Here is a 61,622-nt window from a genome sequence, read left to right on the forward strand (position 1 = left end):
AATCTGTAACGTCCTCGCCTGTGTGAACAGCGTTTTTTTTTTGAAATGCCGGTATAGCCGTGCCGGAAATTTTCCAGATATTTACTGTGTGAAAGGGGCTTTTGTTTTTGTACATGATATGAAGTTGTGTATGTTTGACTTTGAATATTATCTTGTGGATGTTTGACTCTTTTCTGAATATCATATCTTAATATAAGGAAGCCATTATATTAAGGAACCAAGGAACAAGAGATGCATAGAACAGGCCAAAAAAGGAGTTACACTCCTGTACAGCCAGACATGCGCTCTTAGTCAAAGAGTAAAAACCTGTTTTCTGCTGGTATTGCAGGATGTACACAAGACCAGAACTGAATTACGCAGACCACAGCCATGAGCAAAATGAATCGTACATTGTCTTTGCCACAACTTGAAGAACTTACAACTTACAAACTGAACTACACTGTTCCTATTTACTGTGACCTTTTATATGAAGCTGCTTTGACACAATCTACATTGTATAAACGCTATACAAATAAAGGGGAATTGAATTGAAACTTAGGATGAACTGGAACTGCTAGGGGTTTAATGGAAGAAAAAAAGGTTGAGAAGATTTGATGAATGAACTGTAAGAGTGGGACTGAGGAAGAGGAGGGTTTTCTCTGCTCTGTGTAAAAAAAAACAGACAGCAAATTCATTGGTCGGTTATTACTGAACTGCTGTAACAAACTCTTCTGCCAGAACAACTTTGACTTCTTTATTTTTACGAACTCAGAAAATACGTTTTGAAAGCTCAAACAATTTTCCTCATTATCATCCTTAACCCTGTCATCTGATCAGTGAAGGGTTTTAACAGTGTGAAGGGGTATGGATGAAAATATTTTCTCAAAAAATGAAACTCCATTACTCCACCTTCACACGTCACCATGCAGAATGTGATGATTTTATCTGCGGTGCTATATTAACTCCAGAAGTACAGTAACGTTTACCCACTCCCAGTTCCAATGTTGTTTTGCTCCACATTTGATCTTTAAAAACGCTGTTCAGTTTCAGCTGAGAAGTTTCAGTATGATCCTCCTGGTTTTCCCTGTTAGACTCATGAGACAGAGGCACGAAACTGTACTGTGTATTTACACGATGCTTTTATTCATGGATGTAAACACAAGAAAACAACATCAACATTATCCCAGACATGCTGTAAAAACTCCTTGCTGCTAGATTTTTTTTGACAGACTGTCAAGTCTTGGAGTATCATTCATTCATTAATTTTCTTTTTTTAATCAGGGGTCGCCACAGCGGAATGAACCGCCAACATATCCAGCACTTGTTGTCACAGCGCATGCCCTTTTAACATTGGGAAACACCCACACATTCTTGCATTCACACACATACACTACAGCCAATTTAGCTTATTCAATTTTCCTATAGCGCATGTCTTTGGACTGTGGGGGAAACCCATGCGAACACTGGGAGTTCTCACTCCTCTATCTCATGAGGAAACGTAAGTATTTTAAGTTTTGTCAGTTTAGTGGCTAATTCGTACGAGTTCAGTCATGTGAAAATGTACGATTTTAAAAAGGAGGCGTGGCATCCAACACCACCCCTAACCCCAACCGTCATTGGGTGATAGTCGTACTATATTGTATAAATTAGATTGCACGAATTCATACGAATTAGCTACTAAATCAAAAAGTTACGAATTGCCATGAGATTACATTGGGGGAGAACATGCAAACTCCACACAGAAATCCCAACTGACCCAGCCGAGGCTCGAACCAGTGAGGCGATTGTGCTACCCAGTGCGCTACCGTGCTGCCCTCATGGAGTATCAGAATTGAAGATGTGTTGTTGGACTGTCGTGCAAGGGTTAATATCATGGACTATTGTTAGTGAATTTTACCATAAAACATAGGCTGCGTCCGAAATCGGCTACGACTCTCGAAACTGCAATCGGCGAAACTGCAGTATGTACTGCATTTGTATTTGAAGTTACTACTCGGCCATTAGAAAAGTACATTCTTTAAAGTATAAATGTTAGTATGAATGGAACTCAGATGTACTAAATCCACCATTTTGTCGTGGTCACGTGACCTACCTGCGTCAGCTTCACTCCCATTCATGAATTCTCTCACAGTGCATCATGGGATAGTGTAGCGTCCATCGGATGCGCACTTCAGAATTTTGCCGGATGTAGTAGGTCATCCGGGAATTTCTCGCATACTTCTTTTCGAATTCTTTATTTTTAGCGTACTATATAGTATGGAAGATTGTGATTTCAGATGCAGACATAATCGATGTATTAAACAGATGCTTGTTTTTAGTTAACATTTGCAAATATTAATGCAATTTGTTTTGGGTCTATTTGATCACTTGGGCTGCCATATTGCCACTGTAGCTGGTGTATTTTTGTACATTTCTGATGTAATCCATGACATCATTTTAATTTGTGTAAACTAACTCTTTAATTCACAGTGATCTGTGTCCTGATTGGCTGTGATGTTTGATTGACAGGTTGGATGATGGTTGTCCTGAAGGTGTGAGTTGTGATTTTGCTCACAGCGAGGAGGAGCTTCAGGAATGGTGTGCACGGAGGGATTTTCTGCGTAGAAGGTTGAACAAAGCCAGAGCCGACATGCTGATCTCTCCGACCGACAACGACTTTGGAAACTACAACTTCCTCCTTCAGGACGAAACACACACATGTTAATAACTGTGTCTATGAGGGTGTGTTCAGGTGAGAGTTACTGCAGGTGCTCATGTGTTTTAATGAAGCACAAAGATGTAATCTGGTGTAGGTCATCCAGACGAGACCCAGAATACCTGTTTCCAAAGTCTGTTTGTTTTACTTCATGATGTTTAAATGGAGAATTAGTTAATTATGAGAAACAGGTGAGTTGAGTTCATTAGTTTGACTCTGTCTGGAGTGAATCTGAATCTCCTGAGCTGTTTTTCTATGTGTTCATTTGGTTTATACACCAAATAAATGTTGATGTGTTAGACTGCAGACAGGAGATTTTATCTTTCAGCTGTTGACCTGCATGCAGAATTTGTCCACAACTTCAGTATGAAGAACAGACGGACATTATTTTTGTAAGTTGTTACTTGTAAGTATTGTTACTGCAGTTCTTTGCTCATAAGCGAAGTGGAGTCTGCAGATATATCAATCACATTGAGTTCATCAGTGTTTTTATGAAATTTTCTTTGTTGTAATAAATTATGCTTTCATTTGAGTTTTTAAACCACAGATTTCTGAACAGGTTAAACTCATTATATAATCCAAATGTAATGCTTCTCCATTCTGATCTCAGTATTTAAGGTTATCATTTGATGCAGTAAATCAAGGGAATCTGATCTTTGGATTAACGTTTATTTTTCATATACACAAATAAGTTAGTCATTTATTGTTACAGTCACTTAATGTTGTCTTAATCTTTTAAAGAACCAAATAAATTTGTATTTACCTATTAATGCATTGTAGTTTCACTGTTGCATACTCTCATTGTTAACAACACTCACTGTTCATGTCATATGCTGTTTAGATAATCTTGCTTAGATGCTAGTACATTAATAAATGCCTTCTGATTAATTTAATTAGTGAATTTATGTTGTCACCATGTGAAGATTACAGTCTGTGGAGATTTCATAACATGCCATGTTGTTATCTCTCAGTAGAAGTAAAGTTTACATCTACTACGGGGGATTTTACTTTGTAAATGGTTGCCATTTCATTTATTTATTTATCATTAAGATTTGTATAGGTTTCAAAAACGATGAAAAATAAATTGCAGAAACTTGGAACATTACAAAAAACGAAGGTGTTGTTACAATCTGCATAATACATTTTAATGAGGAAAGAAAGAAGAAAAAATGTAAACATATAAATAAAGTAAAAAAGAGACCAGAGAAATTATATAAGGTTATACATTGAAGCCATATTTGACTTTTAAAAGAACTATTTGTTTTTTTATGCCCATTAAAGACAAAATGTATGACTTGTAGTCAAATATAAAAAAAAAAATTGCCACAATTGGATTTTTTTATTTACACTTGTGAATAAAATCCTTACCCTTTATAATAAAAAATATTAAGAATGTACTGAACGCAAGATTTAGAGTTGTAATAAAAGAAAATTATGTCAAAAGTAATTAAACAAATATCAACATTCGTCTTTTTTGAGAGATTTTATGTATGTAAATAAAGGATTTTAAATTGGGGCGCGTACACGTATTTGTTCTACCGCGCATGCGCATCATTTCGCCTGTAACGGTCGTCATTTTTCCAGCGGACGCCAGGGACGAGGTAAGCCGTAAATCTGTACGCTGTAAATCTCGATTATATTCGGTTTTTTGGACAGTGGTGTGTTTAATACAACCTTACACGAGTACAGCGTTGTGTTTTTACGCTTTTTAACTAGGTTTAGTAAAGTAAATGTCGTTGATTTACACGTGAACAACCTGGCCTGTGGATTGAGGTAAAGTAACGTCAGGCTAACGTTAACTTTACTCGAAGTCTGAGGATAAAATTATAGTTTCCTATTTACTTTAACACTGTCTAAGACAAAATACATGATACTAATTCTTTTAACATTTTCTAAGTTTGAATTGTATGTTAGTTTTTCATTGCAAGGTCGTCGTTTGTACGCCGAACAGGAGTATGAAGTAAGCTAGCTTAGTAGCCTATTTATGGATAACGTTATATTTATTAGGCTTTTTCATTACAATCTAATTTGTACTGTATCAGCTTTGTTGTCTGTTTGATGGCTATAAATGCGAAAATATCTTTGAAGAGTGAGATTTCAGCCTCACTACTCAAAAAAGCAGTATTTTTCATGATTAATTTGCCTGTCTTTTTATATTCAAATCTCCTTGTATAACATTACAATTGATGAAACTGCAATTGTTTTATTTTTATCATGTCTTTGAGTATTTTATTTATTTTTGTCACACTGGTAACCAATCCTGTAACAGCATTTTTTGACACACAAAATTATCTTCCAATCACGTTTCTAGATCGATCAACCTGAGGGCGTGAAGACGGGACCTGCGTCATCTGGCGTCAGTGAGAGACTACACGGAGGAGATCGTCAGATGCGAAAATGCTTGAATATTGTCATAGCAAGGTAAAAATATAAATGGACACGTGAAGGTATGTTGAAAGAAACAGTACAACATCCTAAAAATGTAATGCATCTCATAAAATTGCTGAATTACAGTTTTTCAATGAAACATCTATGTAAACCTTCACCTAATGTGAAATGCACCTCAGGAAAACCATCCAGTATATATTGTAAACTACATTACACACACACAATATGGACAGGGTTCCCTTCAACCATAATCACATGAAATCAAACAGCGAGCTAATCAATGTCTAAAGACTGCTATAAATCTACAGGCAGGTAAGTTTTTATCAAGGTTGGGTCAAAAGTCTTGCAATACTGTGGCTCTACAAGACTGAACTTGGCTGAGTGCAATTAAACTTTTTTTAAAAAGTATAGTTCACCTAGAAATATCTTGAGTTTTTTTTTTATCTGTTGAACACGATTTGAAGAATGCTGAAAAGCAGCCATTGACTTCCATAGTATTTTTTGTTTCTACTATGAATGTCAACGGCTGTTTGTTTCCTACATTCTTCAGGATATCTTGTTTTAAACTCTAAGTTTACAACCACTTCAGTGTGAGCAAAAGGTCAATTTTCTTTTTTGGTAAACTGTGCCTTTAAGAAATCCTGACGTCAGATGTAAATCATAAACAAGGATGTTCATAAACATAAACTAAACCATAAACAAAGATGTCAGAAAGAGATTTCAATAAGCTCCTTTATCTTCAAACTGACTGCCATGTCTTGATGTGCAATAAAAATAATCCTCATGGTAAATGAATGAATTAATACTGTAAAGACAGTTTTTGAGAAAGTATATGTGCAGTTTCACTGAAAACAGGCATGAGTGACCGTGTGCTTTTAGGGAAACCCCAGGTAACCCGATCATACAGAAACTGAAAGTAGGAAGTAGCTGTTGTTAAACAGTGAAAATGGCTTCTCCAGCTGAGTATGATTATATTTGTCCTATCTGTCGTGATATTTTCAAAGCTCCTGTTATTTTATCATGCAGTCACAGTGTGTGTAAAGAGTGTCTTGAGCAGTTCTGGAAAGTCAAGAAAGCTCGGGAGTGTCCCGTCTGTAGGATGTTATCAGCGCATGAACCTACTCGTAATCTTGCTTTGAAAAACTTGTGCGAGTCATTTCAAAAAGAGGAAAGCGAGAGTTTATCAAGGTCAGAGGAGACGTGCAGTTTACACGGTGAGACGCTCAAACTCTTCTGCCTGGAGGACAAACAGCCGGCGTGTTTAGTGTGTATGACTTCACAGATGCACACCGGACACACATTCAGACCCGTCGGTGAAGTGGCTTCATCATATAAGGTAAGAGATTTAACTCTTGAGTTGGAATTATATCAAATAAGTTGTGTGTAATCAGGGTTCCCATTTTAGAAATTAAAAGTTCAGTGTCTAGTTGTTGTATAGTTGTAGTTGTTGTATGCTAGCATACAGGGGTAATGTACTGTAGTCAACACTTGAAGTGGTTTAAAATTTTTCATTAAAGTTGTCCAAAATCTATTGTACAACACTTTTTTTACAATCTCTGTAAACCAATTGCTCAGCCTTTTGGTACCACCAAAAAGTGCTACGGTACGGTTAGCTTTTAGGTACCTTTTGACAGTGGAAACAGCCATAAAAGTGTACCGTGCCGTACCGCTCAGTGGAAACAGACAATAAAGGTTGTTAAACTACTATTAAGCTATCAAAAATTGGAGAGGGAGCGCTTTATGCAAATAGTAAGGTTTTTTTTTTTTTCCAAAAGCAGTGATAAATAAATTATCAGTTGCATCGCTGCACAATATACCGTTTCAGCATCGATACTGCAATGTGTACATCCTCAATAGTCACATCGCATAGATATGCAATGTTCAGTTGCAGTGTTATTTTAACATTTACATGTACAAAACCACAAAGCACACAGTTTATTTCACCTTTATCTTTGCTTTATTGTGTTCGTCTATGCTTGTAGTTTATTACTTTTTATGCACGATTCTTTCCTTTACAGAATCATCACAGCCAATCAAAATGAATACATTTGCTAACACTTCAGGCACCAATTCTCATTATTAACTAGTTGCTTATTAGCATGCGTGTTATTAAGATATTGGCTGCTTATTAGTGCTTATAAACTAACTATTCTGTCTGATCTTGTTCTACATTTCTAAGCCTACCCAATGCCTTAACTACCTTAATAAAAGGGTAAAAAGTGGTTTATGTTTAAAAAGATTATAGTTACTGGTTAAAATAAAGTGTGACCATAAATTCTTTCCAAATAGTGCTATTCAGTCATTTGGTGAAACTGTATAGATAGAGTATATCGCAATATATATCACAGAATAACAAAATATCTCAATGTTTTCTAATATCATGCAACCCTAATAATAATTTTCTAATATCATGCAACCCTAATCAGTTGTAGTATTAGTAGCTATTAAAGTGCTGCAAAATTATATTTAAGCAAAAACCATTTTAATATTATGCAAGTGGCAATGGCAAAGCTCCAACAATACATTTATTAACTTAAAACAAAGCATGTGACGTTTTATTCTCATGCTTTAGATTGATGTGCGTGCTTTTGTGCATTTGTTTCTAATATTATGCAAAGTGCAACAGATTCCATTTATTAGATGTCATAGAAAATAAGATTTTTAGTCAGTAAAAGCAGTGAATGTTTTGATATGCTTTTAAATGGGAACCCTGCATAAATATAAAGTATTGATTTTTTTTTATATGCTTATGATATTTTCTCATGAAATATATGAACAAATTGTTTACTGTGCATAATATATTCGTTTTAAATTTTAGAAGGAATTCAGTTCATCACTGAAGGCCTTACAAGAGGAACTCCGACATAAAGAAACAATAAAAGAACATTTTGAGAAAACGTTTCAACACATAAAGGTGAGGACTGATTCTTCTGACATTCATGAGTTTAGTGAGAAAGAATGGCTGAGTTGGTTTGACCCAGAAATGAAATGTTTTACTTAACCCAAAATTAGTTTCAATTTGATTTATGATTGTGATTCCACAATTAGAGTTCATCCATTTAAAAAAAATAAACATTGTGAATGCAAACTATACAAATAAATCAAATCTTTTCAAATGACCAAATCCTAATTAAAGTAAGTTTGTGGTTCATTCTTACATTCTTAGTTTGAGATAATATTTTTTTTTATTAAGTGGAAAACATTTATTCATTTAGCAGATGCTTTTATGCAAGCATCTTTGATGTCATGGGTTTTAGTTCTGACATTTCAGTTCAGTTATGCCTAAAATGATATTGATTATCGGTCTTCATTAAACTTCATGTAAATTTTGAAGAAGGCTGCTCTGTGGCACCTATTAAAGTCTATAATATATATTTTACATGCTATGGAAGTCAATGGGTGCCAGCTACCAGCATTCTTCAAAATATCTTCTGTTTTGTTCAACAGAAAAATATAGTTTAAATAGGTTTTAGCAAGTGAAGGGGAGTCAATGACATAATTTTCACTTTTGGGGGAACATTCCCTTTTAGATGAACGTAACTTTAATTTACTTTCAGGATCAAGCCGATCACACTGAGCGTCGGATTAAACAGCAGTTTGGAAAGCTTCATCAGTTTCTCAGAGATGAAGAAAAAAATACAATCACTGCACTGAGGGAGGAAGAGAAGCAGAAGAAGCAGGTGATGAAGGAGAAGCTGGAGGAGATGAACACACACATCTCAACTCTTTCAGACTCAATCAGAGACACGGAGGAGATGCTGAAAGCCAGTGACGTCTGCTTTCTGAAGGTCTGGTCAAATTTCAGATTAGTGATTTGATATATTGGGAAATTTCTGAACGATCAATTGTCTTTCTTTTGCAGAAATTTCGGGTTAAAATGGAAAGGTGAGTGATCTGCTGCTCTCTCTGCTTCTGAAGCCAAAGTCACTGCAGTTCTGACTCCTGAATGTTCTTCCAGAGTCCAGATCTCACAGCCGGATCCACAGACGCCTTCTGGAGCTTTGATTCATGTGTCTCAGTACTTGGGGAACCTGCAGTACAGAGTCTGGAGGAAGATGCAGGACATCGTCCACTACTGTAAGAGTCTACACTACAGATCTGCTCACACACACAGTGGTTCCCTTTATACAACTTTATACTACAGAAGTGTTTTGGTTCTGATTGGCTGTTGCGCATGTTACAGTGCGCCGTTATTGTCAGATAAACACACAGCTAAAGTAGTTCTGGCAGGTTTTGACCGCATTACAGCTCCATATCACTACACTGAATGATTTCAGCTTTTTCATAGCTGCAACAATCAAAAATCAAAACACAACAGGAGGGATGAGATGTGTAAGAAACTGTTCCTTAATGTCTTTAGGTGTGGGAAACATAGTATATCCAGAATAATTGAGTCCGGTCCATTAAATTATTTGATTGATAAAATGCATCTCGGATGTAGCGGATCGAATTTTAATAATTCAATAATTTAATTCCTTACAGATTCTAGTATCCTTTCATAATATAATGTATACCACCACTGTTTCAGAATGACCCATCAATAATTTAAAACTTCACACCAAATGTCACTTGTTTTACATTACTTGCAGGATGTTTTTCAGCTCATGCGAATTTTGATTTAGAATTTGTTTTAGGTTTGAGGCTAATGACACATGTTCGCAGCAAATGCGTAATCCACTCATGCAAATGCTTAAATTTGGATTTGGCGTGTATCCTGTATTCAGATGTGCATGTGCATAAAATATTACAGCTGGAGTTTAAACTGACATTAAAATGCATACAGATGATTAACTTTGACAAACATTATAAAACACTTGGTGTGTGACGAAATGCCTACTGCACGAGATGAGATAGTGTTCACGAGATGGGATTTTTACACTATTTTTAAGAAATCCTTAATGATGAAATATATGAATGGAAAAAAAGTCTTTTATTCAGCTGGAAAAAAACACAAATCGCAAAACTGTTTAGGTGCTTTCTTTAAATCAACTTGTAATGAATGTTATTTTACTTCTATTTTAATAAATTATACGCAGTAATGGACATGCAAACAGTGCTAAATATTTTACTAATAGCCTATGTGAACGGAAAATAATATTTTTATATATAATTTTAAATATTAGCAAAATATTTGCTAATATATGAATGGAAAATAGATTTGTATTTTGTGAATGTTTTTTTTTCTCTAGTTGAATAAAAAACAATTTAGGTTCTTTTTAAAAACTTTGAATTGTATTTTATTTGTATTTAAATGAATTCTGTCATAAAGGACAAGTAAACACTGCTAAATATTTAGCTATAAACTCTACTGACTGTCTTCTCCCCTGTACAATTTCACATGATATACCAAACTTATTTCCACACACTAAACTTAAATTTTTTTTTTTTAATATTTAATTTTTAATTTAATAAATGAGTTTCACTGTCATTTAGCAAGATTCCATTCAGGCCCCGTGACTCACTCTGAGCTACTGGATGCGATCATGCGAATATGAAGTAAGGACTGATAGGAGAGAGTTGATTTAATAGAGTTTGATACCGCACGCAGAATGAAAAAAAAAAAAAACAGCTTTTCCCAGACAGCATAAACGTGTTTTCCGTGATGATGTGACGATGAGTCTCCAGGAGTTCATTCAGTGAGTATGTGTGTTTGTTTGCGCAGGCTTATTAGAGATTTGTGCATCTGTGGTGCTTTACTGACTTGCTAGGTGTGGCTAAAAGTCCTTCACGGTGTTAATAGTTTAATTATGGCGTTTGCATATCTTCGCTTCAACAATGCGACTAAAGTAGGATTAATGTCTTAATTCCATTTGTGTTTACCACGATTATGACTTTCAGCATATCTTAAGTGCTTTTTCATTGCATGGATATGAACCATAATGTGTGAAGCTGTAGTTGTAGCCTATGTTGGATGCAGCACTTGCTGAACTTGCTGAACACTGAGTGACAAGCGCAACTCTGAGGCCAGCTTGGGTTGCCAGGTGTGTGCAAAGCACTTTATTTGCAGATCAAATCCATTCCTGCCTTCAATCGTCAATGCTAATTTCACCCTCACGCTCCATCATAACATCACAACTCACAAGACAACTTTTCACCTCGACGAGAAATCTCGCCGCGATTTAATCTCGCGAGATCTTGTCATACGAGATCTTGTCACACCCCTATAAAACACGATGAAATCAAACCAAATTTTGTGACTATATAATGCCTGTTTCACACCGCAAGCATAAGCAGAGCGTAAGCAGAGCGTTTTTTTATGCGTCCATGTTAACAGATTAATAATAATGATAATAATAATGGGTCTATTGGGGTCTATTTTTGCCGCACTGCTCGCTCACACTCAATTAAAGTGACAGTGCATTGTTAATGACATTGAATGACATTTAATGCATTGTTAAACACATTGAATGACAGTAAAAAGTAGAATTTTACCCAATAAATGCATTAATAATATCCACTGGTTTATATATAGTCAATCAAATGAACTTAAAATGATTAAAACTGCAACAAACATTTATTTAGGCCTGAACTACAAAACCAAATGTAAAACAATTTTAGTATCTGTTTTGCTTAAGTTGCACACTAGTGTTGCAGGAGAGGGGAAATAGAAAGTGGCCGCTTTAAGACTGCTATTTACAGGAATTGTAGTCTATAGCGAAGTGTATTGTGGGTAGTGTAGTACGACACACCTGCTGGATGATGTGAGCTCGCTGTACAGCTGAAGCAGAGAAAGAAAGTTTTATTCGGCTTTGTTTTATGTTCACTCAAGGTATTCTACCTGGGAGCTGTTTGCACTGTGAACCTGACCACACAAAAATAAGTAAAAGAAGGGCATGCATTAATTACTTTTGTCCGTCTCATCCCTTGCACGAGCTGTTACTCTGCTGCTGGACAAACACTAGTTTGATCATGTATAAATATCATTATAACTAGGCCTACAACAACCTGACAATCAAAAACCAAATGACATGATATCACAGGCAATTGTCTTCTGACTGCACCAGACATGCAGTACTGGATGATCTATATAATTTGTAAAATAAAGACTTGCAGGTTAAAGAAATGGCATAGGAGGAGGTTGCCGCGGGCCTTGGTGCTGATGAAAATGAAAAAAAAAAAAAAGTGTATTTGTATATAGAGAAAAATATGTAACTAGATAGAATAGACAGATAGATTCATCTATACAGCAGCTGCCGAAGAACTTTGGATGATCAAGTGTTCATAATAAGGGTTGCACAATATTGTTTCAGCATTGATATCTCAATGTGCGAATCTGCAATAGTCACATTGCAGAAAGTGCAATGTTGAGTTTATATGTTCCAGGAGCCACATTTCAGAACACATGAAGATTTTTGGTGTCACTGAAGAGTTTAACCATAATGGAGTGAACGTTTATTGTTTGTGCGTGTTTTTAAGGCCTGTGACCGTGTAAAGTTTCAGGCACATGAAATTGTACTGTTTGTAAATCCTAATAAAGATGTATTAATAGAATTAGTTATACAATAAAGACTTTACAGTGTTATTTTACATTTGGTTATTCATTTTCTGTAGCTGAGTACTGTGATGTAATATATTTTACTTCTATCTTCCCAGTAACAATCTAGAATAATCCCCCAAATCTTCCAGAATGATCCCAGTCAGTCTAAATCAATGAATTCTTTCCAAATAGAGCTATTGAAGTTATTTCTTCAGACTGTATTCATATCGCAGCTAAACAAAATATCGCAATGACAATTTTTTTCCAATATCATGCAGTCCTGTTCACAATTGTTTATCTGCATACAGTTCAATCTTAATACGAACATTAGATTAAAAGCATCTTTTGTTTGTGTCTCTTCAGCTCCAATAATTCTTGATCCAAATGTGGCTCATCGAAACCTCTTCCTGTCTGATGATCTGACCAGCCTGAAATGGAGTTTAAACAGCCAAGCGTTTCCTGATAATCCAGAGAGGTTTGATGAGTATTCATGTGTTCTGGGTTCAGAGGGTTTCACCTCAGGAAAGCACTGCTGGGATGTGGAGGTGAAGGAGAGTTTGTACTGGAGCGTCGGAGTAACGACAGCATCAAACCAGAGGAAGGGCTGTGTTTTCTTTAACTCTGATGTGTGGTGGGTGCAGTACGGACTGGATGACCGCTTTGGTTTTCCCATTAAACAGAAACTTGAGCGTGTGAGAGTTGAGCTGGACTGTGATGAAGGAATAGTGTGTTTCTCTGATTCTGGAAATAACACACCTCTTTACACATTCAAAGCCACTTTCAATGACACTGTATTTCCTTTCTTCTGGAGTAATGATTTTAAGATTTTACCAGTTTTACCTTTTTATCGTCTGATTGAAGAGTTGTGACATTGCACTATTCCACTTTATGGTACGACTTTGGTTTGCTATGTCACAGCCACATGTTTATGATATTATAAAGTGATTTCTGAGTTGTATGTCAACTAGACTTGGAACGGTAGAGATGCGCAGATCAGATGTCAAAAAGCATTTTTAAAGCACGTTACTAATTTAGATTATAATTTTTGTTTGCATAATTATTGATCTTATCCACCCACCACTGTCGTAATTCCCGGCCTTTTTATTAATTAACCATGGAGGTTTTTAATACGAGAAGATTTTCATAAAGCTGAGAAGGTCCAGAGCAACCTCAGAGAAGTCTCTGCTGGACAATCTGAAGTGTCTGTGCTCTGTCCACTGTTTATACAATGTGTCTCCTCCCGCCATCTTGGCAATTTGTTTAAATTTGAGCGTCTTAGGGTGTTTTTCTTGACTGAGAGAGTCAGTATATGTTTAAGTGCTCGTGTTATTCTTGCTGCACACTGCAGTGTATGCAAATCTCTGTATACATTTGTCTCTCCATAAATCTCATGGTTTCCAATACATTCTTTTTCTATGGCGGGGCGCCACACCAAAATTAATTCCCGCCAATGTTACATTACAGCTTCTCATTCATAACATTTATTTATTTATTTATTTTTTTTATCAGCGGGTTATAATCGCACCAAAACATAGTAAAAGGTAAGTGAATTGTAACAGAGTGAACTTTTCTGTCAGCGTAGTAATGCTGTGCGTATTTGTTTAACCCTTTAAGGTGACATGCGGACTGACTGACTGACAGGTGTGTAATGCGTGAGGCCAGCAAACATGACGTAGCTTTTATAATGAACACCGTTTCCATAATAATGCTTTATTTATAGATAAAGGTCTGTGGCTCTGCATACAATAACTTAATCTTGCAGTGTTTATAGCCGTTACACTTTACTTCAGGACGCATCAATGCCGTTCTTTAGGTTTACTGGAGACATTCATAAATGTTACTAGCAAATCTAATAAATGTTGGAGACAGACTCTTTACATAAACAAACTAAATCGTACTTCAGCAGCGTTTATTTGAGAGGTTGCACAGGAAAATCTGTGCTTGAACAGTGTATATTTGAGTGTGTGTGCAAGAAGTTTTGCGCACGAACAGAGGAAATCGACGCTCAAGCAAAAAGATTTGCATGCTCGTATAAACGCATGCTCGCTCGACTTGTAATACTGCGCTCACGATATTTGTCATTGAAATAACGCCATAGGTTGTTGGAATATCTGTGACCTGCCACCACAGCTGGAAAAAATCCTAAAGGAAACACTGGATCTCCATAACTTGATTGTCATCTCCATAACACATAAAAAATTGTTTACATACATTGTCATGGTGGTACAATAATTTGATAATGTGTCACTCATTCTCCTTAAAGCCATACACGGATATAGCTTCATATGAATTTTTAACATATACAATTAGTGCTTTACATATTAAGTTATTGTCCAGTAAGCTTCTCATATTGTTGCTTGTGCACCCTCTTCTACAGGCCACTCATCTTACTTAGATGAAACCGATTTAGCTTCGCTCAGTTCTTCTCAAATTCATGTTCTCTTTAGTTTACATTCTTACTGCGAACTAATGCACACTTTTAGAGAATGAAAAATCTTTTTCACAACTCACCAGAACTAAACAAAATTTGCTTTTTGATTACTGGACACGATCGACACATGCAAGAAATAAAACTTGTGGAGATTAGAGAAATCTGTTCTGCTGCTGATTGTTAATTTAGGATTTACAATCAGCATATGCATTTTTTGACATATTTTTTATGTATGTCTATTTTTATTTGCACAAACCAACTGTAAAGAGGTGTCAGTTCAGTTCCTGAAGTCTTTTCTTCTTGCCTCTCACACCTCACCTGAGCAGATTATAAACACCTGAGCAGATTATAAATACTCAGACAGATTTAAGCCTGACTCACAATGTGTGGTTTTTGTTTTTATTTTCCTAAATAATTGTAGCTTGTCAGACTGCACAAAAATAATTCCCAATGCAACACCATAAGATCTTAGTTATTTAGACTGATTGATAAAGATGTTCCAAACATAGACACCCCCTGCAGAGGTTAACGTCATTCATCACACATTTAATAATCCGCATTAAGAAATAATACCTCACAGCAAACATAAGAAATCTGTTGCTTTTACTTTTGCACTCAACTTAATATTAAAACTAAAAAAGCAGTTTTGACATTTTCTTGCAGTGGTTTGAAATTGTTTCACTGATTGTGTCACCAGATTGTGTCAAAAAGATCTAAACTGTGTTTTCTACAGTAAGACAAAGCAGGTTATGTTTCACAGCTGTCTTTTTTTTTTTCGTTCTATTACGAGCACTGCTTCGTTTAAGCTGTCACAATATGCGCTGAGAGAGCTCGCGCTGAGCAGAGCTCTTAGTAAGGGACTGTCGGAAATGTGCTTCTTTTTTTCCATTTTTTTCTTTTCGAAAAAAAAAAACAAACAACTTGACTCCGCTGAAAGAAATTTCATATTATCACAATTATGCAGCGTTTTAACTGCCTAATACTTCATTTATGTTTTAGATATGTAAATACACATGATTACAAGTAAAACAATACATTTAGAGTTTGTTAAACACACAAGGAAGTCTAACAATCCCTTCAAATATAATTTGCCGATGTGTTTTATTCATATCAGATACACATTACATATAGTAAAAGTAACTTAAGTTGAATCTACGCTTTAAGTTCACCAGCCACTTACTTGCATGTATTTTGGGAGTAACTTATGAATGTACCTGCTGAATCCTGCATGTTTTGCTTATGAATGAGGCAGCGGCCGCAGGTAAACATGGAGACGTCAATCTCACGTTATAGATCACGATCACTTACACGTTTATGTGAATTGGAATATCAGGTAGTTGATGACATGATGAGCAAGCGTGTGAATATGTTAAATTAAAACAGAAAAAAATAAATAAAAGGCATACATCTGTCATACATCACCGTTGTGGCTGCTGTGTGTCACGGGACAAACATGATGAGTTGCCACAGAAACATTTAAGGGTGAATGTTCTAAACACTGACTCCCGGGCCAGATAGAATCTTTTAAACTTACCAGTAAAAGGGTCAATAACAGCAGTAAAGCAGCGCTGGTGTAGTTACTTTGCATTGCAAGACTAAAGATACATTTTATTCACTCACCTTTTTTGGATCCTTCATTTTTCCATCTGTAGTCATATATAGCTGCACTGCAGAAAACTTTTCTTACTTAGTCATTTCATCTCGTTTCCAGTCCAAATATCTAAAAAATCTTACATCAAAACCAGACAAGAAAAAGGGCATGAGAAAATGAAGTGATGCTGAAAACTTCTGTTTGAGATTATATCTTAAGATAATTTTTCTTACCCCATTGGCAAATAATTTAGCTTGTTTTAAGCAAACGATCACTTAATTTTGAGGTAAAGTGACTTCTTATGCTATTTCATGTGTCTAGTATGTATCTTAATTTAAAAATATTTAGATATTTGGATTGAAAACAGGACAAAACTAGTTTTTATTTTATTATTATTATTATTATTATTATTATTATTATTATTATTATTATTATAACAGCTCAGGGATGAGCTTTTTTGAATAAAGAGTTTGAAATGAATGCTTTTCTTTAAAAAAAAAATCTGATTAATAGAAAAAAATTATCAACAGATTAATCGATTGTTTAAATAATCGTTAATTGCAGCGCTAGTGTTATGTCCACATGCCTTCTCATTCATTTAACTTCTCGTATGTATTGTGTATTAGCTTGCTCAGTGTGCATGAGCAAATGGGTTGAGTCACAATGCAATCAGTTTTCATTTCACATGACTTTTAATTTTTCATCCTCAAAATTAAGGATTTACCAAATTTATCTCTGACCACACCAAATAAGTATTTCTTAGCCACAATTTTTAATGTGTAAAAAAACAAGGAAAATATAGCTTTAAAGGTGCACTTTTTAATTCAACAAAACTTTTCTTTAAAAAAACATTACATTTAAAAAAAAAGAATTATTGTCATGTATCTAAAATATGCAGAGTAATCTGTCCTGGCTAAAAGTCCCAGATCACCAGTTATCTACACATAAACGGGGAGTAATCTCCCATTACAGCTGTCTTTTTTTTTTCACTCGATATTATGAGCACTGCTCTGTTTAAGCCCTCACCATAGTAGTCATGCTAATAGCAGTCATATTTCCATCTGTTTCAAGCTATTTGAACTTTCATATCAACAGAACAAAACCGAGATGTGTTCACAATCTGAGCACTTGTGATCAATATTCTTCACCCGCAGCGGTTTTTCAGTCATTTATAACCCTTGTGTCCTTGTCAGAGCTACAGTTCACTTGTGTTTTCGTCGTTTTTTTTTAGAGATTTAGTCATTGGTGACTGTTATACCGGGTTAGTGTCTGCTTTTATATTTGGTGTCTGATTAATATTTGCTGGTATAGGGAAAATCTTATCTGTTCACCTCAACTATTTATACTTTGATTTACATTTCAATATATTCATTTATTTATTTATTCCACTTAACTGCAAATTAGAACAGAAACTGTGTAAAGAGCACACAAGCATACTGACAGTAATAGGTACTGTACATTGTTATGGGTCAATGATGCTAATATTCGGCACAAATCCATCAATTTCCCCTTTCTGGCTGCTCTTTCTATGAATAAATGATGTAGAAGCACTTTCCATGCGTGTTTCCTCGTCGGTTAGTAACGCTATATTTTACTGCACAACAATTAGTCTATCAGGCTTTTTGACTAAAAAAGAGAAATCACGGTTTAATTACTTATTATTAGGTTATTTTTAAATGTCACCTCTGCTGCTGTGCATGAACTAAGCTGTTGAATATTCAGTGTAAGAGGTGGCTAGGCTAACCTAGCTTCAATTTTGATTAGATTCTTTATTCGTTGCCTATTATGTGGTGAATATACCCCAGTAATGCATACTGCAGTCCTTTTTTGTCTGGCTTTCTCGGATATCTCAATTTTTTTTGCCAAAAATGACTAATTATATCCCTGGAAATGTCTGACAACGGTGCACACACATTGTAATAGACGTGCCAGGGATGAAAGCTTGACGGGCGTAGCAACAGTAACTAAGGAGGGCAGGGCTTAGCGAAGGGTCAATTAGTCATGTGTTGTATGGTTTGTTGTGTAGACAATCACAAAATATACAGTAAATATTTCTTAAGGAGGCTAATAATACTGACCTTAAAATTGTTTTTGAAAAAATGTAAAACTGCTTTTATTAAAAAAATAAACTATAAGAAATAAGACTTATTATGACTCCAAAATGATTATTATTGTTTTATAGGAAATATTGTGGGAAATCTCCTTGGTTTGTTAAAGATCACATGGAAAACTTTATTTTAAGTTAATGGGAGGGCAACTACACTGTAAAAATTAAAGGTTCCTGGAGGCACTTTTTGGGGTTTTTCACATTGCCACACCGGCGGAACCCTCTAAAGAACCTCTAGGCACCCTTTCAAAAGGGGCAGTTCTCTGAGGAACTTCAAGGGTTCCTGGAGGAACCCTCTTATTAACACTGTAAAAAGGAAAGGTTCCTGGAGGCACTTTTTGGGATTCTTCACATTGCCACACCGGCGGAACCCTCTAAAGAACCTCTAGGCACCATTTCAAAAGGAGGTGGTTTCCTGGAGGAACACTCTTATTAAGAATGACCAGGAACTACCCTGAGTGCTTTGAAACACCATTTTAATTTTTAATGCTTGTTTTTCCTATCCCTCTTAATTTATGGTTTGTGCAAACATGTTTAATCACAAATTCAATAGACATCTATCTATCTATCTATCTATCTATCTATCTATCTATCTATCTATCTATCTATCTATCTATCTATCTATCTATGCATGTTTATAGATTTAAAAAAATACAATCGCATTTTTCATAAATAATTACTTTTATTAATCAATATACATCACAATTACATTCACATATGATTAATAATGTAATATACATTTTAATGCAAACAATCAAATTTAAATAATGTCTATCAATAACAGCCAGCAACATCTTTAGCTGTAAAAGTAAATTAAAAAGTAGTTAACCTGAGAAGTTATGAAAACAAAGGAAATTCACAATATTTCCAGAGCCATTTTTTTTACTTAAGACATATTCACAAAAGATATGCAGAACATTTCTGAATAACAAAAGGAAACATCAATAAAGTTAGGAATTGTCTCAATTTATATAAAAGGATTTTTTCACTGCTTGCAGAGTGCCTATATACATCATTAAAGGCAAAATCCATAGAATGTAAACTTCTCAAATATCTGAGCACAAGCAGAAATAAGACAACACAACAGCTGTCTGAAACCACTCCCTCCTTAGTGCACCCCACATATTTTCCCACTCATTCACACAGATAATGCACTATAATTTTGAGTGTACTGCATTTGTGATATTATTATTTTATTCAGGTTGTAGTTATTAGCTTTTGTTTAAACGAACCATTAGTTGATTAAAAACACATTAAATAAAGAGAAAATTATATGAGTTAAAAATAAAATCAATTATGCATGAAGGTCAAATATTGTTTTTGGACTAAATTTAAGTGGCCTTTGAAATACAGAAATTAATATTACAGGGTTCAACAATAAGGACTGCCCAATGACCCGGGGCCAGCGTGAGAGATGTTTGGGACAGTAGAGAGAATCGTGACTGGCCCGATCAGGCCAGTGCTGCCTTGTCACAAAATGTTAATTTGCCTGCAACTATTTGTCAATTGCGTGCAAATACAGTCTTAGAATCGAGAAACAATTTGTGCTTTTAAGTCTTTGAATGCTACCTTTTCTGTGAAGTTGTAAACACTATATTGCTTTTTGGTTCCTTTTATCTGATTGGATGTTGTAAGCACGTTATTTTTTTCTACAACCTGGTAAAAACCAGTACAGTGAAGAGACGGCAACATGACAGCAACATCAAATTATGAGGTTAAAAGGAAACGTCTGTTTCTAACATTGTGGAAACAGATATTTACAACACAAAGTTTTTTAAGTCTGCCACCTTTTGTTTTGCAATAAAATACCTGCACATTTTTATACTGCTATATTTTACTGCTAAATATATTAACATTTTAAAAATATTTAAATTCTAGATTCACAGACATTATTTTTGACACATTATTTAAAATATGTGGCTATTTTTTATTTATTTATTTATTTTGGTGGGGCCAGTGAAAATTTTGGCAGGACAAGTAAAAATCTGAACCGCTGGTCCAGCCGGGCCAGTAGAAAATGTCCTTAGCGTTAAACCCTGTATTAGATGCATTTACATGCAGATGATTAAAAAAGTACAATGTAAAAACATGTATATACAGTACTTAATAAGTGCATTGTACCATATTATTCATTTAACTTTAAGTACTGTAGTTAAGGTGCCTTAATATAAAGTTGGTCTTGTTTTTTAAAATATATAAATGAAAGTAAAAGCAGTCTGTCAAGTTTACATTATTTTTGCAAATTGTTTTCTATATTAATGAAAATATATATTACAAACTCGATGTAACCATTTTGAAGAAAATGGCATGTTTTACTGTAGCTAGGGTGCAGCTATTTTGTAATGTTGCTGTGTCTGACGTCACGGGGTTGGTTCCGTTCCCTCAACTGAACTGATATCGTGGAAGTAATGGACTGAACATGAAGACTGAAAAGCCTAATTTAACACAATGCGTGAAGTTGTGGACATGCATCGCAGAGCTGGTACAAATACAAGGAACAGATTTGTGTCTAAAATATAAACTTTTTTTATATGTTTACTATTTTTCTTTCTTTTTTTTTTTAAATACTGTTCATTTGATGTGCTTCGGTCTACTTTCTCACACTGGTGCAGCGCTGCCTGACATGGTGATTTACATTCAGACTAATGAAACGATTACAATAATCTTTCAACATTGAATATGAAGCACAAAAAACCTGTGAAGTGAAAAATGGCACCGATCTTAGTTTGGTTTGAACATGAACAGAAGTGAGGGGTTATATAGTGAAAAGTGAAAGTACCCGCCTCCATTATGTCAGGTACCAGATCTTGTTAAAGACATTGAGGGCAGTCGGGCATCGTAATACAGAGAGTGGACCAAAGCACATCAATCGATCGGTAATAAAAGAAAAATATAAAAATGTATTTTTATGTTTCGGACATACAGTTGAAGTCAGACTTATTAGCCCCACTGAATTATTAGCACCCTTGTTTATTTTTTTTCCCCTAATTTCCATATTTTTTTAACACATTTCTAAACATAAGTTTTAATAACTCATTTCTAATAATGGTTATATTTTATCTTTGTCATGATGAGAGTAAATAATGTTTTACTAGATATTTTTCATAATACTAGTATTCAGCTTAAAGTGACATTTAAAGGCTTAACTAGGTTAACTAGGCAGGTTAGGGTAATTAGGCAAGTTATTGTATAACGATGGTTTGTTCTGTAGACTATCATTTGGGAAATATTTAGAAAAAGATTAAAAATAAAAAAGTGGGGCTAATAATTCTGACTTTAACTGTAAATGTAATGCTTGTATTTGCACCAGCTCTGTGATGCACATCCAAAACTTCAAGCATTGTGTTAAATTAGGCGTACCAGTCTTCGTGTTCAGTCCATTACTTCCACTGTATCTGTTCAGCTGAGGGAACGGAACTAACCTCGTGACATCAGAAAGTGATATTACAAAATAGCTGCACCCTAGCTCTAAAAATATAAACTATTGTAAAACATGCTCTTTTCTTCAATAATGGTTATATTAATCGAGTTTGTTTAATATATTTTCACTAAACTGGAAATCAATTTACAAATGAATGTAAACTTGACTGAGCGCTTCACTTCCACTGTAAAGGGACAGTTCACACAAAAAATGTATCTGTTGAACTGAAAACAGAAAACCTATAACCACAATCCATACTTTTGTTTACTGGTTATAATTTATTTTTAACGGTTAAAAATTTTCAGCTTTAATCAAAATATAATGTTTTGCGCTCAACTAAAGCAAGAAAATCAAACAGGTTTGGAACATATTAGAGGTGGGTAAATGATGACAAAATTTAAATTTACTTTCAACCATGTTTATTTGTGAGGTAGTATTAACTAACTCTGTAAGAAAAACTATAATTTGGTGGACACTTTATAAATATTATATTAATTGAACAACTATTAAGCATTACCAAGCATTATGTTGCTTTATCTAATTTTAAATATCCTTTAATTAAATTCAAGTTCAATGCGGCTTCGTTTTAAACTAACATACTGTAGTCATTTTGTTTAAGCCAGGTTTCAGTAAGACATTAAGATTAGGATTATTAGTGCATTAGGATTGTTGTCTGTTCATTTACAATACGTGCTTTAGGTGCAAGTGGCCTGACGTTTAGAAGACCGAATAAAAAAAAAAAAAAAGTATTTTCACTTATTTGCCATTTTTCTGGTTTGATTTTTAATAGATATTTTCTAGAACACATAGTAAATTTAATTATTTATCTAATAATACGAGGAACAGACAGTTTCTATGGAGTTAGCCAGATATGCATTACTGTGATTAAAGTGGGACGAGCAAAAGTCTACATGGCTAAAATGTGGATTTTCACTAACTAGTCAAAGCATCCTGAAGATGTTGTCTGACAGGAATTCAGCTCCAGTACTGCTGTGGTGCAGCCCATCAGCATGGGCAAGCCTAGGACGATCCTACAAAAGATTCCAATTGTTAATAAAGAGCAGATTTTGTTCTTTACACCATGTTAATAGCCATTCATTCAGAGCAAAAAGTCTGCTGAACCTTTCATGTCCACAGCAGTAAGTAGAAAGCTGTCCAGAAATGATGATCTGCATTGCAAGTGAAGTGCATCAGACCGTTTTAACCTGGCTCCTAAAGTCCCTCTGCTACCTGGATTTGATACAGCAAACTTTAAATTTCTAGTCTATATCTGTCACAATTATTTACACCTAATATGGATATATCAGAAACAAGCAAATGAGAAAATAAGTGAGTGATTTTAGACACTTAAAAGGTTAAAAGTTTAATATCATTAGTTCAGTGTTACCCAGCTGGATAATGATTATCAAATAATATTGTTTGTTAAATGAAGTATTTTTTACATTTATTTACAATTCAGTTAGTTACTTAAAAAATACTTACATTTGAGGTGACTCAAACGGCTGTCTGAGAGAGAATAGTCAACAATTTCAGGGTTTATGTGGATGTTCTGAGAAGGAAAAAAGCACGCTTTATGTATATTGTGAATGAATAAAAAATGTATTGAAGTACATAACTTAGACACAATTTGTCACACAGGTAACTGTTTAAGAAACGCAAATAATAACAAAAGCGTAATATTACTCACAAACAATATAAGCAAAGAATATTAGATAGCATCGCGGCTAGAAAATAATATAAGCAACACTGCTCAAGACACTTGCTACACACTGTATATGTAAGGGAGGACAATAAATAAATATATTTGTGGGAAAAAGCTGTCTAATAAGCAGTACGAATGTATAACGTTATCTGTTTAATTTGAAATTAATGGTCGCTTGGTTTTCATGGAAGCTTCGTGTTCAATGACAATAAAATATTTCGACATAAATCAATATTTTACATAAAATTATTTATATTTGTGTGAGGTAGACGTGTAATTTGAGTGATTATGTATATCGAGCCGATTGTTATTATCGCAAAATAAATGTTTACCCAATCTTATACAACAGCAATCGCTTCGCGAGACGTTCCTAAAACAGGTTACACGACATGATGCGTGTAAGTGTAGATATTTGTGTGCAAATAGTATCTAATATGTATATTTATTTTGCCAACTTACTCACCTTCCGTGTGTTAGAGATGACAGCAGTCAAGAAATGGAGGAAAGGAGCCGTTACAAATCGCTATTTGAAAACGCTCCTGCGACCTGCACCTGCACATGTAGGATGACTGGAGAGATCCGAGTGCGTCATGTTTATATTATTTTGTTAGTTCCGGTGAATTTTTTTAATTTTTTGACCAGTAGTTTTTTATCACGTGGAATAAAGAGTCAAATAAATAACGGAAATTTATGTTCTGTGGACACAAGAGCACTAAACCGAGTTAGTGGCGCCATCTAGTGGCGGTGATGTTGAAGAACAAAGTACTGTATAAACCTAATATTACTTAGGTCACTATTAAACTGCTAAACATTGATGAAACAAAAAATTAGGCGTAAAGTGTGTGGCCATTATTAAATATTTATATAAAGAATATTATTTATTACTATTTTTAGAAGTATTGTTTATTAATATTTATTTAAAGACATACAAACACACACACAAAAATATTTATTTGACTTAATCCCTTTATGAATCTGGGGTCTCCACAGTGAAATGAACCGCCAACTTATTCAGCATTTGTTTTATGCAGCAGATGCCCTTCCAGCTGCAACCTGTCACTGGGAATCCATACACACTCATACAATATGGTAAATTTTAGCTTACCCAGTTCACCTGTACCACATGTCTTTGGACTTGTGGGGGAAACTGGAGCACCCGGAGGAAACCCACGTGAACACGGGAAGAACATGCAAACTCCACACAGAAATGCCAACTGACCCAGCCGAGACCACCTTGCTGTGAGGCACTTGTGCTACCCACTGCGCCACCATGACACCTATATATATATATATATATATATATATATATATTTATTTATTTATTTATTTATTTATTTATTTATTTATTTATTCATTTATTTATTTTTATGAAGGGGCGGGGTCTCCTCTTCCTTTTTTGTCTTCTACTTATCACATGCCTGATTACAGTTATTAATAGCTTAGTCCTCATAAACAGTCAATTTATAAAATACATAATTTACAGAATTACTGAAGATTAAGACAAATGTGCCATGCATTATGATCCTTGCATGATCAGAGCAAAGCGTTTATGCAACTAATATTTTTATATTTTATATAAACTATATATTTTATATAAACTATGAATATAAAAAATAAATACATTTACAGTAATGGAACATTATATGTTAAAATCCAAACTATTATATAGGTGACAGGCTAAATAAAGCAGCCTTGTCAGAGCTATACAATGCGTGTGTCTTTAAAGAACAGACTAGTCAGATGACACAATCTCAATAAAAACTTGTTGCATTATTTACATTATCTAAGGGCATTTGTAATTCTCACACACACACACACACACACACACACACACACACACACACACACACACACAAGCGCCTGACTCGCAAATGCAATACTTCCTTTTTGCACATGTAAATTAATTCAATTCAATTCCCCTTTATTTGTATAGCGCTTATACAATGTAGATTGTGTCAAAGCAGCTTCACATAAAAGGTCACAGTAAATAGGAATAGTGTAGTTCAGTTTGTAGTGTTTAAGTTCAGTTCAGTTTAGCTCAGTTCAGTGTGGTTTAATAATCACTACTGAGAGTCCAAATACTGAAGAGCAAATCCAACGATGCGCAGCTCTACAGATCCCGAACCATGCAAGCCAGTGGCGACAGCGGAGAGGGAAAAAAAACTTCACTAATGGCGGAAGTGAAGAAAAAAAAACCTTGAGAGAAACCAGACTCAGTTGGGGACGACCATTTTAATTTCTCCACTGGCCAAACGTCTTGTGCAGAGCTGCAGTCTCAGTGGCGGAGGCTGGAAGCTGGCCTCAGCGAAGACTCGTCTGTCTCTGGAGCGTCACAGGAATCAGTCTCATGTTCTCCACTCTTCCATGACCATCACAGTAGCTGCTCAGGATTCGGCCAGGTCCAGGATATGGAAACCTTGGGATCATCTCGTCGTTGGTCTTGGATCGAATCAGTAACTCTGCATAGTCTGAGGGCCTCTGGAAGAGTATCCCCAGGTGGAAATGGAGAATAAAGAAAATAATTAGCGTAGCTGATGTTCACAGTGTATATCAACAAGATGCATAACTTGTGTGGAAGCCCCCTAAGTGGTGCACTAAGTGTATGCTTTACTGAACAGATAGGTCTTTAATCTGGTTTTGAATTGGGAGAGTGTGTCTGAGCCTCGGACGTTATCAGGAAGGCTATTCCAGAGTTTAGGAGCTATAAATGAGAAGGCTCGACCTCCTTTACTCGACTTTGCTATTCTAGGTACTACCAGAAGCCCTGAGTTTTGAGATCTTAAAGAGCGAGTTGGATTGTAGCGAGACAGAAGATTTGATTAGATAAACAGGAGCTAGATTATTTAAAGCTTTACAGTAGGTGAGAGTTCAAAGTGACTATTACCGCCGGTCCTTATACCGCCGCCGTTTGAAATAACTGCTGCTCTGTTTTTAATGTATGTCTGCAGTTTGTGAAAAAGCCGCCAGGGGGCGCAAAGGGACGGGATGCGAACGGAAAGAAATAGCCTTTACAGCAGCTTTAAATATGCTACTGTGCTTGTAAATGATATTAAACAATAGGTCAAAGCATTATAAGTCCTTCATTAATCATTTAAAATTTGTTAACACACTTTATTGTAAACTTTTTAAGTGCAAAGAGGAGTCGTTTTGGAATTGAAGAAATAAAAGACAACTAACATGACACACACATTCGGTACAAATAAGTAGTCTTAAATAAATAAATAAATAAAGCAGTCTTTTAGCCTGCTTTTAGTGTTTGCCGTTTTGATAGGACTAAGACAAGACTTTTTCATTTATGTTTTTATTTATGTTTTTATTTACATTTTCGTTGTTGATTATATTTTACTATCTTATTTTATGTCTGAATTATTGTACATAATAATAAACGAATAATGAAAATAAATTAATAATGATAATATGCCTAAATAAATAATTTATTTAAAGATATTGCGGCGAAACACTGAGAAACGGTCAGGGGCATGGTCTAAAGAGCTTAAGTTGAATGCTGCTTCATCAAAAGCAAAAAAAATAAATTGACCTACCTTAAGCAGATCACTAAAAGTATAATAAAAATAATTTTTTGCTCTCTCTCTCTCTCTCTCTCTCTCTCTCTCTCTCTCTCTCTCTCTCTCTATATATATATATATATATATATATATATATATATATATATATATATATATAATTATGTAATTATTTAATAATATATAATTATAAATATATTCTTAATAAACTTCCCAGCCACAAATATTAAAAAAACACAACTTGTATTAAAACTGGGCGAGGATTAGAAAGAATACGATGCTTGTTATATAATTTAAAATGTTATTCCTCTTGTCCAATTTCTTTATGCACATTTTTTCACTCGCTACTCTGCCAGGAACTTCGCCGCTAGAGAGCACCTTCAAAAATCTCAATCTCATGGCTCATTCTTCACGAATATAGAATTAAAATAATGGCGCGTTTGGTTCATTGTGCATCCCGCCGGTGCAACCAACAAGAGTTGAGCATTTTAGTTTAACTTTTTAAGCGTTAAAAGCAGTTCGGTGTTAGTTTTTATTTAAATATATCAAGCCGAAACTAAACAGCGCATTCTCTCTGCCTCCTCGTTCATAACCAGCGGGACCGGGACAACTGCTGAAGCAGGCAATAGAGAAACTCCGTCATTCATCATAATCTTAGCTGATGTTTCGGAGTCGAAAGAATATATTAAAGAGAAATGTTCTTTTAACAGTCCCTATATATTTAATCTTTTTCTTTCTTTTTTTCCTGTCATTTCTCTTCAGCAAATTATATTTTTTAAAGCTGCTTGATTCTTTTAAAACCGAAAGCAGAGCCCGTCAATTGGTGTTTTTCCATAAGATACGTTTATCCTACGATAATTTATCCTCTGATCCTTTTGCATAAAGGTTTTAACAAAAAAAACAGGTCACTTAATTACTTTCGATGTGCTAAAATATTTGTTTAACGAATGTTATTTAAAAAAAGCATATGCACATATTACAATTGTAAAATAGTCTAAAATGCATGGTCTAATCAGAAATAAAGGAAATTAGTTATATTTAATGCATAAAATAGGCTAGCCTTTTTATAAATTGAGTTTAATTGATTTGAAACTTTTAATTGCATTTTAACGTCCTGTATAAATAATAAAAGTTGCATCAGATTGACGAAAAAACGAATATTAATACCTGCAAACAGGGCCACGGTTACTTTTTTTTTCACTGACTGGCATGACTGGCAAACGCGTCAGAAAAAAAAACTGCTGAATCTCTGCTAATATTTGGTTAACTTATAAAACAAATGTCTGGTTTAGTGATGTTAGTAATGCATAGAAAAATGCAAATCACTTTTATTTTATTTATATTACGATTGTATTTAACAGACAGTTTGGGTTTTGGCCGCGGCATATAGCGGACCCTGAGGCACATCGCTTCACTTCAGTTTATTAGTTATTCTTGTTTATTTTATAAATAACTGACCGACAAAAACTAAGGTACAAATTGTACAAAACAAAATTCGTTCAAAGAAAATTTTTCTTCCGACGAAAATATATATAATTAATATATATTTTTGTGCGTCTCCATCCGCTACACTGTGCAGTGTTTGTTTTGCTCCACGGGAAAAAGGATTTAATTAATGATCCCGTAATTGCTGCTACACAAACCCCTGTGATATATTAGCTACATATTTTTATAAATGTCTTTACACAAAATTACTATATGCTAAAGCCTATAGCCTACTTTAAATAAGTCAAAATATATGCGATTGTTGACTCTTCACCGTGGTCACAGCATGCGCGTCTGTTAGCTTCTGTAAAAAAAGACCCACATTTGACCAGCCTTTTAGCAAAGCCTATATTAATGTACTGATATTCCTGTGCCAGTTTGACACTGTACATTGAACTGAGGAGAGTTTAACTACTTCACAACACTCCGTCACCTGAACTCAGCGCGAGGGCAAAGGAGAAAAGTGCAGCGCTGAGGTAAAATCATATTCTCAAGTCACAATCTTTAAAATAATTATAAATTATAAATAAAAGTATTCTTATTATTATACATTATTTTTATATACATATTATTCTTATATACATATTATTATTCTACTAAATAATCTTAAATGTAACTGGAAAACAATGTTAAGACAACTGGAGTGATGCTAAGATCATTTAAGAAATTACTTTTGCATAAATATTAATTTCATTTTAATGAAATTCTATTGACAATTCAAATAAATACAGACTTGACACATGGCAGATAATTAGGTTTGTAAAGTCTTACCTCCCTGACTCGTCATCCCTCCTTTTTGCTTCATACAAAAAAATCTATCAGGAGGCATGCTTAGTAAGATCACCATCATATTGTTTAAACTTTAGTTTTGTCCACTTGCAACACAAAAAAAGCTGTTATGCTGGTTTTACAACGCATGAGTGGCGCGTAACAAGCAGGTAGCCGTCTTTTTTGGCGTGCATGTTTACTACCGGGACTCTCAGAGCAGCGCCTGCAAGAGGCGCGCCTGTTCTTTGCGCACACGTGGAGATGCGTCAGATTGCTTATTGATTTAAAAACTTGGTATTATTTATTAATGTGTTTTTGTGTACTTCGTCTTGTACGTCGCCGTGTTATTGTGCGTCAACGTCACGTTTATCTGTCCTTAAGCGCGCATATAGTCGAACATTTCTGCTCAACATCGGTAGAAACAAACTTCACAAGTTAAACTCCACGGACACTGATGAGCTGCAAGATCTCGGCTTGCTCCGGATGCCTACCCATCCTCCGACCCCCACCTCACCACCTCGCCCACAATGGAGGCGCTTCAAGCGGCGCGAGAGGAAGCAGAAGAGGGGTAAGCGCGGGGGTATCCGAACAAGGCTAGCGGCTAACCCCCACAAACCCGCTATCCCCTCCATCATTCTAGCAAACGTACGCTCGCTAGACAACAAACTGGACTACATCCGTCTACTTCGTTCATCACATAGGACTGTAAAGGACTGTTGTGCTTTTGTGTTTACGGAAACTGCACATTAGTGAGCAGCAGACAGCCCACCCCGATGCTTTTCTTATCCTGGCAGGGGACTTTAACCATGCAGACCTAAAGTGTTTCCAAAAATACAACAACACATAGACTTTCCAACACGGGGCAATAACACACTGGACACCACACAGAGAGGAGCTTACAAAGCCTTCCCCCTCCCCCACCTTGGTGGACCACTTAACTGTCATGCTAATGCCTGCTTACAGACCAATCGTTAAAGTCACCACACCGGTTTGCAAGGAGATACAAGTGTGGCCAGAAGGTTCTTCAGAGGCTTTACAAGACTGCTTCAATACCACAGACTGGGATATGTTCAAACAGGCTGCCACTTACAACAACACCACTGACCTCCAGGAGTATGCTGAGACTGTTACAGCCTACATAAACAAATGCACTGAGGATGCCAAAAAAATCACAGCAGCGTTTCTACTTCCTCCGCAAACTCAAAAGAGCAAGAGCACCTGCCCCAATCATGTACACCTTCTACAGAGGCACTATTGAGAGCATCCTGACCAGCTGCATCACTGTGTGGTTTGGAACCTGCAATGCATCCTGCAGGAAAACACTTCAACGCATAGTGAGAACAGCTGAGAAGATCGTTGGTGTCTCTCTCCCCTCCCTTCAGGACATTTACAGCACACGTCTTAAGGAAAGTGTTAAGTATTTCAGCACATAAGAGCAAATATAGCTTATAGCCCATTTCGTTGCGCTCGGCAGCTTTTCACTAATAAAGCTCTTCATGTAAATTTCATTTTTCAATTTTAGCACGTCATATAAAAACATCGACACAATTGTTTGGGGAGACAAAACACTTTTTTGCAGTTTTCCCCGATGCGTTTTTTAAAGTGGCACTGCATAGCTGGATAACAGAAAAAGGTCGCATTCTGCTTTCACTCTCCCCAAAAATGCTCTGTTTGCACGATTTGATTATTATCATCGTACCCACTATATAATTATTTAAACCTTCTCTGGTGTTTATTGTTTTTAGAAAATATCTAAAATCTTTTAAAAAAATATCTTGTAAAATGAAAGTTTAATTTGGCTTTAACGGTTTCATTTATGTAGGCTACATAGACCTACCTAAACTGTTGTAGCTTGCTTTTGCTTGTTTTATATTGGTTTATTTATTTAATGCGGTTTTATTATATCCGATAATGTAATTCTTTAAATTAGATTTTAATATGGCTCTGGCAATTTTTTTCAAGATTTGACACTTGTTTTGAGTCTACAAAAGGGGACAGGTAATTTGTAAAGTTTTATGTCTTTCTGTTGTCTTTAATATGGTGTATAGATTATTATGCGTTATTGAAACATCAAGGGGGACGCAGCAATGTCACTTATAAATTAAAATTGTATTATGCAACAGCCTTACATTTAAAACGAAAACATAAGGGCGTTTATAAAAAACACATTAAATAAATAAACAATTATAAATTTGTTTAGGTTGTCTTTATTTTAATGCCCTCGTGATTATGGTGTGCTTCATCATTATGGGTGCACGTTATAACTAATGTGATTCAAATGATGGATCTGCGACATGTCGCAGAGAAACTAGGGGTTTTTATTTATTTATTTATTTATAATTTTTTAAATAATGATGACAATATTCACTGTCTAAGCATTCCTCGGTATACTACCAACAAATACGCCCCTGTACCCAAGTAGCCTAGCTAAGTTAATTTACATTTCATGTAAAAATTAAGAAATCAAAAAAGACCAAAGTATTATGCTAAATATCCGTACAAACGAACATGTTTGTTGTTTAACTTTCGTTGATAAAACAACACAATACAGCCTATAATAATGTAGGCTAGTTAAATAGAAATAACTTTAACTGCTTCAAACAGTAAACGTTACATTTTAGAAACTTCACAAAGACTAATCAATAATAATATAAATAGTAACGAAGAACAAAAATATTAGCCTAGGCTTGTAACAACATAAGTCAGATGTTGAAAAAAAACTGCGTCTCTCCGCCTTTTGTTTTCTATTCATATTTTAAATTCTTTGCCAGAAAAACTAACATGTTGACTTTGTTCGGTTTAAGCGGAGACTTATTTGAGATTACAATGTTTCCAGCAGCACTGAGTCGGTGTGCCAGTAGCGCATGCAGATACTTTTTCGCAACCGTGGCAAAGAGGGTATCTTGCTCCGCCGCCTGCATTTCTCGGAAACCAGCTCTACATTGCGGAGCGGCGCGTTCTCAACTACCAAATATGCTGCTCCATTTCTCATCAACGTCTACTATTTATCAGTTTCTCTTTTGTATTTGGCCATTTTTGAAAAGGCCTCTCTGCCATACCTGGCTGGACTAGCTGGGCATTTGCGTTCAGTAGATGACACCGGAGCTGGCTCCGCATTTCATGGGCTGGGTGACATGACCGCATGTGTTACCATCCAAAGAGTTAACAAATATTTGTTGTACATTTAGGGGCCGATCACAAAGCGCACCGCGCTGGCTTTTATGGTTGACAAAAAAAAAGAAGCCCTGCACTCTTTTGTATGTCACTAGAAAACGACTGAATCAGCTGGTGTGCGTGAGTCGAGTTGCTGTCGATGTTATAATTGTAATTTTAATAATATTGTGATATTCAAGATCTATAAATACAACTCTGGATAACTTGAAACAGCGACCACAAGTACTCTCCTCCACCTTTAAAAGTTTGCCAAAGTTTGACAACCCAAACCCTCAACAGAAACCCTGCAGTGCTTTCATTTGACTAAACAATGAAACAGAAGTAACACGCTTTTCCGCTCGAGCACACAGCACACAACGGCAAAACTTGAAGCTCGCTGAGCGAGCACAAGCAGAGCGTAAAACACTGGCTGCAGTCAGTAAACCATTTAACAGATGCCCCATATGCAGCCAAACTTTAAAAATGTATAAAGCATATTTTAATCGTTTAACTGATACCATTCATCGGTTACAAACGCGCCCTTTCGGTTATTGCTTAATCGGTTATTTTGAGCATCCCCAACTAAACCGCATGTGCAAGCTCTATTTTTTTTTTTCTCTCATGGCCGCACGCCGGAGATCCGGCATGGTGCCGGAATACTTTAAGCCCTGGTAAGATCATGTTTATTACTAAGAAAACTAAATCAAAATTATATTTTAATTGAACACATCTGATCACATAAGGTACGCACAGAAAAGTCTGTTTAGTGTTGTGGAAAGGCAAAGCTGAATATCTGTGGTTAAACTGCCACCCAGCGGTCAAAAGCTGCTGGCGCACCAAGTACCGCTGTCGCCGCGGTATGAATGGCGCCACAAGGAACACATTGAAGTAGTAACATCTGTATATGTAAGAAGCAATATTTTAAATTCAATACGAAACTTAACAGGCAGCCAGTGTAAGGAGGATAAAATTGGGGTGATGTGATCAAATTTTCTAGACCTGGTAAGAACTCTGGCAGCTGCATTTTGTACTAATTGAAGTTTGTTAATAGAGGATGCTGGGCAGCCAGCAAACAGTGCATTACAGTAGTCCAGCCTAGAAGTCATAAAAGCATGGACTAGCTTTTCTGCATCTGAGATGGATAGCATACTTCGTAACTTTGCGATATTTCTCAGATGAAAGAAAGCAGTTTTTGTGACATGGGATATATGATTTTTAAAAGTTAAATTACTGTCTAATATGACACCCAGATCTTTTATAGTAGAGCTAACTTTGTATCCCTCTAATTGTAGGTTGAGTTGTGAGATCTGCTGTGTACAGGATTTAGGCCCAATAAGTAATAATTCTGTTTTGTCTGAGTTTAAGAGAAGATAATTGTTGGTCATCCAGTCTTTAACATCTTTAATACACTCAGTTAGCTTGGACAGATTAGACGTCTCGTCAGGTTTAGTTGAAATATATAATTGAGTATCATCTGCATAGCAGTGAAAGCTGATCCCATGTCTTCTAATAATGTCTCCCAGGGGTAGCATGTATATTGTAAACAGCAAAGGGCCTAATACTGATCCTTGAGGCACCCCGTATTTTACTGGGCTGATTTGTGAAGGCTGTCCATTAATATTCACAAACTGGTAACGGTCAGATAAGTATGACTTAAACCATTGTAGGGCCTGTCCCTGGACACCTGTAGACTTTAAGCGATTAATAAGGATACCATGGTCAATGGTGTCAAATGCCGCACTAAGATCGAGTAGAACTAATAGCGAGATGCACCCTTGGTCAGCAGCTAAGAGTAAATCGTTGGTTATTTTCACTAATGCAGTTTCTGTACTGTGATGAGCTCTGAAACCTGACTGAAACACTTCAAAAACATTGTTGGTCTGCAGAAAGGAGCAGAATTGAGCAGAAACAACTTTTTCTAGTATTTTAGATATAAATGGAAGGTTTGAAATAGGCCTATAATTAGCTAAGTTGCTGGGTTCCAGTTGTGGTTTCTTAATAATAGGTTTAATAACAGCTAACTTGTAGGGATTTGGAACATGGCCTAAAGATAAAGAAGAGTTGATAATGTTAAGAGGTTCTCCTATAACAGGTAGCAATTCTTTCAGTAACTTTGTTGGAATTGGGTCCAATATACACGTAGCTGATTTAGAGCTATTTATAATTTTGTCTAGCTCTTCCTGTTCTATGATTTTAAAGCACTGTAGGTTATTTAGATTCAGTGGCGTGTTTACTGGATCTGAAGTATAAGGCGGTGCAGAAAGTTTAATATCTCCTATTTTCTGTCTAAAGCCTTCTATTTTATCACTGAAAAAATTCATGAAGTCATCACTACTAATTTGCAGTATAACGTTTTGTTCCAAAGATGACCGATTATTTGTTAATTTAGCGATGGTGTTAAATAAGAATCTAGGATTGTTATGATTAATTAAGATGCATGAATGCAAAACATAATATTTATTAATCTTACATTCACAGACTCCGGTCAAAAGTCATTCGTTTGTGGATGTAAAACGGCATATACAACATTGATAGAGCACATGGATGATAGAGCGTGCATTTGTAAATAATATTGATACTATTTTCTTCCCATACTATGATTAAGGTCTATTTAATGTAAAAAAATCACATTGTATTTATATGAAGAGTGATACCTGAATGTGGAGGTTTAGAAGTTATTAATGGATTCTTTTCTTATATTTGACATAAGCTAGTATAAATCTGCATGTGTGAGTGGAGTCCTGATACAAAGATCAAACACTATTGCTTTCTTACTAAACAAAGTTCTTTAAGGAATAAGATGTAATAAAACGACCAAGACCAGCAGAAAAAAGACAACCAAAATAAATAAACAATAAAGCAGTGTGAAGTTTTAATAGTTTAGTTACATTCTGCTCATAATTTATTTATAATAAGTTTATAATTTATTACAATCTTATCTAAAAATAAAATTACTGTACAGTTTAAACATTAATGAATAACAATAGGGTGAAAAAATACAACATTAAATTTGATAAAGCAACAACAACAAAATAATTAAACAATATAATATGATAAAACATGTCAATGTTATTTAGCAGTTTAAACTGCGCAGTAATTTGATTTTAGATAAGATTGCAAATATTTATTTTTTTTTTTTTAACTGTTTCATTTGTGTATCTTGCAGTGTTTTTTTTTATTAATCATTCTGTTCATTTTTTTTTAAATTTCCTGTTTAGAACAGCCAGTAATTGTCATTAAGACTTTCTTTTTTTTTATTTGAATATTGGCAGTGGAAATAAACATGTTTAAGCAGAGCAAGTATTTGCAAGTGGTTTGGTCTAAAACACAGCAATCACAAATCAAACCAATCAAGCAAATCTCAATTACAGTTATCACTCTGGCATGAAACTCGGTGACAAACAGAAATAGAAAACATGACTGAGTGTTTGGGCAGACTTTATATGTGTGTAGGAGAATCAATCACAACATCCAGACCGTCATACACAGAAAACACCTACCTGGATACTAGTGCTGTGCAATTCATCGAAAATCCGGTTTCGATTTCGATTTTGGCTTCTAACGATTATGAAAAAGCATTATTCGAGATAAACGATTATTGCATCATATACCGCCCCCTTTCCAGTTGTAAACTTTTGTCGCTCTGCAAAGCTCAGTTCCATGTGAACATTACTAAAAGCATCTACTGTAATGTAACGTTTGCAGCATGGGGTGTGCATGATTCATTGATGTACATTCGAATCATTCATATTTTTAATAGCGCGAAAGAGCACGTGCTGTTGTGTGTGTGCGCGCTCCGCGCTAAGCCTCGGACAGGCTCAGAGACGAGCAGAGCACACACATCTAACGCCATCTTAATGTGAGCGCTTTAATAGTCAAATACATGCACATTTGTGTCAGAGCAGGTGTTTAGTGAATATTCATATTAACCCTCATTTGTGTAATAAACAAACAAGTTGAGAATCAAAAGACATGTGAAAGAGAAACCATATCAGAGCCGCACTGCTCTTAAAGTGACAGCGCACAATATTCCTGCTGCCGCCTGTTTTTATCATTATTAATCAAACTAAAGGAGAATTTTTTTGTAGCTAAAGTTTTTTTCTTAAAGTGAAGATGCTTAAAGCCCAGTTTAATCATAATAGTTTTAATAACTCATTTCTAATAACTGATTTCTTTTATCTTTACTATGATGACAGTTTACCAGATATTTTCAAGATACCAGTATTCCGCTTAAAGTGACATTCAAAGGCTTAATTAGTGTAATTAGGCAAGTCATTGTATAACAGTAGTTTCTTCTGCAGACAATCAAAAATATATATTGCTTAAAGGGGCTAATGATATTGAGATATTAAAATAGGTTTCAAAATATTAAAAAATTATAGGAAATACTGTAAAAAAAATCCTCTGTTAAACATTTGGGAAATATTTATTTATATATATAAAATTCACAGAAGGGCGAATAATTTTGACTTCAACTGATAATCATTTTCAATAATCGTGATTACAATTATGACCAAAATAATCGTGATATTTGAGAATCCTGATTTTTTTTTATTTATTTTTTTCCCATAATCGAGCAGCCCTACTGGATACATACACACACACTTGCTTGTTTTTGTGAAAAGTGGGTACATTACATAGGTTTCCATTCATTTTATACGGTCCAAACCGTATATTGTATTGCCCTCACCCCACCCTACCCCTAAACCCAACCATCACAGGAGACTGTGTGCAGCTTTACTCTCTGATTAAACTCATCTTGTGGGATTTATAAGCTTTTTGAGAAATGAGGACGCCACCAAATGTCCTCAAATTTCACCTCCTTTTTGTAATACCGGTGTCATACCTATGTCATTATAAAGATTTGTGTCCTGATATGTCACACACAATAATATACACAACTAGAAAACAAATAATAAATTACTGTGGTCATAATCATACATTTGTTTGATTGGTCATCAAACGTCTAGTTATTCTAATTAGTCATTTATTCAGAAATATGTGGTTTGGTAGATTTCTTTTATAAAGAATTAAATATTGTCTTTAGAGTTCGGTGTATTTGATACAACTAATCTGAGCTGTAGATGAGACTCTCGTTGATGAACGTATGCAAGTAATAACTGATTCAGTTTCTCTTTCTTCTCCTACATTAGATGTATTCATCCAAACTCTTAGCAGCATCTCGTTTTGTGTATTTTTTCCATTCAACTGGTATATTACCTTTCTTCTCAAATGTTTTACTGTAGTATTTTTCCAGATCTTTCTGGAATCTACAGACAAACCACTTCCAGTAGGGCAGTTCAGAGAGATCAGGAGTGATGCTCCAGTCTGCATAAACTCCTCCTGCTGTTCTGTATTCTCTCCAGGGGACTGATTTAGGTGAGGCAGTGAGATTAAAAGATTGATCACTGGCTACTGCTGATGTGCAGATGTTAATAGACAAGTTTTTTGTTCCTGCACAAAACTGTCCATTTAGTCCAATTACACGATGAACGGCAACACTGTGATCTCCGACATGGTTCTCTATAGTGTTTGTGCAGGTGACTCCACAGAACGGACACTGAACCCAACAGCACTGACAGAAGTGATCAATCAGAAGCTCATCTGGCCTGAACTTATAGTCCAGCTTTACTGGAAATGTGTCTTTGTTGAATCTCCTGCTGATGTCTGACATTACAGCAGGAAGCTCTTGTCTGATCACATCTTCTAGGAGTCTGAAATCATCAACATCATCATGTTTGACTCCACTGAGGTCTTTTTCAGAGAAGATCAGCTGATCTGAGAGCTGCTGTGTGAAACTCTTCAACCACAAACCAACATCTCCACTGTTGACTTGAACATGTTCAGTAGATTGATGTGCTGCGTTCATGATCTTCTGCTGCAGGAGTTTAATGTTCTCCTTCATCTTGGGTAAAACACTGATGCTGAACTTATCTCTGATGTAGCGACTGACTTCATCTCTGATGAAACTCTTGAAGTGTTCTCTAGGATAATGAATGTAGTTCATGTATTTGTCAAAGTCCTCCTCTTCTGCCAGAGTCTTCAGGATGTGTTTCTCCAGATTTGATCGGTTTCCACTCAGTGATTCACAGTCTGTTTTCATTTCATCTGCTAAATCTCTGGCAGTTTTCTTGTAGATGCTCTGCTCTATGGGCTCCTTCAGTTTCTGACAGATGATCTCAGCAAAAATAGCAGCTGGTTTTGCTCCATGACAGTATTTCTGGAAAATACTGTAGTACTCATCTTTTTTCTTCTTTAAGTATATTTCTGGATCATTGGCCTCTCTGAAGAGTGTGTGTTGGTCAGTGATCTTCTTGTTTGCTCTTTTACAGATGGAATAAACCAAATCAATGAAGAACTCATCCTTGAACACATATTTCACTGCTCTTTCCTCATGTTCTGATTCTCTTGTGTTGATGTAATATATGAGTTGTTGAATTAAGCTGATGTTGTAGCCCGTCTTTGTAATGTTAAATGACTGAATCATTCTGTCTGTCTGATGAGCAACATCTGAGACGAATGATCTGATCTGGGCTTCATCTTCTTTAGACAGAATGTACCCAAACCACTCGATTGTAAATTGTAGTAGACCACTGCGTCTGTAGTTTCTTTTCAGCCATACATAATGTGAATAAGTTTTTATATTGAAAATATCCCTGCTGTCCTTCCATTGGTCTACAGGAGCACTTTCATAGATGTGACTAAGGATCTTTCTCACATCTCTCATTATGTCGATCTCTCTGATTGCAGAAGTGTTTCTGATGATATCTTTCATACTCAGTTCCCAAAACAAATAAAAATTGCTCTTCACTATTCTTTTAGCAGTTATTTCAGATTGGTTTTTCAATTCAGGCACTTGGCACTTTACATAGAGAGTGTTTTCATAATGTTTCCTCTGAGCATCAATCTTTCTATTCATGTCATGTTGCTGTAGAACCTCATTTAATTTCTTTTTTGCTTCTCTCAAAATGTTTTCCTGAAGCTCCTTGATTTTGGTTTTAAATGATGTTTTCCACTGAATCAGTATATATTTATCTGTGTCTTTCTCAAAGAACTCTGCCATGGATTTTTCCACTTCTTCACTGGTCGTCTTCAGTTCTCTGTGAAGATCAGTTTCTTTAACCTCATGAATTGCTTCATTTTCTATTTGATTGTGTAGTTTGTTCTCAATTTCCATCATGGCATTGTGGAGACTCCAGGACCACTCGCTGTATATGGTCTCCAGTTTCCTGTAGGCTGCGACCTTTGAGGATTCAACACAAATAAACCAGTAAGAAATATGTAGAAGATTGAGATATTGAGATCTTTACACTTTTTTTTCCACATGGGAAAAGTAAGACAATGTAAAAAAAGACACAACAACACACCCATGTGCAAAGCTGAAACTGTTTATCGGAGCATTTAAACTTTCTGATAAACTTTATTTTTAAATAGCTGCAAAGTCTCTGAATATGGAAATGCCTCTACGAATGAAAGTTTCCTTTTGGACCAAATAATACCGTCCTTTCTTTTAAACCAGGGGTCTCACACTCAAATTGGCGGGGGGCCATTTCAGTGACTGCAGCTCTGCACGAGACGTTTGGCCAGCGGAGAAATTAAATTGATCGTCCCCAACTGAGCCTGGTTTCTCTCAAGGTTTTTTTTCTTCACTTCCGCCATTAGTGAAGTTTTTTTTCCCTCTCCGCTGTCGCCACTGGCTTGCATGTTTCGGGATCTGTAGAGCTGCGCATCGTTGGATTTGCTCTTCAGTGTTTGGACTCTCAGTAGTGATTATTAAACCACACTGAACTGAGCTAAACTGAACTGAACTTAAACACTACAAACTGAACTACACTGTTCCTATTTACTGTGACCTTTTATGTGAAGCTGCTTTGACACAATCTACATTGTATAAGCGCTATACAAATAAAGGTCAATTGAATTGAATTGAACAATTCATAGGAGGGCCCTTTTAACATTCAAGCACAAGAAAAAAGCAGAAACCTGACATAATTGATGCGTCTGAGGACACCAGACATGATGTTTATATTTCAAGCATTACCTGCCACCAGTCGCCAGTGATAATGCAAATCAGCACGTTTATTGTGTCACACATCAGCTGCTGAAATATATCTGTGGTTGTTGTGTGTATGGCCGAGGGTTAGACACGCACTCACTCATTCTTCCACAGACTCTATGCAGTGTAAACTGCAGCTTTTTGTTTCTTGTAGTACATATTGAATAGGGAGTTTAAACTGCTATGAAAATACTTCAAATAATAGGCATAATTATTATTATTCTGTCCCAACCAATTGTATTGTCCCAATAACGTAAGAACAGCGTAAAGCAGTTTGGGTAAGTGACTGGCGATTGTTCTTCTAAATATCTTTCTTTTTTTGTAGAACTATAACCAATAGGGGGACAGTATGTACATATTCACATTTACTTTAAAATGTTCAATTCACTCTAGCAGTACAATTTTACTAATGTACATCATTTCTATGCAAATCTTAATATGCAGATGAGGAAAACCTATTAATTGAGACCATTTGAATTGAATATTAGCAAATATATCATATTTGTTACACCACCAGCATAACATGTAAGCCAAGAAGAAGCGTTTGTACAACAAAATACAAGTGGTATAAAACTGATAATAATCAAATGACCCTTGAATATTTACAAATATAGAGCTTAAGTAAAAATAGAGCACTTATTAAAAGAATTAAAAGAATTAAAACACATGTGTGTTACTCTCGACCGTACACTGAGAGAAAATGAAAGTAAAACTAATCTGAATGCAGGTCTGTCGAGCCCTGAAAGATGAAAGCTGACAATAACACTCACCTGTAGTGAATCATCAGTTTCAGACTGAATTTTCCTCATCATCTTCTCTTTCTCTCTGTCATTTTCCTTTCTCCACTCCTCTCGTTCTTCTTTATGCTGTTTTTCGAGCAGTTTCAGTTTCTCTTTAAAACTCTTTTGTTGATCTTCTCTCATCTTTTTTTCTTTCAGACTTTTTTCTGAATCCTCTAGTTGTGTTTGCCTCTCTCTTTCCTTTCTCTCTTTCTCTTTGATTGTTTCACTCTTGAGTTTCTGAATCTGTTCATCTGAAATCTGCTGTTTTTCTTCTCTTCTCTTCTCGTCCTCTTGTTTCTGTTTCTCCCATTCCTCTTGTTTTCTTCTCATCTGCATTTTATTTTGTTCTTCTCTTTCTTTAAACTCCTCTTCACTTTTCTTTCTTTCTTTCTCCTGATTCTGTCGTTCTTCCTCCATCATCATCTTCATTCTCTCTTTCTCTTTATGTTTCTTTATCAGTTCTTCTCTTCTCTTTCTTTCTTTCTCCTGATTCTGTCGTTCTTCCTCCATCATCAACTTCATTCTGTCTTTCTCTTCTTCTGTTTCTCTGACTCTGTCCATCAGGATCTTCATCTGTTGTTCTTGTTTTTCTCTCTCCATCTCTATGAACATCTTACATGAGTAGAAGCTCCCTCCATTTGCCTTCACCATGTTGTCTATCATCTCCAGTAGATCAGACACTTGTGTTCGGTCTTCAGGCTGATTATTGTTGAACACATGGAATCTGTTTCCACAAGTTTTAAGCAGTTTTCTGACCGCAGATCCAGGTTTACCCAGAGACTCTTCAATGGATTGATTCATCAGATCATCTCCTCTGGTGAAGAGCACCACGGTGAACATTAGAGAGTGTTCACCAAACGTCTCCTGGATGAACTTCACTGGTGTTGCTTCCTCTTGAGTGAATCTCTGTCCTATACTGAGCACGATGATGAACACATGTGGTCCAGGCAGAATCATGGAGATGCAGTTGCTGATTTCTCTCTGGATCTCCTCATTAGTAAGTTCAGTGTCAAACAGTCCTGGAGTGTCGATCACAGTGATGCGTCTGTCATTGATTTCAGATGTTGCTCTCTGACTCTCTTCAGTAACAGATTCTTGAGATGTGCCTGCTGCAAACACGTCTCTTCCTAAGATTGTGTTTCCTGTTGAACTTTTACCAACTCCAGTTTTCCCCAGAAGAACAATCCTCAGTTCATCTTCACTCTCTGCTAAACCTGTATGAGATATAAATGCACCAGTTTTAAACCATGAGGGCTAAATTTATAGATCTGTTTCTGTGTGGGGTTTCATATGAAGTTAGAAAAATTCTCTTAATTTTTAATTTAGATCTAAATATATTTGTAGCAAAATGTATACATTTTTTAAATAAATGTTCATAAAATTGCAGTAAGATTCTCCAACTGCAACAAAAAAAATTTGGAGTAGATATGTGAATGGCCAAAAATACATATTTATAATCAGAATGTTTTCTCTATGAAACTGAAGCTTGACCTTTGATTTTGCCCAATTTAATTATTGAATGTAGAATGTTGTTCTGAATTTCACTTCTACTGTAAAAAATACAAAAAATACCACAAACATATTTTAGAATATTTTTAATATTAAGTAGTAATATGATAAAATATTAGATTAAAAATCATATTTAACTACTCCATTACAAAAAAACTTGACTATCTTTTTCTTTTTTTGCTCACTACCTTTTGATTGTAAGTGGGTCTCTAGTGAGTGAAGTTTCTTCTTCTCTTCATATTTCATCAGTTTTTCCATTTGCACCTCCAGAAATGTCTTTGTGGAGTAAAAGCCTCCTCTATTTTTATCCAGCATCTTCTCAATGTTCTCCATCAATGTGGACACTTGTGTTTTAGGATTAAAGTAATGATGTCTTCCTCCAAAACTCTGAATGACAGCCTGTGTTTCTTCATTGAGTTCTGCTGTCTGATGCTCTGAATTCTGCATGATGAGGATCATGATGTGTTTGTTGATTCTGGAGCTGAAGATCTTCTGGATCTCCTCCATTTCTGCTCTGTCTTCATTATTGAGTGGAGCGTCAGGAATAATGAGGAGGAAAGCATGAACTCCAGGATGACAGAGAGACACACAGCGGACAGTCTGACGCATCACTTCCTCCTCTGAGAGCCCAGTGTTGAACAGAGCTGGAAGCTCCAGCACATTGATGAGACGACCATGAAGATCCACGTCTGTCCTCACACTCTCTGATCTTCTGTGTGTGTGTTGCAGGATCAGCTCTGAGATGGAGGATTTCAGTGAGCTGTCGCTCCCACACACCAACACATTCAGCTTCTCACAGTCTGAAAGTAGAGGAAGAAGATTAAACAGTGTAAACATCACTAGACACATCAGATAATGTCACACTCACCTCTTTGTGTGGCCTCTTGTTCCACTGAGAAATACTTAGAAGCTTCATATTGAGCAGAAATCAGGTGTCGTCCCTCATTGCTCTGCTCGATGTCCTCAAAGGCCTGCAGAAGATGATCAGCAGAGCTGCTTCTCTGAAGACTGAAGTGTCTGTTTGAGCATTTCTGGATGATCTTCTGCAGGATCTGATTGGGTTCAGTGGACTCTTGTGTGCTGAGCACCAGGGTGTGTTGAAGAAGGCGCTCATAGAAAGAGTCCTGCAGCTTCTCCACACGCTCTTGATCTTCTGCTGAACACTGCTGATGTTGGAGGAGCAGAACCACCACATGAGGTCCTGGATCAGACAGACTCACACACTCTCTGACCGTCTGTGTGATCTGATCATCTGAGATGTTTGTGTTGAGCAGCTGAGGACTGTTGATGAGTGTCACGTGTCTGTGCTTCAGTCTTCCTCCGACTCTCTCCACAACATCTGGAGGAGCTTCACTGTCAAACGCTGATCGACCCAAGATCAAGTTTCCCACAACACTGTTTTCTGATGTGCTTTTCCCCAGAAGAACAATCCTCAGAGGAGTCTCATTGCTCACTGAAATGTATACAGGGGTAACATTTCATCATGTCAAAATCTTGATCCAACTAAGATCATCACAGTTGTAGAAACATTAACTGACAAGAGACATATTTGATTGTTTGCTGTAAACACAGATTAAGTTATATTGAGTCATTCTGAATCATTGCTGATAATTAGTTGACAATAATGTTGTTAATCTTGGTTATTTGACCTTTTAAATTTTGTTTTCACGTTTTTAATGAAATGGCAACCATTTCATCAACACCACTAGCATGAGCAATGTCATAGTGTGATTTAAGTGAAGTTTCATAAACTAATTTCGAGAGGAGCACGTGATATGATTGAGCACGTCTGGCCACTCATCAGTAATCAGTAATAATCCAATCAGAGTGATCCTAGTTTACTATAAATGGATCTTTTTCTCCCTAATGTTTTATCTTCGTTTGGAAGAATGCTTCCCGCTACAAACGCTCCAGCATTTAACCTAGGCTTCAGCATTGTTTAAACCTTTCAACATGGAAGAACAAACAAACAGCAACAACAACAACTCCAGCCAGAACCCCGCTCTCCCCAAAACTTCAGCCGCCGCCTCGCCATCAAGCCTGAATTACAGCAAGACGCCGGCCCACCAGCTCTTCCAACTTCTACTCCTACTGCCCCACACAACGCAAGCCACACCTTCCATTAAACTCAAGACGCCGGCGATCCAAGCCATTTCTATGAAGCCTGACTCTCACTGATATCCTAGAGGTCCACTTTCGGTAACGTACATGCTTTAAGCGGAAGCTTCGCTACATAACTACACTCTAACAAAGACTAAACATTTTATAAAAGTTTTGAAAGATGAGACCAGCGTGAATCAAATGATTTCAATAAAGAACTCACCTCTCAACCTCCTGCCTGTCCACAGATCCATAACTTTCTGACCGTAGAAGTAATTCGATTGCAACTAACCAAGCAATCTATTCCACAAACATTAGTCCACAACATATTCATATGTTGATAAACGTCCATGGAAGGATGCACTGTTTTCAGTCAAACCAGCTGCTGGAGCGCGTGCAGCAGAATAGTCTTTCAGGCACAAACACTATAGCGATTTTGCTTGACAAAATGGCCGCCGACCTTTTGCACTCTGACGGATACTCCAAGGAGCCAATAGCCAAAAGGAGAAGTGTCACCATCCAATGAGCTTTCCAAACTTTAGATGACCCCGCCTTATCTCTTGACAGTTTCATGAATGGACTGAGTGCTAAGACTTTGTGAATGAATCCGGCCAGATACGCTCGAGATTTTTCAATCACGTTAAGATTCCGAAAGTGATGATATTTATCTTGGACTTAGTAAAAGCCCATGACAAACAGTACATTCACACAGTTCCTACTAAGTGGTGACATCGTTTTTTAAGTTAAAGGTTTGATGTTGGCAGTTGATCATTTACATTTTATTTATATAAACCCCTCTGCCACATCTAATCTGATAGCCATGGAACCAACGAAAAGAGTATTACCCAGCCAGTGAAAAACATTCAACACAAAGCATTGAAACTCTTTTGCAACATGCCAATAGCTACTCTTATATCAATACACATGAGTGCCATAGTCATGCTTATAATGGCAAGTCAGTGGGATGAATAGCTTGACTGCTACGAACAAGGAGGAGGGCATTTCTGGCAGTAGAATAACATTTCATCCACTGACTCTGTTAGATACATTTTGCTTTTAAACAAACTTCTATATCACTAAGGGGTTTAAACTCCACTTCACCATACTATCACCTCACCTGCTCTTCAAGAGGTACTTCCAGGACCACCAGCCAAGACACGGCCCATATCCTCAGCTCTCCATCCATCTGCCACCCTGCAGGGGGACGAATGTCCACTTTTACAACCCTTGCTTATTGTGACATCAAAGCTATTGTAACATGTATTAACAAAGGCGCTTCCATTCACAGTTGCCCACGCTCTTATGAAGACACCTTGCATGAATATCAGCTAAAACATTTATTTATGTCTGCTGTACATGTACCATGTCGTGACCATTTAATCTCTAATTCTTTCTTGTTTTCTCATTTTAAAGGTCATGGCTACCAGCTCCATAAACTACCCTTATTCAACCCATCACACTCTACATCCATTTCCAAATGTTTTCACACTCTTCGTAAAGATGCATTTTCCCTCATACAGCCCACACACTTTAGGCCATATTCACACTAGCCCATTTTTTGCCTCATACAGCCCACACACTTGAGGCCATATTCACACTAGCCCCTTTTTGCCTCATACAGCCCACACACTTGAGGCCATATTCACACTAGCCCCTTTTTTGGTTTTTGAAAAGTCTGAATTTCAATCCCACATTCCATCCCATCATAGCTGATCTAACTAGGCAGGAGGAGGAAGCTCTGCCTTTCTTTATTTATAACCCCCCCCCTCCACCCATTTCAAACACTATTAGCTTTCTTACACCTCAAGAGAACAATACCACATCACGGAAGCCCAGCTAATCCTCTCCAACTGACCTCCACCCTCATGCATTTCTAGCCCTCTTCCCCTCTTTTCTTTTAATTTCCCTCCAAACTCAAACTATCCCATACTTCCATTTACTCTTTTCACCACAGCTCTGACCCATTAGAGGTCACCCAAGTGTCAATTGATGTAGCAGCAATGCTCTAAACAAGTCATATACACTTACACTTCAAATACCACTATCGTCACACTCCCAACCCCCCCATGAATACAGTAATAGATGCTTCTGCAGGAGCACATATTGTCTCCATACTGACCCATCGCACCTCTGCAGCAGCAGAGACGCTCAGCTGAGCTACACCCCCCCCCCTACAGCGCAACTGCAGTGACATTCTAACCGACCCCTTATTCACTCACCTCTACATATCACTAACAACAGTATTTTTCATTCTTACGGGAACATGCATAACCATCCATTGCTGACTACCACTGCATCTCAGCAACTGCAGAGACACTCCACCCAGTTACATTCACCAATAACACCATGGCACTGGCATTCTAGCTGAGCCCCTCTTTACTTCATCTCTACATATCACTACTGACTCTCACCTCACCTCTACTTATCACTAATGACAGTAATTTTTTCTTACAGGAACATGCATAACTATACAATACTGACCACCACTGCATCTTTGCAACAGCAGAGACGCTTCATGTTACATTCGCCCATAGCACCACTGCACTGGCATTCTAGCTGAGCCCCTCTGTTACTTCATCTCTACATATCGTTACTAACAATATTTAGCACTCATAATGCTCCAATGCTGACTACCACTGCACCTCTGCAACAGCAGAGATGCTCCGCCGAGCCTTATTTTCCCTCTGCCTTCCCCCTGCATCCTCCCCTCTCCCCCTCTCCATTTATAGTTGACAATTGCCCAGTAACACTATTCCGAATTTAGAGATGATTCATAGCATTCTCCGCCTCTCAAGCTCCCACTCACTCTCCAGTCCCCCTTTTCACAGGGCCTCTGCAAGGGGTTAAGGAGTTAAGTCAGTATAGAAAAGTTTGAGGACATTAAAAGTTTAGATAGTCTAGATTCCTGCAATGTACTAAATTTATCTATTTCATACAAGGTATCATTGTATGGTAAAATTTGACTGTATTAAATCTGTGAATATCAGGACGTTGTGTAGTTACAAAATCAGTAAAATCCTAGTAGATTTGATAGCTTGTTGCTTATTTACCACAGTTACCAAGGCAACACCATTATTTCTGCAGCTCTATAGGGACATGTTGAATCGGCTAGATTTTATAGATCTAGTTTGGATTAATTTCTTTCATTTGAATATTTATTAAACATATTGTAAGATAAATATCGCCAGTATTTCTGGTTAAAAAAGTGGTTATAGGTCTTTAAACGTATTGAAAGAGTCTTAAAGGTATTTAAAGGTGTTGAATTACACTTTCTGATTCCTGTATATACTCTGTTTCAGAATATGAGCAGCCACCACAGAAGCCCAAAGGGCTTTACAACAACAGATCCAGACCCTGGGAAGGTGGTCATCCAATGCCTTAAAGACATACATACGTCTTCGCCAAAGGCACCTCAAAGAAGCCCAGATGACTCTCGCCAGCCATCAACCCACAGCTACTCAAGGGCGAGGGCATGACCCAGCCACCTTCCCTCCTCCTTTCCCTTACTTTTAAACTGAGTAACACTCAACCTTCTCCCCCAGTCACATAGTAAATCGAAGGTGCATACAAGCCCCCTCGTCACCCCGCCACCCCCGGCCGTTTCTGCAGGAGTCTTCACAGCCCCCTCCCATTTCCCTACTCCTGCCAGACCCTGCCCCCCCCCAAGGCTCTGACTCCTGCAGGAGTGTTACCCCGAGCTTCGACTCCCGCAGGAGTCATCTCACTGCCCCCCCCAGGCCTTAGCAAATTTCTCTTATATGTTTGCATATATATGGGTGTTTGCGTACGTATGTATGTATATGTGCGGGCGTAGATGTTGTATATGCATGTATGTATGTACACATGTATAGAAGTATACACGTGTATAAGCGTGTATGTGGGTTTATATGTATATACGTATGCGTGCGCGTATGTATGGATTTGTGTGTGTATATATGTATCTATGTACGCAAGTACATGGACATATATATTTTTTACTTATAGCGCTGTCACTCCCCGCTCCATCTCCTCACGGAGTGTTCCTCGAGCACCTAACTCATCCCGTCACCCTCTAACAGGAGTCTTCACCGTCCAAATCCCCTTTTTCCCAGTCTCCTGTCAGAGTCGGCCAGCTTGCCCTGTTCCCCGGGCGCCGACCCCGCAGGGGTCATGTCACTGCCCCCCCCCCAAGGCCACTGAAACTCATTATTTATATATATCTATGGATTCTCGTCCATGGTTATATATTTATATAGAGCGCTGTCACTCCCTGCTCTATCTCCAAGTAGGAGTGTTCCTCGAGCATCGACTCCCACAGGAGTCTCGCCAAACTTGCCACTCACCCTCTAGCAGAAATCTCCACCACCCAAATCCCAATTCACGATTTCTGCCGGAGACGGCAAATAATAAGAATTGCTGCCCCCAACTCCCGCAGCGCCTATTCCGACTCACAGAAGTCTTCTGATTGCCCCCTCCAGGCCTTAGATTACCCCATTATTTATATATATATATATATATATATATATATATATATATATATATATATATATATATATATATATATATATATATATATATATACTCTCATATACATATATATTTATATATAGCGCTGCCACTTCCCAGCTCTATCTCCGTCAGGAGTGTTCCTCGAGCATATTTTGTTTTGATTCTTAATGAGTCAACCCTGGCCACCCCTTTCTGGCCCCCCTCCACTAGTCCCCTTCCCCCCCCCCCCCCCCCCGCCCCCGCCCCCCCCCCCGCTCAGGCTCCAACAGGAGTCTGTTTCACCCTTTGCTCTACTGGAGCTCCCTAATCTCTTTCCCTTTCCATAACCTCTATATCCAGCAGCCGGATATAGCAAAAACTTTCTAGCTTTTTGGGGGGAAATTCTTCGAAATACACGGCTGCTGTCCCGAGTTGATAGCATTTTGGGGAGCTCTCGAGACCTACCTGATCTCGGATCTCCTGATATGCTTATCGACCGGGCGGGAGCCCTGGGCTCAAATATCTCCGAGCTCAGGGTTCTCTCCCGGGACAGCATGCCAAACCTGCTTTATACGCCAAGCATATCTAAGTGGGAACTCTTGAAATTAGCCTCAGTCTCTGACTCGCCTCAGAAATGCTGTTGATTTGTAATATCACATCCGTAAAAGCATAATGAACACCTGAAGTTGAAACATTCAGTACAGGGGCTGTTATAGACAAAGGACTGACAGAGAAAGAAAAGATCCCATAGTTGTTATTGTCTAGTAAATTAGTATAGCTGTTGAGGGCAGAATTTTCAAAATGCATTTACATTTCTTAATACTATGCGAATTAAGAGAAGTTGTTGGTGTGCTGACTTTTGAAAAAACAAGCTTAGTTTCACTGGGCTTAAGTTTCCCTACCTATGTTTGTTCTAATTTGACATCAAGTGCCCTGCAAAGTGGACAAAGGGAAAGAGGGAGCGTTTCAGTCAAACTAAATTTTAGGGTGCAATATGTGGTTTGAAATGAAATTTTGTCTATGTGAAGACGCCACAGTCTGTAGCGTAGTGCAAATCCCTGATTAACATTCCTAGGTGAAGTAAAGATTTCCTATGAGAAGTAAAAATTTCCTATGCTGAGAGAACAACAAACGGGACTCTCTCTGTTGGAACACAGTTCATGCATGGAGCTCTTATCTAATGATCTGGTTATCCACAAGGAAATTTACCATTTTACAATTTTGTCAGTTTAGTGGCTTATTTGTAAGAATTCGTACAAGTTCAGTTGTATAAAAATGTATGATTTTTAAAAGGAGGCATTGCACCAAACCCCTCCTTAACCCAGCTGTCATGGGGGTTAAGCAAATTGTACTAAATTCATATGAATTAGCAACCAAATATAAAAGATTTGGCTCAAATTTTTGTGAGATGGTGGGTTATCTCATTCGGTCTAAATAAGAGAAATAGTAAACATATTCAAATGCTGGGGTGGGAGTACTGACATTGAGAACTATTATAACATTATTTACATTTGAATGTTTTATGTTTAGTTTGTTTTTGCTTTATTTCTATTGTGTGATTACAATGTTGATTGTGTCAAACAGCATAGATGAAAATATATGTCATTGCATGGCTAGAATTATGAATGACTTAATGAACGTGATTATACAGCCCTGGAGTGATTAAGAACATGCTCACTATTTTATTTTATTATTAGGTTGGCAATTTTTTCTTTTTAAGTATGTTTTAAATTTGAGTTTAATATTTTATCAATGGCTTGTTTACATTCATTCTTTTCCATGGCAGTGTTAATTTCGTTGACAAATTTTTTTGTCATAGTTTCTGTGACAAACAAGTTTCTACCGATGAAAACTTCATAAAAATTAAGTAAAAATGACAAAAACTATAATAAAATACACTGACATTTTCATTGACTAATAAAAATGGAGAATGTGACTGAGGGGCGTTTTTGGAAAATATACAGCATGCTAGAGAACGAAACTGCCTTGAAGTGAAGCACACTTTTATATTTGATGTATAATTCACTTTATAATTCCTCTATGTAGGCTAACAGAACCATGGGACTGAGCACATTTTACAAGATAACTCATTATCACTTACTAATCATGTCATTACTGTACTTATTTACTATACAGCTGAGCACCATGTACTGTAACACCAACAGTAAAGCTTGCTATAGATTGACATCGCAATGTGAACTTTTTGAAATGTTAAACAGACTGGTAAAAAAGACTAGTAGTTTACCACGTTAAATGAAAGGGTTTGCTAAATAATTGCAAAGATCTACGTTTTTTTTTCAGTCACATTAAGGCTGCTTGATTATGGGAAAAATCATAATCACGATTATTTTGGTCAGAATTGTAATCACGATTATTCAAAACGATTATTAGTATAAGTTAAAATTATTCGCCCTCCTGTGAATTTTTTTTATATAAATGTTTCCCAAATGGGGTTTAACAGAGCAAATTTTCACAGTATGTCCTGTAATATTTTTTCTTCTGGAGAAAGTCTTATTTGTTTTATTTCGGCTAGAATAAAAGCAGGTTTTAATATTTTGAAACCTATTTTATTAGCTCAATATTATTTGCGCCCTTAAGCAATATATATTTTTGATTATCTACAGAAGAAACTACTGTTGACTTGCCTATATACCCTAGTACCCTAATCGCACTTTGAATCTGAATACTAGTATCTTGAAAAATATCTAGTAAAATATAATGTGCTGTCATCATAGCAAAGATAAAATAAATCAGTTATTAGAAATGAGTTATTAAATCTATCATGTTTAAAAATGGGTTGAAAATAAATCTTGTTTCTATTAAACAGAAATTGGGGTGAAAAGGGTCACTAATAATTCAGGAGGGCTAATAATTCTGACTTCAACTTACTTTCCTCCCTGTAAATAAGGGAAATAAATACAATAGAATAAAAACAATATGAAACAAACTGTGCTTTAAGCATCTTCACTGTAAGAAAAAACTTTATAGATACAAAAGTCCTTCAGTCGAGAGCAGTGAGGGATTTTCTCCTTTTGTTGTTTGATTCATAATAAAAACAGGCGGCAGCAGGAATATTGTGCGCTGTCACTTTAAGAGCAGTGCGGCTCTGATATGGTTTCTCTTTCACGTGTCTTTTGATTCTCAACTTGTTTGTTTATTACACAAATGAGGGTTAATATGAATATTTACTAAACACCGTGCTCTGACACAAATGTGCATGTATTTGACCAATCAAGCGCTCTCATTAAGAAGGCGTTAGATGTGTGTGCTCTGCTCGTTTCAGAGGCTAAGCGCGCACACACAACAGCATGCAATCTCTTTCTTTCGCGCTTTTAAAAACATGAATGATTCCAATGTTCATCAATGAATGATGCTCATCCCGTGCTGCAAACATCACATTACAGCAGAAGCTTTTAGTAATGTTCACATGGAACTGAGCATTGCAGAGCAACAAATGTGTACAACTGGAAAAAGGCTGTATATGAAGCAATAATTGTTTATCTCCATTAATGATTTTCATAATCGTTAAAGCCAAAATTGAAACAGAATTTTCGATTAATTGCACATCCCTAAGTCACATAATTGTACATATTACTTATAATATAAATAAACACTGCATATCTAATATTTGGTCTTCTTTGAAAAGCTATATTCCATATTGTAATGTTTTATTTATTTTAAGTTAGAATATTTTGTATAAATTATTGCATACAATATTTAATAAATTACACTTAAATTAAAGCTAAAATTATTTAGTCAACTAAATCTAGATTAGATTTATAGTCAACTAAAATCTTATGAAATTTAGGCGACTTAAACTAGACTAAAACTAAAATGATCTGTTCTTCATACCTCACTTAAAGAGCCCATATTATGGGTTTTTGAAAATGCCCTTCCATGTAGTGTGTAACACAGCTCTAAGTGAAGTGAAATATCCAGCTAAGGCTTAAATCTGTAAGTGTACAGTGTTTAAAACTATTGATTCATCTATAAAAGAGTCGACTCATAGTGCTTCAAACGAGTCGTGTTGATAACGAGTCATTAGGTGTTTCGCGATGACGCAGCCACGAAACACAAGCCTCGCCAGTAGTTACGCGCGCAAACCCGGGAGATTTGAAACCTGCGGCCCCGCCCACTAACACAGAAAAAACACTACACACACACACACAGACGCCGCCGGTCGAATGAAGTCACGCTGTGCTCAGATGGATAATATTGACAGTCTCTACCCAAAGATGAAACTGTGAAGAGTCAGTGGTTGAGGTTTATTCACTAGTGTAAGTAAGTGCGATTAAAATTGTTGCCTCGTTTACTCTAGCTTGCAAATTATGTATTTATTGTGTTTTGTTACTTGTTAACCTGGTACAGTACACGCGGTTACTCTTTATAATCTCTTATCGCATGTAAGCCATGTTAAAAACGCGACGCGTGCCGCTTTGTTTACAGATTTAACGTTAAAGGCTTTTGTGAGCTCGCGTTCCACTGCCGTTTGTCGTTGCTATGGCCATCGTAAGCTAGGAGACGGGAGACTCGTGTCGATCTCCCTAGTTCTGAGGAGGAGCGTGATGTGTGTCTGTGTGTTTGTGTTTGTTTGTGTGTGAGAGAGAAAAAGAGCAGGTCGAGTGTGTGACGCCTAGGGGCTAGGAGACAGGAGACTCGCGTCGCTCTCCCTAGTTCTTCTGAGGAGCGTTGTGTGTGTGTGAGAGAGAGAGAGAGAAAGAGCAGGTAGAGTGTGTGACGCCTAAGAAACTCGCGTCAATCTCCCCAGTTCTTCTGAGGAGGGGTGTGTGTGTGTGTGTGTGTGTGTGTGTGTGTGAGTGAAAAAAGCCTTACACTATGAAGCGTGTGTGCACTGTGACTACTTTTATATTGTTGATTACCAGCTGGGCATTTCACTCTGTCTCGCGCTGAAGCCTGTCACTGTCGACCAATCGCAGCAGGCTGTCATTGGTCCAATCAGCGCAGATTAGCTTCACGCTGAGGAGGGGGTTGGGAACAAATGAATCGCTGAAAGATTCATATGGGATTCGCTGGGATAATTAGGTAAAAATAAATGCAGATTATAAGACCATCAAAGTGTTTTTTGACCTTGCATGCATATTAGACTGTTGTTGGAGACCCTTACAACCTACATATGACCCTATTTCATGTATAATATGGGCTCTTTAAATGGTCTAAGATGATTTAGCAGATCCTGGATCTGTTAATCTTGAGAACTGATCTCTGGCTAATTTGGTTCTTCAAACAAGTTCACGAATCAGATTAAAATGTCTGGATGAGCTGATTTGAGATCGCTGTGTGTGATGTGAAGGACAGATCTATCGATTCCCGAAATCATGATCAGCAATGGCTGACGGCACAGCAGCGTAATGACATCATCTGATTAATATTCAATTATCCATGTGAGCAAAATTACATAAAATTAGCAGTAAACGGTTTGTTAAATATGACACGCAAATTACTTTCATACTTTTCAAATTACATTTGTTGTTGCTACAGGCTTTACACTTTCATGTGTCGAGAGTATTCATCTAGTCTCAAGATTAATACTCATGTTCATATTATTTCAATGCATATCAATGTGTTTAGTTCTACATTTAGAGAAGATTTTCTTTATTATAGTAGCCCAGGCCTACTCAAGCTTTTTTAATCAGCGTAAGGAATAACTGTATTAATTTTGCATCAAAAAAAGCATTTTGATATCGGCAAAGGTGTCAATCACCCGCGTATTAGTGGTCAAAACACATGCATGACTATAAATGATGAGGCCTATCCTTTTTTTTTTTTTTTTTAAAGTTGAATATTGTGTCTGCGTTTTTATCTAAAAAGTTAATATCAATACATTTTCTCTTTGAACCACCATGTGGCGGTCTTTGTACTTTCAGAGTACAGATTGCGTAAGTTTTCATTCATTCATTCATTCATTCATTTTCTTGTCAGCTTAGTCCCTTTATTAATCTGGGGTCGCCACAGCGGAATGAACCACCAACTTTTCCAGCATTTGTTTTACACAGCGGATGACCTTCCAGCCGCAACTCATCTCTGGGAAACATCCACACACACTCATACACTACGGACAATTTAGCCTACCCAATTCACTTGTAGCACATGTCTTTGGACTGTGGGGGAAACCGGAGCACCCGGAGGAAAGCCACGCAAACGCAGGGAGAACATGCAAACTCCACATAGAAACGCCAACTGACCCAGCCGAGGCTCGAACCAGCGACCCTCTTGCTGTGTGCATTGTGTCATTTATATTAGCCTCAGTCTCTGACTTGCCTCAGAAATGCTGTTGATTTGTAATATCACAGCGAGAGATGTGCAGGTGTGATGTACATTACTGTAATTAATTAATTTACAGATGAATGTTTTCAATTCAGTTTGATATTTCCAATGTGATTTTTTTTTTTTTTTTTTACAATGTGGATTGTGTCAGAGCATGGCACGGTGGCTCAGTGGTTAGCACTCGCCTCACAGCAAGAAGGTCACTGGTTTGAGTTCTGGCTAGGTCAGTTGGCATTTCTGTGTGGAGTTTGCATGTTCTCCCCATGTTGGCAAGGGTTTGACTAAATGAACATGTGAAAATATAGCACTGCAATAATAATAATTTACATTTTTTTCTATTTTAGTTTGACATTTTGTCAAGGACTTGTTTCCTTGGTACACGACTGAATATCAAAGTTGTGAATTAAATAAAATTTTAAATAAAATAACAGATTTTTGGTATAAAAGGAATTGCTTAGATTACTTAATGAAAATTGCTAAAATGTACTGATAGATTAATCAATATAAATATAGCTGTAAGCGGCAGCACTAGTTGTATTTACTTTTATTAAAACAGTTTAAACACAGTTAACATATAATAATATGTGTTGTTCACCTGTGTAACCACTTACTTAAAGGAGGTCTTTCTAAGCTGCTTTCTCTCTTCTGAGGATTTTGAGCTGTGGATAAGGGGGATTTGGGAGCATCTTGTTTTTCTGTATGATAGAAAAAAAGTTACATTTGACTCCATTCATCCCAGTAAAATACCAACAAAAATAAAGTCAAGGTGAAAGAGTGAATTAGATGTTTATAAAGTATAAGAGCTGAGAAATTTAAGAAATGAGCAAAGTAGAAATGTACGGTTAAATTCAAAATTATTCACTCTTCTGAGAAATTTGTATTCTTTTTAAAATAAACAAAACTCCTGAGCCCCTATTATGGGTTTTTGAAAATGACCATCCATGCAGTGTGTAACACAGCTCTAAGTGAATGAAAACATCCAGCTGAGGTTAAATCAGAAAGTGCACTTTGTTTAAAACTATTGATTCTCAAAATAACGTTGATTTAGAGTCAGTTCATATGAATTGTATTGAGTTCAAAAGCCCACCCCACCCGAATATCAAATTTTTACTAGTTTGCAAGATAATCTCAATACTGTTCTACCATTTTTTATTGTAAAAACAGATGTAGTTGTAAACCATCTTATTTGACTTTTATTAGTATAATTTACACACAGTTCACATTTCATGTATTGTTCATCTGTGTAAAGACTTATAGGGGGTCGATTTTAACTGTTTTCTCTCTTCTTCTCTTGAGGATTTTGAGCTGTGGGTGAGGAGGATTTAGGAGCATCTGTTTTCTCTGTATGATAGAAATGTCATATATTTGACTATTCGTCACAGTAACATACCAACAAAAATAAAGTCAATGAGAAATTGTAAAATGCTGAGGAATTAGATGTTAATCAAGTATAATATCAGAGTATGTCAGTATTTACGAAACGATCAAACTAGATATATAATAAATAAAAATATTAGGAAATAGTGTGATTGTTTGACTTGAGAAATATTTTAATACAAATATTCCAGAGGGCAAATAGTTTTGACTTCAACTGCATATTCCAGTGGATGTGAATTAATCTCCATGTTTTTGTTTGTAATATTGTTAGTCATTGTTTTTATGTGTAGTAAAATATCTAGTGACTCAGGTTTATAATGTGAAATGTATGATTCTTTTTCATGAAGTAAATTAATTACTTTGTGAGGGTGCTCTTTCTTTGCTGGAACGATGCATATTGATGCTCAGTCTCCTTCAGTTTTCAGCTGATCACAGTCTCTGACATGTCTGTCAGTTTAAAGCCCGTATAAAGCTGCACATCTGCGGAACAGATTTGATTCCCAATGAAAAACAGACTAATCAAACACAGGTTAGTTTCAGTACTGTAAATAATCTTTAAATTAATGCTAAATACATAAATATAAACTGAGTAAAGACACTGAGTGGCTTTTCTTTCCAGTGTAAAATATGAATTTGTCATACATAAATAGTGTTAACATTGTATTAAACTCTTGATCATATTTATTTACCTTCACTCGTGCTTTACAAAAACTTGAAGTTTAATGATCACATTTAAATATAATATTTTATGCTCCAGCAGCCTAAAGTACATTCATGTTTTTATTGTTTTAGTTGTTTTATAAATTTGCATCAAATAAATATGATCAGTTCATTATACTGAAGGTGTAAATCTTGCCACACCAGCAGAGGGAAAATATGTTGAATACTGATTGTTGAGAACTTTAACAAGAAAATGTGAAATGTTTTATTTGAACTATAAAACAGTTCTGTATATAGACATGTAGAATAGCGGCACAATAAATATTTAAATACATTAATTCATTAAAATTCAAGCACTGTTATTGGAAGATATTTTATTTCCTTTTCTGTGATTTAGCCTTCTTTTTTGTTTTAATGTCATAATTCTTCCATGAATATCTACGCTTGTAAAGTTAGTATGTTAGCTTATATGTATTATTAGATTGTTTATATAGTCAGAGTATAGATATGTGACATTTTATGTGTCCTGACCAAAAATTCTCTGTCTAAAATATCCAGGTTTTGGCTTTTTAACATAATAACATAACTTAATGTATAACATAACTTAATGCATTGTTTTGTGATGAGTTTTTTGAAGTCTATGTGATGAGTTATCTTCTTTCATATCCATTAAACAGTTCACATGTATTCCAGGCATATTTACTCCTAGCAAGTTAGCAACTTGTCATATATATATACTGCTGCTCTCTGATTTGAAGAGCTTTTTTATCCTCACTTGTAAGTTGGTTTAGATAGAATTGTCTTCTAAATGAATAAATGTAATTATAGACATCATGTAAATGTAAACATAAAATAAGCAGGACAATAAAAGCGGAGTCATGTCTATTTAATGTAAAAACAACCATATAAAAGAGAGACAAATAAGTTGTGTTGCATTTTCAGTTCTCTGAATCCAAACACTGTCTTTATGTGAAGAACAGAGTAATCTGTGAGGCTTTAATCACTGAAAATGAGCTGACTCCTGCTTATTGATGTCCTTACTGATAAAATATGCTCAAGCACATTAGCATGGCATGACTAGTCATGAGACGCAGAGGGAGCCAAAAGCATTTGACACAATCTGTTTGACAAATGGTCTGAGGCTTTTTAAAGTTTACAGGTATAAGCTTTGTTAATGGTACATGCTTATGTTTATAATTTCCATTGCTTTGGTCAGACTAATTGTCAGTCATTTCCTTAGAAAACCAGAAAACAAAGCCAAATGTAGAAATCCATGCCAGCACATGTCCCCTAAAAATGATGCATTTTGTCACCCTAGATATTAGAATTTACCTAAAAACTAAATAAATAACACAAAATATAATTTGGTTGCTAAATATTAAGTAGTTTCTGATGATAAGTATCTTTGACAACTTTCAAATTGCTTTGTAAATGTTTTTGTAATAAAACATCCGTTAAATAGTAAAAAAAAAAAAAAAAAAAGAAAAATGTAAATTCTACATTTGCCAACACAATTGTTTTAACAGTATTGCAACAGACGTGACTGCTGGATTGAACAAACTTTACATTCTATGCATTCCGGAGCACCCAGAGGAAACCCACTCCAACATCGGGAGAACATGCAAACTCTACACAGAAATGCCAACTGACCCAGCCGGGGCTCGAACCAGCAACCTTCTTGCTGTGAGGTGATCATGCTACCAACTGCACCACCGTGCCTCCCAGCATAAACATTTTTTTTAAAAACATCTATAGACCTTTTTTATTCCAAACTTTGACTGGTAATTTGACTTTAAGTTGGACTTATTGTTAATTGTTGTTCAGTGGTTAGCATATATAGATACATATCATAAAAACTAAGTGTATTATAATCTATTGAGTCTTTATTTACACGGTTTACATTTACTTTAAATGCCATGTGTTTCGTAGCAAGAAATTAAACTGAAAGCTTCACGTCAGCACATCATAAATCTCCACACTGATTTATTTCTGTGACAGAATGACAGTGAAACTCACTGATATTAATCCAATTCATACACTTTCTACATTTGCTAGCACTGTAAATATAAGCAGAATTTTTCGTTTTTCATATTTTACATAAAATTGAGTATTATGAAGTAAAGAAAGTACCTGTGTGCCGAGGTTTCATCTTCCTTGTGTGTTTCTGATAATTGTAGAAACTAGAAAAGCAGGCTGTTTGTGGGCGGAATCAAAGTCAAAGATAAAAATGTTTTCCTGTTTGACAACATTTTGTACCAGCCACAAAAGCACAGCCTGGTGTACTCAAGTGATCTAAAAAAAAAGCGGCATGGGAAGCACAATGCTATGTCAATGTTAAGTCACAGTTAGTATACAATAGTATTTCATTAATGCTAAATTATCAGTACTCTTATTATTTTCATAAATTAGAAAATTAATGTTTTGTGAAAGGGCGAAGCAGTGGCGCAGTAGGTAATGCTGTCGCCTCACAGCAAGAAGGTCTCTGGTTCAGCTGGGTTAGTTAGCGTTTCTGTGTGGTGTTTGCATGTTCTCCCTGCATTTTCGTGGGTTTCCTCGGCGTGCTCCGGTTTCCCCCACAGTCCAAAGACATGTGCTACAGGTGAATTGGGTAGGCTAAATTGTCCGTAGTGTATTTGTTTCCCAGAGATGGGTTGCAGCTGGAAGGGCATCTGATGCGTAAAAACATATGCTGGACATGTTGGCGGTTCATTACACTGTGGCGACCCTAGATTAATTAAGGGACTAAGCTAAAAAGAAAACGAATGAATGAATGTTTTGTGAAATTCTGGTCAAACCATGAAAGTGTTTACTTTAGTTTTCAAGAACTTTATCAGACTTTCCTCTCTCTTTTTGTTTTGTCATCAGTAACAGATACTAGATATTAATCTTTGAGTGTGGATACCGTTTTCTTGTTACAAAACAATCACATAAATAAGCTGAAAATATTCTCGATTACTTGTTCTAAATGGGTGAAGTTTCATAAACTAATTTGAAGAGGAGCACGTGATATGATTGAGCGTGACTGGCTGCTCATCTGTAATCAGTAATAATCCAATCAGATTGATTCAAGCTTACATAAAATGCTCCAATTTTTATTTTATATATTTTTTCCTTTCTGCCCTATCTTCGTTTTGGAAGACCACAAGTGAGAAAGCAACTCAGCCATTCAAGCTATTCGATAACTAGCAACACTGAACAATGTGGACATCAACAGCAAAAATTTCAACCAATAAAACAAGGGCAAGACCAACAGTGAGAGAAAACCACTATTCCTGAACTCTGTAAAAACCTCTCAAACGCTGAAATTCCCATACACTCATGTTGCAACAATGCTGAACTCCTGAAGATGTACTCCACCATCACTCCTCAGACTCCGCCCACCATGGACACTGCAAGATCCACCTGGTCACACCACGGCCCCTATCCTCAACCCTCTAACTCTCCAACTGGACTTTCTCAACCTAGACAATCCAAAAGAGCTACCAGGAAAAGCACCAAACACAACCGGAAATCATCCAGACCATGCATTCAAGAAACCAGGAACACCCCAGCCTCAACGTCACTGCAACATACAGAGATTCCCCCGGACAATAACCCTTCTGCACTTCACATTGGTCAACCCTTTAATACACCTCCCACTTGGCTTCCAGCTCCTCACTCTAGCT

General features: G+C 36.4%; 3 protein-coding genes across 3 annotated transcripts in view; 2 read left to right on the forward strand and 1 right to left on the reverse strand.

Moving 5' to 3' along the window:
• The window catches only part of zc3h7ba (zinc finger CCCH-type containing 7Ba), a 46,192-nt gene extending 42,469 nt beyond the window's left edge, over positions 1 to 3,723 (forward strand). The window contains exon 23 of the mRNA XM_056452958.1: positions 2,488 to 3,723. Within this exon, the coding sequence (XP_056308933.1) occupies positions 2,488 to 2,683 (196 nt within the window). The 3' untranslated portion in view covers positions 2,684 to 3,723. The remainder of the gene's footprint in view (positions 1 to 2,487) is intronic.
• Positions 3,724 to 5,823: 2,100 nt separating this feature from the next.
• trim35-3 (tripartite motif containing 35-3) lies at positions 5,824 to 15,056 on the forward strand. The gene is made up of 6 exons (XM_056452960.1): positions 5,824 to 6,398; positions 7,881 to 7,976; positions 8,620 to 8,850; positions 8,925 to 8,947; positions 9,021 to 9,139; positions 12,903 to 15,056. Exons 1-6 carry the CDS (start codon positions 6,009 to 6,011, stop codon positions 13,406 to 13,408), a joined length of 1,365 nt encoding a protein of 454 aa, XP_056308935.1. The 5' UTR covers positions 5,824 to 6,008; the 3' UTR covers positions 13,409 to 15,056.
• A 22,203-nt stretch (positions 15,057 to 37,259) lies between these two features.
• Positions 37,260 to 60,122, reverse strand: LOC130220736 (repetitive organellar protein). Its single transcript, XM_056452964.1, has 7 exons — positions 60,088 to 60,122; positions 57,657 to 57,777; positions 56,532 to 56,615; positions 43,937 to 44,521; positions 43,257 to 43,868; positions 41,548 to 42,773; positions 37,260 to 39,964 (listed from the first exon to the last, which is right to left on the reverse strand). The coding sequence occupies exons 2-7, from the start codon at positions 57,691 to 57,693 to the stop codon at positions 37,871 to 37,873; spliced, it is 4,638 nt and encodes a 1,545-aa protein (XP_056308939.1). The 5' UTR covers positions 57,694 to 57,777; positions 60,088 to 60,122; the 3' UTR covers positions 37,260 to 37,870.
• Between the last annotated feature and the right edge of the window lie 1,500 nt (positions 60,123 to 61,622).

Source organism: Danio aesculapii, chromosome 3 (assembly GCF_903798145.1).
Source record: "Danio aesculapii chromosome 3, fDanAes4.1, whole genome shotgun sequence".
Lineage (NCBI taxonomy): Eukaryota > Metazoa > Chordata > Actinopteri > Cypriniformes > Danionidae > Danio > Danio aesculapii.

Bases quoted from the DNA above. Each gene is read 5' to 3' on its own strand.
- trim35-3 (XM_056452960.1), top strand. From the start codon at position 6,009: ATGGCTTCTCCAGCTGAGTATGATTATATTTGTCCTATCTGTCGTGAT. The intron at 6,399-7,880 runs GTAAGAGATTTA...TTTAAATTTTAG, and splicing joins AAGTGGCTTCATCATATAAG to AAGGAATTCAGTTCATCACT. The intron at 9,140-12,902 runs GTAAGAGTCTAC...GTGTCTCTTCAG, and splicing joins GCAGGACATCGTCCACTACT to CTCCAATAATTCTTGATCCA.
- LOC130220736 (XM_056452964.1), bottom strand. From the start codon at position 57,693: ATGCATCGTTCCAGCAAAGAAAGAGCACCCTCACAAA. The intron at 56,616-57,656 runs GTAATTAATTTA...TCTATCATACAG, and splicing joins AGAAAGAGCACCCTCACAAA to AAAAACAAGATGCTCCCAAA. The intron at 42,774-43,256 runs GTAGTGAGCAAA...TATCTCATACAG, and splicing joins GACCCACTTACAATCAAAAG to GTTTAGCAGAGAGTGAAGAT.